At 33.0% G+C, this 58,449-nt stretch overlaps 3 protein-coding genes across 3 annotated transcripts; 2 read left to right on the forward strand and 1 right to left on the reverse strand.

Annotated features, from left to right (window-relative positions):
- Nucleotides 1-22: 22 nt before the first annotated feature.
- Nucleotides 23-19,872, forward strand: LOC132749544 (signal peptidase complex subunit 2-like). The gene is made up of 5 exons (XM_060739353.1): nt 23-78; nt 8,199-8,285; nt 12,555-12,715; nt 16,218-16,352; nt 18,339-19,872. The coding sequence occupies exons 1-5, from the start codon at nt 70-72 to the stop codon at nt 18,520-18,522; spliced, it is 576 nt and encodes a 191-aa protein (XP_060595336.1). The 5' UTR covers nt 23-69; the 3' UTR covers nt 18,523-19,872.
- A 12,752-nt stretch (nt 19,873-32,624) lies between these two features.
- On the forward strand, nt 32,625-48,531 carry LOC132749545 (integrator complex subunit 6-like). The gene is made up of 18 exons (XM_060739354.1): nt 32,625-32,923; nt 33,022-33,099; nt 34,234-34,383; nt 35,234-35,323; nt 35,782-35,971; nt 37,694-37,855; nt 38,782-38,990; nt 40,625-40,910; nt 41,467-41,561; nt 41,955-42,065; nt 43,251-43,330; nt 43,944-44,093; nt 44,635-44,741; nt 45,297-45,442; nt 45,981-46,092; nt 46,465-46,584; nt 47,306-47,584; nt 48,184-48,531. Exons 1-18 carry the CDS (start codon nt 32,813-32,815, stop codon nt 48,363-48,365), a joined length of 2,658 nt encoding a protein of 885 aa, XP_060595337.1. The 5' UTR covers nt 32,625-32,812; the 3' UTR covers nt 48,366-48,531.
- A 5,345-nt stretch (nt 48,532-53,876) lies between these two features.
- On the reverse strand, nt 53,877-57,585 carry LOC132749546 (uncharacterized). The gene has a single exon (XM_060739355.1). It carries the CDS (start codon nt 57,177-57,179, stop codon nt 55,188-55,190), a length of 1,992 nt encoding a protein of 663 aa, XP_060595338.1. The 5' UTR covers nt 57,180-57,585; the 3' UTR covers nt 53,877-55,187.
- Between the last annotated feature and the right edge of the window lie 864 nt (nt 57,586-58,449).

Consider the following 58,449-nt stretch of genomic DNA (forward strand, 5'->3'; position numbering starts at 1 on the left):
TCGCCCGGTCAAGGGAGACTATTCTTGAGTCGACGTGTACTTCCGCGTTTGAAATCAAAACTTCAAGAAATGGGGAAGGTAATTAATAATTCCGTTATTTCTTCCAAACCCCTGTCACTTGCATCTCACTTTCACTGTATTCAAAAATCATGATATTTTTTTCGCAACAAAAAATTTGTCCGTACATTGTGGTGTCAATTCCTTTCCTCTGGAAAAAATATTTCCATATGTAGCATATCATGCATACTGGGGTCTAAAAACAGGTGTATACTTATACAGTATAGATATATAAGATAAAATTAAGATTTATTCCGTTTTCTTAGTATATTATATACAAGTTTTACTTCTGAAATATACATTGGGGTCTAAAAATCCAGGAGATTTATTCTGCAAAAAAACATTGTCTTGTGTCAACTGTCATGCGAATTTTTTCAAACATTGATCACTTAGTTCTGGCTTCCATAACTTATGTAATAAAATGAAATATATCGCCTTTTATTTTGACATTGTGCGAAACAGGTCTAGCAGTACTCTAAAACCTATTTCATTGAAATCTCTTTAGCTTATTGATTACTATGCTTCATATATTATGGTTTTATAATCATAATAATCTTTCTATAAGAGAAGACTGACTGATTTCTTGTATTAATTAATATCAGTTATAGTTTTATACTTACATTATAAGACAAGTAAAACTAAACAGTCATCAAATTTAGCACTGGCCTGTGTGGTCCAAGGCCAGTGAAAATGAGTTCAGGCCAGTGTAAATTTTAAGGGGAAAAATTTAGTTAAATATATAGTAGTTTAGAATATATTCAAAACTGGAATTCAGGCCGTAAATTCAAAATCTTTAAATTCAATGACTGCTAAATTCCTAAATCTGTCACATAAATCCAGCCGACCATTCCAGAGGTGTCCCAGGGAAGTTTTTCAGCATAAAAATAGAAATTTGAAACTTTAATTTGCAGCAAGAACTATTCTACTTTTATGCAATTTATATTTGCATGTTAAATATTCTAATATAAGTTTATATCAGATAGATTTTTCCCTAGACAGTTTAGTAATACCCAAGAACTGTGGGATACAAAAGACACTGATTGGATAATTATGTGTGACTTTTCTCTGTCAAATTAAGATTGTTTACACCCTGCTGCTTGCTGGGCGTCAACAACAACTGTCTGCATTAAAAGATCCCGCCTACATTTACCTAGCAGTTTTTCAATGTAGCCTGGCCAAGTCGGCAAAGTTTTTGAAGTCTTGATAAAAGACCACCCATAAATTTAATGATGATTGACACTTCTAGCACACTTAACGATCTCAGCCGCCTGTTCAATCACTTGTGTCCAGATCAGTTCATTTAGAAAGAGAGAGGTGTGAAATTAAATCTTGTCAACAAATGCTGATTTTAGGTCTAATCATCAACAAGGGACATCTCTTTAATTTCAGGGGATTTATGGCATGTTATGTACTTATATGATTAATGCAAATTTACTTACCAAAACCTAATTACCAAAAATGTCGGGCTCAAAAACACTTAACTCATCCATATTTTTAAGCAAAACAATTCCCTTGAACCACCCATTTTTTTTGGTGGGCATAATGTATGTAAAGTGTTCCATGACAATAAGATTGTGAAAAAATTATTATTTATATTTTTGATATTATAACCTAAACTTTGTTTACTTATTTGTAGAGGAATCTAATACACAAACAGGTTAGTTTTGGGCTTCAGATACCGGTGATTGGAAAATGTAAACCTCTGTTTAAAAGATTGAACTATCAATTTTTATTTGGCCATGCCCCATGTTATTCCTAATACATGTAGTTAGAAAATAAAAATTGAAGTCAATTGAATATCATAATATAATAAAATAGCAAACTAAGAGACTGAATGTAAACCTCCTGTAGTACAGTAATTATTGGTTGTTTTTTTTTTTAATCAAAGTTGGACTTGAGGTTTGAAAGTACAATCAATGTATATACTTCCCCTGATTCTGAAATTCCACTCCACCAGTTTTTGAAATATGTAAAAATTTATTTCTCCAAAAGATTCATTCTAGTACTGGTATCTAAAGGGAGCAACAATTCTTTGTAGTTTGAAATAGGACTGGTGTTTTCAAATACATGTAATGATTACTACATGTATATATGATATTATGAATTTAACATGAAATGGACTGTTTTCTCAGGTAATAAATTCAATGATTCCTATTTATAATCCCCTGCCAAAAACGCAAAATTTTTCCCTTTTAATGGGCATTACCACCCAAAAGTGAAAAGAAAACACTTGGTAATTTGTTGACCTGAACTTTCTTGCTTGAAAAAGATATATACAAAAAGAAAAAAACACAAAAACTAAGTTATAAGCAATAAATGTTGTACATGTTCTTTGTTGTTCTGGGGAAACTAGAATTTTTTTACTGTACACTTTACTACATGTAGATCCATTATGTAATAATGAAATGTATATTAAAAATGAATATTAATGATACAATGACGTCAGTTAAATGTTTGCCTACAATGTGGTATCTCCAAAACTACCAAAGCAGTGTTTCGAAATTAGCAGTAGTCCGATAGCCCCTGACTACTAAATTTCTCCTCGGGCTACCAACTTTCCACAGTAACAAGCCCGACCAGGCTACTTATTTTCAGAGGCAATATATAAAACAACTGTTTTTGAACAAATAAGTCGTGCTAGTGAAATGTCTTTTGGGCTAGTGAATATTTCCAATCTGGTAGTCCGACAAAGCCTAGTTTTGATTTAAATCTGAATTTCTTACACTGCCAAAGGGAATGGGAAGAATTTTCATACACTTATATGAGAGCATAATAGGAAGTCTCTTTCCAAGGCCCATAACTCTAACATGGATTTTGACAGCATTATGGCCCTTTTTTAAACTTATCAATCTTAATTATCCAGGCTCTTAGTTTTATTATCTAGCACTGAGAATAGTCGAGCACGCTGTATTACCCTGAAAGCTCTTGTTGTTATTTCACATTGTGCTTAAATTATCATTGTTTAATGATACAATGCTGAAATGGATAAATGGTTTATTACCCCTGTAGTAATTACCATATGCATGTACTTAATTAAATGATATGTGCATCTTGATTAATTTGTTTTTCAGGTACCAGTACATGTGTACATTTGTATAGAAATAATTATCAATTGAATACATGTATAAGGAGATTTCAGTACACAAATATAATTTTAGAATGTTCATTATCACTAAATGCATTTTATTTTATTACATGAAAAGTTCATGTCAATCACATGTAAAGTACATGTACAATTATGAATGTACATGTATACCAGTGTTGTGTAACATATTACTCATTGCAGGAAAAAGATTCTGGATCTGAAAATGGGGTATTTTTTAAGGAAATGGGTCATACATATGTTATTATATAACATAATTTTGCATGCCATTATATTCCTTATAGCTTTATTAAAACATTTTCACAGGGTTCATCAGCACATTTTGTAGACTGTTTGTAATCGCATTAGTGCTTTATATGTATAGTCAAAATATTGTTGGAATGAAAAATGCAAGTCTTAGGCCCCCCAAAAAAACAACAATAAACAGTTGTGTTGTTCGAGTAATAAGCTCTATAAGAATAGGTACGGGTAGGTCAGATTTCTTTTTTCATACCCGATTTTATTAAACCCCCAAAAACGAAGTTTGGGGGGGTATATAGGAGTCACCCGGTGGTCGGTCGGTTGGTCGGGCGGTCGGTCAGTCCAGACGTCCGTTGCATTTTCCTTGTCCGGAGCATAACTTGAAGACTAATGGTTGGAATTCAATATAACTACATACAATGGTCAAGCACATTGAGAGGAAGTGCAGTGCACAAGAACCATAACTCTATCTTGACTAATTACAGAGTTATTGCCCTTTGTTACTTTTCCTTGTCCGGGGCATAACTTTAAAACTACTGGTTGGAATTCAAAACAACTTCATACAATTGTCAAACACAATAAGGGGAAATGCAGTGCACAAGAACAATAACTCTATCTAAAGTAATTACAGAGTTATTGCCCTTTGTTGCTTTTCCATTGCTTTTTTTTTGTCCGGACCATAACTTTAAGACTAATAGTTTGAATTCAATATAACTACATACAATGGTCAAGCACATTGAGAGGAAGTGCAGTGCACAAGAACCATAACTCTATCTTGACTAATTACAGAGTTATTGCCCTTTGTTACTTTTCCTTGTCCGTGGCATAACTTGAAAACTACTGGTTGGAATTCAAAACAACTTCATACAATTGTCAAACACAATAAGGGGAAGTGCAGTGCACAAAAACCATAACTCTATCTAAAGTAATTACAGAGTAATTGCCCTTTGAAACTTTTTCATTGCTTTTTTTGTCCGGACCATTACTTGAAGACTAATGGTTTGAATTCAATATAACTACATACAATGGTCAAGCACATTGAGAGGAAGTGCAGTGCATAAGAACCATAACTCTATCTTGACTAATTACAGAGTTATTGCCCTTTGTTACTTTTCCTTGTCCGGAGCATAACTTAGTTTAAACAATATTTTATTTATAAGTATTACATTTACATGATAATTGACAAATAATAAATAGTACGGATTGAGTAGTAAGCTTGAAAGCTTTTTTAAAAACTCTTTCCGTAGAACTCTATCTTGACTAATTACAGAGTTATTGCCCTTTGTTACTTTTCCTTGTCCGGAGCATAACTTGAAAACAACTGGTTGGAATTCAAAACAACTTCATGCAATTGTCAAACACAAAAAGGGGAAGTGCAGTGCACAAGAACCATAACTCTATCTAAAGTAATTTAACAGAGTTATTGCCCTTTGTTACTTTTCCATTGATTTTTTTTGTCCGGACCATAACTTGAAGACTAATGGTTGAAATTCAATATAACTACATACAATGGTCAAGCACATTGAGAGGAAGTGCAGTGCATAAGAACCATAACTCTATCTTGACTAATTACAGAGTTATTGCCCTTTGTTACTTTTCCTTTTCCGGGGCATAACTTGAAAACTACTGGTTGGAATTCAAAACAACTTCATACAATTGTCAAACACAATAAGGGGAAGTGCAGTGCACAAGAACCATAACTCTATCTAAAGTAATTTAACAGAGTTATTGCCCTTTGTTACTTTTCCATTGCCTTTTTTGTCCAGACCATAACTTGAAGACTAATGGTTGGAATTCAATATAACTTCATACAATGGTCAAGCACACTGAGAGAAAGTGCAGTGCACAAAAACCATAACTCCATCTTGACTAATTACAGAGTTATTGCCCTTTGTTACTTTTCCTTGTCCAGAGCATAACTTGAAAACTACTGTTTGGAATTCAATACAACTTCATACAGTTGTCAAGGACATTAAAAGGAAGTGCAGTGCACAAGAGCCATAACTCCATTTTCACAAAATACAGAGTTACTGCCCTTTGATACTTTTCCTTGTCAGGAGCATAACTTAAAAGGTACTGGTTGGAATTCAAAACAACTTCATACAATGGTCAAGCACAATAAGAGGAAGTGCAGTGCACAAGAACTATAACTCTATCTTCAGTATTTATAGAGTTATTGCCCTTTGTTCCTTTTCTTTGTCTTTCTGGACTTATTACAGAGTAATTCAATTAAACTTCATCAATGGCCAACCACATTGAAAGGAAATGCAACATATAAGAACCACAACTATCTTTAATTGCCCACAACCATAACACTATATTTCAATTCTTTTACAAGGTATTCTGTTACTAGTAACATCCTCATTTCTGAAGCAGTCTTGTGGGGGTATTAATCACATTTAGTGATAGTTCTAGTTTTTGTGTGGTTTGGTCAACACAATTTCTTTTTAGCCTAATCATGATATGGTGCATGAGCTCATTAGTCATATTATGGTGCTTGAGACCATTATCATGTTTTGTTTGTTTGTTTGTTTGTTTCATTTTACGCCTTTTTCCAACAGTATTTCAGTCATATAGGCGGGTAGTTTCCTAGCCATCGTTCCTGGAGAGTTAAACCAGTACTAGACTACCTTCCTCCGCGCTAAACTACCAAAGCATCTCCCGGGGATCGAACCCACGCCAGAGAGGTACCTGGATTAGAAGTCATCGACTCTAACCCCTCGACCACGGAGGCGGTCGAGACCATTATCAATGTTTTGTAATATCACATTATCATATGTGAAAAGATGAAACCATGGCTAATTTTTCTCACATGATTGGGAAGAGATATTTGGAAAATTATTGCTAAAATTGCTAATTTAGGAAGTAAAAAAGCTGGTGTTAGTTGAAGTTCAGATTTTTTTGAAAAATGCATAATTTTAAGTGCATGAATTTCAATTTGGAAGAGAGGCCTTTTAAAGGCCTCTGTTATATAAGGTGAAAAATCACTGCATGATCATGTGTTGTACTATAATATTTCGGTGCATGTGACCATGATCATGTGTTGTACTATCATATTATGGTGCATGTGACCATGATCATGTGTTGTACTATCATATTATGGTGCATGTGACCATGATCATGTGTTGTACTATAATATTTCGGTGCATGTGACCATGATCATGTGTTTCATACAGTCATATTGCACCTCAGCCCTCAGGTAAACATTTTGATCACGCTATCAGCTGTATTATTGCTAAAAGTCTTGTTAAAATTACAACTTGTACTCATGACAAGTGAGATCACATCATGGACATGTTTTTCAGGTATTTATAATTTTCAGGTGTTTCATTCAGCTATACATGTACATCAGAATAATCAGAATATATTTTCCAGGTTAATAATGATTGTTTTTGTAAAGTTTATGTTTTATTTTAGTGTTATGACTGAGAAAAAATGTCTGTGGCTGAGAATTAATTACCGGTATGTGCCTGAGAATTAATTATGTGACTGAGAAATGATTAAGTGACTGAGAAATGATTATGTGACTGAGAAATGATTATGTGACAGAGAAATGATTATGTGATTGAGAATTAATTATGTGACTGAGAATTATGTGGCTGAGAATTAATTATGTGACTGAGAAATGATTATGTGGCTAAGAAATAATTATGTGACTGAGAAATGATTATGTGACAGAGAAATGATTATGTGACTGAGAAATGATTATGTGTCTGAGAAGTAATTATGTGACTGAGAATTAATTATGTGACTGAGAAATGATTATGTGATTGAGAATTAATTATGTGGCTGAGAATTAATTATGTGACTGAGAAATGTTTATGTGATTGAGGTACTGTCTTGTTTGCATTTACAATGCAGTGACCTAAGTCACAGTCTTGCATGTATTTTACTAATATAATGTAGTTACCACATGCCTTTCAGGAAACAGATTAGCCAATGTTATTGCTTTTCACAGAATTTGAATAATAATTGTCTTAACAGGATGGTCATATTGGCTTTGGCTACAGGAAAAAATGCATGTTGCAGTTACATCAGCAGCTTAATCATATAAGATTGGGAGATGGTATCTAAGGTGGTTAAATAATTGGTTTGGGGATAAGGATTATAGGTTCCGGTTAAGTTGTCAGATATAAAAATATTTAGTCTATGTGTTTTATCTAACTGTGTATCAATATTGTGAAAGAAAACTCATTTATTAGGTACAACTTTGAATTGGTGTTATGAAATAATATGAATTGGTGTCATAAAATAATTTGAATTGGTGTCATAAAAGAATATGAATTGATGTTATACAACAATGAACTGTTTATGATAATTGAATGTTCGTGGTTTTGTACCTTTTGTATGTTGTCTTGTGCAGGACAACATAATAATTATATCAGAATGGGTATCAAGTGTTTCAAGCTAGTGATCATGTTGTAGTTTTTAAATCCATTTAAGATCATTTTATCCCATACTTGCAATATATTAATAACACTTCTTTAGCAGGATCCATACATTGCTAAAATAAAATCTGCATTTTCTAAGTACATTAAGTATTTATATAATTTAGTAAACTGTATATGCAAAACATGAGAAAGCAAATGATAAAGACCTTTCTAATCTGTGTGAATTTGTCTGGAGAGGAGGGGGGAAGACCGACAAGTGAGTGACTAAAATGTATGGAAAATTGTGTGGACAATGAAAACTGATACTGTTTGACTTTCAGTGGAAAAAATGTGTGAGTGAAAATTGATAACACATCTGTGAATAGTGAAAATTAGTATCGTTTCAGTGAAAATTGATATCGTTTCAGTGGAAAACCATTGAGGAAAAGCCTGTAAAGATAGACAAATGGGATACTGCAGCCTTGAAAAATTCTCTAGATGATGGTGCTAAAAAGGTTTGCAGAGATCTGCCGAGGACGCGATTTTGCGCCATTGGCGCTAAAAAAATGAGAATGGCGCAGGAAAATCAGCAGCAAAGGGCCATGGGCGCGTCTAAAATCTGTGCCAGACTTATAAGAAAACAAAACTGTCTGCTGGGTTATTTAGTCATCCAGTCAAAATTGGTACCAACAGCAACATGTTACCCATGCTCCTGTAATTACGCATATTCTTTAGTTTATCCATTCCCCTATAGCTTTTGTCCATGTTATCTACTTACCGCATTTCTTCTCATAGTCATAATCCCTTTCCCACACAGATACTCATTTCTACTACCGTAAATTTAATCCAATAAAACAAACAAACAAATTATACAACTACTTAATATTTAAAATGATTATCGGTAACTGAAAAAAAAGTGTTGCTATTTTAAGAAATGCTGTAAGTTACAGTATAATCTGACAGGTGTTCAATTTGATCAACCCTAAGGTCACTCAAGTTCACGCAAGTTTTGGCTGATGAAGTGTAAAAAAAGATGTATATTTCATCATCAGAATGTTTGACAGGGTGATTAACCAATCAGAGAAACATTGTGCATGACTTTTTTCATGATCAAAAGGTCTGTCGGCAAATGTCTTTGATGTATGCTGTCTACACAGAGGCATACAAGGGGCAATAAAATTCGTTAATATACATTGGTAAGGGACATTTGGTGCAAAGTAGGAACAATTAAATGGATAATGCACAATATAAGACATTACAAGTAAGAACCAGCAATTATGTGAATAAATTTGCATATCAAATTTTTGAGCAGCCATTAAAAAAATATTTTCATTTTTGCCTGCAATTAATATTAGTTAGAAAGTTACCATGTAGGCATAATTTTTAATTATTGGTAAAGTACTGAATTATAAGTGAACCACTTGTCATAAAATATGATTTATGTTTTATTACCGGGGAAATTTAATTACATGTATCTACAAACTTTTTAACAGTTATTTTGGTCAATGTTTACTTATTTTCCCAAGGCCCATACTTTGGTAAAAATGGCCCATCATTTTCAGACCAAGTGGGCCCAGGGCCCAGTACTTTCAAATTCTTGGCAGATCTCTGGGTTTGGTGTTATTGTTATTTTGAATATTAATTGAAATTCATACATTCAGTAGATAAGTTTGTCTTGAAGTGAGAAATAGGATTCTCTTGTCCTTCGGGTCATTGATTCCAATAATTTATGTTTCATGTATGATGAAGGCATATCAAAAATATTTACCATGTGCTGTTTGTTTGATGAAAAAAATAATCAATGCAAACCATTGAATGAGGAATTTTATAATATACTTAACATCTGTATTCATAGGGAAAAGCATTTTGGCATGGTAATACAAATTCACATAATGAAGAGGTAAATTTTGTGCAATTCATTTCATATAGACCATTTGGTACTGTAGAGAATATATTTTAAAAGGTAAAAAGGGCTTGATGTTTATTTATAGCAACATGAATTATGGATAACATGACTACTGCAAAAATAGGTAAAGCTTCTCCTGTAATGCTCTTTTAAGGAATAACGTGTCGAATACTGTCAACATTTTCATAGCGACTTACTGAAATGAACAACTTCCTGTCATAAACGACCCTATCTTAAACTTTCAGACCTAAATTACTGTATAAAGACACCAAATTTAACTGGGTGCATGTCTGTTGGGACTAACAAAATAATTCTTGCATCCTGTCACAATTACATGGCTGAATTACGCATTTTCACAGTCAATTATATACAAAAAAAGAGCATTGTCAGGGCCAAAAAACACCCTTCTTTTTAGAGGCCGAATATAGGCTGCTTCCCCAACAAATCTAGCCTCTCTTTTTTCCCCAGTTTGGTCCTCAAAATTCCCCAGTCTTTTGAAATTTCCCATAGAATTTAGAACAAAATTGAATGATGGTGTTGAATTAAGGTCTTTTACTGCCTTATTCTGTTATAAGTATTTCCCAGAGCTTTTTGCTTTTCTATTTTAAAGAACTTGTTAAAAGTTTGTGTTAAATTTGAGACCCCTTTTCCCAAAGTACATTTGTATGCCAAAATCATGCATATTTTCCCGAGGTGACCCTTCCCCAAAAATGGTGTTTTGGCCCTGACTGTGTTTTTACACCATTATATCTCATCTCGGATGAACCTGTGGAAATTCGCATATGACAAGTTTGACTTTATAAATAAATGAGGAAGAAATGATGAAAAAAAAATATTTTTTCATTACTGATAATGTAACATAATATATGGAAATATTGAAAATGTGTTAGTTAACAAGTTGGACTTAAATGGTTTTAATCATGTGTCCACTTTCGAACCATACTCCCTTAAAACTACATTTACATTGTAAAATAGTAATTGACAATAATTATTTCACCAAGTTGGACAAAAAGGTTTAAAATATGCACCATTTTTGGCTCTCTTTCTTTAGGCTTTCTTTAGGGATTCTGTATTTCTCTATTTCATTGTCACATCCGTGTTATTTGTGCCGTGTGGCGGCTGTAAAAAGTCTCCCCGTACATTTTATCAATGATGTTATATTTGTGATCCTTGAAGATCGTTCAGCACGACATTATTGTTGTGTATACATGTTATGTGGTACTTTTAGTTTCTTCTATTTGGCCTATTTCAACTTTGGTGGTTCCAGTATTCCTACTTGAATAATGTATAATCACCCTTAGGTTATGTTGCCTGCTTTTTAAATTTGTCTTTTGAAGTCTTATCTGTGATATGCAGGCTTCATAACCTCAGATCCCCTTTCAAAATTCCATTTTATTTAGTTCCGCCCATTGTTTTCTCGTTTAGGGCACAAACATTCTTTTACTTGGGGACCATACGCCGCTTTTCACTACTGTGTCACATTGAAGGTTCCATGATAACCGCCGTATGAACACATCTGCGGATGTTTCTAAATTCAAAATTTTACCATTTTTGTGTTAAATGTTGAATTCTGCTTAAGCCGGTGCTAGGGGGCGTGGACGGTAACTTTCTATTACCGTCCATGAATAGTAGGCTCAATCAAACCGAGCCTGCAACATTTTCAATGTTGTCGTGTTGGGCTTTCTTTAGGGATCCTGTATTTCTCTATTTCAGTGAAAAGGACAAACAAAATTGAATTCCTTTTCAGTTTGATATAAACACAATGCCTTGTGATATGCTGCTAAAAAGCTGTTTCCCATTATTGTTTGTTGATATTGAATTACCTAATAGCTAATATCAACAAGGAAATATGCCAGACAGTGTGCTGTTCCTGATATAGGGGAATTTAATATAACATGTACATATATGTATCTTGTAATGCCAAGACTTAAGGTTTCTGTTTTCTGAGATGGATGAATCATGGGAATTTTATTTTTATATAGAAATATTATAATTTCCATTTAAATGTACAGGTATATATAATCCTTGAATGTTGATGGCATTGTATTCTTAGATTCATTGCCTTTTTGTGAACAGTTGAGTTGGATTTCAACTTTTCTTGTAGGAAAAAATATATAACAAACATTTAATTAAAATGAAATTAAGTCAGTAGAATTTAGTATGCAATTATTTTGCTCGGAGATTTTTAGCTACAATATTCTAAAAATAACAGGGCTATCTTATTCACCCTGGTATCTGAAATGATGTTTGTAGTTTTTATGTGCATCTTTCTATCCTATTAACCACCAAAGTAAAGTTTATAATAAAATCCTGGCTATGGTTTTGTATGCAAGTTTGAGAAAATATTCATTTGAAATTTAACGCATACCTTTCCAGTCATAATTGTGGGTCTCTTTACCAGTGACTCATAACTCCTACATTGATTCACTGAATTATTGAAATAAGAAGATGTCTGCATGGCACTTGTTCAAAAAGAATTAAACACTGAGAATAGCTGAGGTTAACTATATAAAGGGCCTCTGTATATAGCAAAAAATAATTCATTTGTTTCAATATAATTATTGTACATTTGGAAATTGTATTTCTGCAACAAATGTTTTACTTGCTAATAGAGATACCCAGGAACTTGGCAAATGTTAATTTTTCCAGTCTCAATCCCAAACAAACTTTTACAGCTTCGTAAATATATTGATAATAAGTGTAAAATATTGAATTATAGGGCACTGAGAAGCTAAAAAAGTATAAGTTTGTTTTTACCCCAAGATTAGATGGGGAAAAACTCACATTTGCCAAGTTCTGGGTAACATCTATTAAAAAATAGCAACTAATTAATTTTGACAATGTTACAATTGATAATGTGACCATAAAATAATTACAGGTGATGTTGGACAAGTTTGGCTTCAAGGAGAGTCACTCATTGATGGATGGTCGACTGTTTATATGTACGATAGCTGTAGGGTTTGCAATGTTTGCCCTGATATGGGACTACTTCAACCCATTCCCAGAATCACGACCAGTACTAATAGTGTGTGTCTTATCGTATCCTTTTGAGCTTGACTATATGAAGTATATGGAGAGCTGTCCTACTCACCCTGGCGTCGGCGTTCGCGTCCAGATTTCAGATTAAATTTTTGGTGCAGTAAAATATTTTTCACTATTACTTTTTCATTTCTTAAGGTATCAACTTAAAACTTCAAATATATGTTCCTTATCATCAACTGCATCTTATGTGACAAAGATTATAACTCTACTACCAATATTTTCAGATTTATCCCCCCTTGAACTTAGAATTTTCCTTAAAAAATACTATTTTTTACTGTTACTTCTTTATTTCTTAAGGGATCAACTTCATACTTCAAATATATATTCCTTATCATCAACAACATCTTATGTGACAAGGTTCATAACTCTAGCACCAATATTTTCAGATTTATCTCCCCTTGAACTTAGAATTTTCCTTAAAAAATATTATTTTTTACTGTTACTTCTTTATTTCTTAAGGGATCAACTTCATACTTCAAATATATATTCCTTATCATCAACCACATCTTATGTGACAAAGTTCATAACTCTAGTACCAATATTTTCAGATTTATCTCCCCTTGAACTTAGAATTTTCCTTAAAAAATACTATTTTTTACTGTTACTTCTTTATTTCTTAAGGGATCAACTTCATACTTCAAATATATATTCCTTATCATCAACCACATCTTATGTGACAAGGTTCATAACTCTAGCACCAATATTTTCAGATTTATCTCCCCTTGAACTTAGAATTTTCCTTAAAAATACTATTTTTTACTGTTATTTCTTAAGGGATCAACTTCATACTTCAAATATATGTTCCATATCATTAACCACATCTTATGTGCCAAGGTTCATAACTCTAGCACCACTATTTTCAGATTTATTTCCCGTTGAACTTAAAATTTTCCTTATAAATATTATTTTTTACTGTTACTTACAATGTTTTTATTTCTTCTTAAGAGATCAACTTCATACTTCAAATATATGTTCCTTATCATCAACCTCATCTTATGTGACAAGGTTCATAGCTCTAGCACCAATATTTTCAGATTTATCTCCCCTTGAACTTAGAATTTTCCGTAAAAAATATTTTTACTGTTACTTATTTATTTCTGAAGGGATCACCTTCATACTTTAAATATAATTATGTTCCTTATCATTAACCACATGTTGTGTGACAAGGTTCATAACTCTAGCACCAATATTGCAAGAATAATCTCCCCATAAATTTAGATTTTTTTACTTATAAAATGTTATTTTTGCTATAACTTCATTAGTTTTAAAGGTATCTACCTCAAACTTCAAATACTTATTCCTGATCATCAATTACATCTTATATCACGAGGTTCATAACTCTTGAAGCAATATTTTCAGATTTATCTTTCTTTGAACTTAGGATTTTCTTTAAGAAATATTATAACTTTTTTACTTTTTAAGGTATCTACTTCAAACTTCAATTACATATTTCTTATCAATACAAACATGTTTTGTGACAAGGTTCATAACTCTAGCTTGACTATTTCCAGAATTATTTCCCCTTGAACTTGGAATTTATGTAAACAAATGTTATTTTTTTACTTTAACTTAAGACATAATTATACATAATTGATTTTTATCCCCCGCCGAAAATTTTCGGCGGAGGATATAGTAATAGTCTCCGTCCGTCCGACCTTCCGTCCGTCCGTCCTTCCGTCCGAAATTTTTGTCCGGAGCATATCTCTAAAAGTATTTGAGTTATCAACTTGAAACTTCATAGGTAGATAGACCTCATTGAGGAGGAGTGCAGTGCACAAGAATGATAACTCTACCATGCAGGATTTTTGAGTTATTGCCCTTTGTTATTTTTCAAAATTGATTTTTGTCCAGAGCATAACTCCAAAAGCCTATGAGATATTAACATGAAACTTCATAGGTGCATAGATCTCACTCAGGAGGTGTGCAGTGCACAAGAATGATAACTCTTCCTTTCATAATTTTTGAGTTATTGCCCTTTGTTATTTTTCATACCTAATTTTTCACCTGAGTGGAGCATAACTCAAAAAGTGTTTGAGATATCAACATGAAATGTCATAGAAGGATAGATCTTATTGAGGAGAAATGTTGTGCGCAAGAATGATAACTCTTCCCTATACAATTTTTGAGTTATTGCCCTTTGTTGTTTTTTTTTCATGCTATTTTGTCCAGAGCTTATCTGAAAAAGTATTTGAGGTATCATCTTGAAACTTCATAGGTGGATGGATCTCATTGAGGAGGAGTGCAGTGCTAAAGAATGATAACTCTGCCCTGCATTATTTTTGAGTTATTGCCCTTTGTTATTTTTCAAAATTAATTTTTGTCCAGAGCATAACTCAAAAAGCCTTTGAGATATCAAAATGAAACTTCACAGGTGCATAGATCTCACTCAGGAGGTGTGCACTGCACATGAATGATAACTGTACCTTTTATAATTTTTGAGTTATTGCCCTTTGTTATTTTTCATACTTAATTTTTCAATTCATTTTTTTTTCAAAAAGTATTTGAGGTATCAACTTGAAACTTCATAGGTGGATAGATTTTACTGAGGAGGGATGCAGCACACAAGGATGATAACCTACCCTACATTATTTTTCAGTTATTGCCCTTTGCTATTTTCAGCCATCAGTATTCACATAGGTTTCAAATCTGTAATCACTATAGCCATCAGTTTTCATTACCAAAAGACCTCTTAAAATGGAATTATTCTGCTCTACTACATATACATTCTTCCAATGAGCAAACACATTTTGGCGGGGGATGGCCATGTTGACATGGCTCTTGTTCTTTCATAGTTTTGTCTTCCTTATTGCGTCCAGTATTTTATTAGTCAAGCTTCACTGTCTCCTGTGACAGCTTTTGTCATTAGTATAATGAAACCAGGCCTTTTATAGTTGTTATCTGAAACTCGGTAAATATATGTTTTTCCAAGCTAATCCGGAGGTACAAACAAATTTTTACAGTTTAAGCTTCACAGTGCACTATCGTTGATGATAAATTTTTGAAACTGCACAATTATCTTCGAAGCTGTACCTGTAAAAGTTTGAATGTATCCCAGATTAGCTGGGAACACCCAACATTCTTTTAATTATGAAGTAAGTCTATTGTAACACAGCTAAAATGGTAATTTAAGCCATAATTATTAAAACTTATTAAGTAATTCAGGTGAAATATGATAAATCTGGCTCAGAAATTTCTATTTATATATGTGAGAAATTGTATCAAATGTATTAAATTGTATTTAATTAAGGTATACTTTATTGCTCACACCATTTTACAATTTGCTGAATTTATTTATGTGACCATGCAGTCTGACCTGCATTTATACGGTTGGCTGACTAATACAGTGGACAGTAGCAGGACTAGTCAATTAAAGAAATTCAGCAGGTTATGGGTTTACATAATAAAACTTTATTATTTCCTGGTAACCACTAATGCTCAAGTTACTAGTAAATTAGGTATGCAATTTTCCTGTTCTGTATTTCCCTTAACACAAATGCAGATATTTTTTCCTAATGGGTGTGTTGACAGTGTACACAACATACAAGGAGAAAGGGATATTCCTGGTGGCGTTGGATAAAGACAGGGCAGGTGTGGATCCTGATAACAGATGGGAACTTTCATCTGTACTGAAAAAGTAAGTTCATAATAACCCTTAGTATAGGGAAACTTAAAATTAAGTTCCTTCTTCTGACTTGATATTTGTTTAAATTAGGTGTTTACAGAAAAGTTAACTAAAATTATCTTTTGGTCAATTAATTGGCAAATACTTGTTTGTGTTTTAAATTAGAGTTTGTTATGATCAAAACATAGAGGAGTCTTCCATTGTACACAAGAAAACAACCATAATTTAACTATAAATACATGTATTATAAATAAAAACATCTGTAAATCAGTTATTTCCAGTTTCAGGTAATTCACTGACTCATTGACTGAATCCTTTCACCATGTGATTGTACAATTATTTTCTATAGTTCTTGTTTAGCTTGTTTTCATGTGCAAAAAGTATCTGTACTAGTATTTTTCGTGCATAAAAAACCTCTACTAGTATTTTTCGTGCATAAAGAACCTCTACTAGTATTTTTCGTGCATATAAAAAACCTCTACTAGTATTTTTCGTGCATAAAAAACCTCTACTAGTATTTTTCGTGCATAAAGAACCTCTACTAGTATTTTTCGTGCATAAAGAACCTCTACTAGTATTTTTCGTGCATAAAAAACCTCTACTAGTATTTTTCGTGCATAAAGAACCTCTACTAGTATTTTTCGTGCATAAAAAACCTCTACTAGTATTTTTTTCGTGCATAAAGAACCTCTACTAGTATTTTTTGTGCATAAAAAACCTCTACTAGTATTTTTCGTGCATAAAGAACCTCTACTAGTATTTTTTGTGCATAAAGAACCTCTACTAGTATTTTTCGTGCATAAAGAACCTCTACTAGTATTTTTCGTGCATAAAGAACCTCTACTAGTATTTTTCGTGCATAAAGAACCTCTACTAGTATATTTCGTGCATAAAGAACCTCTACTAGTATTTTTCGTGCATAAAGAACCTCTACTAGTATTTTTTCGTGCATAAAGAACCTCTTCTAGTATTTTTCGTGCATAAAGAACCTCTACTAGTATTTTTCGTGCATAAAAAATCTCTACTAGTATTTTTCGTGCATAAAGAACCTCTACTAGTATTTTTTCGTGCATAAAAAACCTCTACTAGTATTTTTCGTGCATAAAGAACCTCTACTAGTATTTTTCGTGCATAAAAAACCTCTACTAGTATTTTTCGTGCATAAAGAACCTCTACTAGTATTTTTCGTGCATAAAGAACCTCTACTAGTATTTTTTCGTGCATAAAAAACCTCTACTAGTATTTTTCGTGCATAAAGAACCTCTACTAGTATTTTTCGTGCATAAAAAACCTCTACTAGTATTTTCGTGCATAAAGAACCTCTACTAGTATTTTTTGTGCATAAAAAAACCTCTACTAGTATTTTTCGTGCATAAAGAACCTCTACTAGTATTTTTTTGTGCATAAAGAACCTCTACTAGTATTTTTCGTGCATAAAGAACCTCTACTAGTATTTTTCGTGCATAAAAGAACCTCTACTAGTATTTTTTCGTGCATAAAGAACCTCTACTAGTAATATTTCGTGCATAAAGAACCTCTACTAGTATTTTTTCGTGCATAAAGAACCTCTACTAGTATTTTTCGTGCATAAAGAACCTCTTCTAGTATTTTTCGTGCATAAAGAACCTCTACTAGTATTTTTCGTGCATAAAAAATCTCTACTAGTATTTTTCGTGCATAAAGAACCTCTACTAGTATTTTTCGTGCATAAAAAACCTCTACTAGTATTTTTCGTGCATAAAGAACCTCTACTAGTATTTTTCGTGCATAAAAAACCTCTACTAGTATTTTTCGTGCATAAAGAACCTCTACTAGTATTTTTCGTGCATAAAGAACCTCTACTAGTATTTTTCGTGCATTTCGAAATCTATCTGCGAGCTGAAATAATGCACTGAAGGTCTTTCTGCACCAGTAAAGCTGGAAAGTCGGCATATGACCCTTACAGTGTTGGTGCGATGTATGAGATCATGTATAATTCTGTAGATTTTTCTTCCTTAGATATGATGACAAGTACACTCTCAGCATGAACTTTATAGATGGCAGCACTAGAAAATCTCGTAGCGGTAAAATCACAAAATCCGTCGCAGAATTTTTTGACGAGAACGGTACATTGTGTGTAGACAGATACGAACCAGAAGTACGAATGTTACAGAATAGAATAGCCACAGACAAGAAGGAGTGACTTCATGTAAAGCATGTTTAAGACGCATTGAAATATAATATCAAAATTGTGTTCAGGTCCTTTTATATTAGTCATGGACCTTTTGTCAGATTGAAGTTTTAATATAGAGAAATGCCAATTTTGAGTGAAACTTAAAGGCATATGATGATATGGAGCCAAGTTAATTTTGCAAGTCCAAGTGAAAAAATCAAAGTATAGACGTAACGTAATTGTATATCTGCCATCATGGCAGCCATGGAATAGACTTGGTTCATGTAATTGTTGACATCTACTACTCAAATTTTGGGAAGTTATATATATAAGGACCAAAATAATACACAATGTCATTTCATACAGCTGAAGTTTTAATGATATGTTTGATAAAATATTTTAAATGTGAATAGGAGTTGAATCCTGAGAAAATGAGTTTGAAATATTTTTTTTATCATGACTAAGTGTACCTTAGAAATAGGGTTGATATTGATTTCATTAAACATAGATATTCTTTTATTTATTTTAAAGGCCCATTTTGCCTCAGAAATGCATCACTTTTATTTTTCAAAAACGATTTATTTTTGGTATCTTGTTACAGTTTTCTTTACCACATATCTTTTATCTTTAGCTGACTGTTGGCTATTTGTATATTTAAAGTGAATAAATATTTTGTATGGAAGTCAAAATACTACTTTGTTTGCATTTTGCTAACTTTACAACTGCATGTTCAGCGCTACTTCCATGTTCATTTGTAAAACATCTATCATACTTTATAGATCTATTAATAAAACATTATAAAGCACATGTTTGATATTTTTAAAGAATTTGAATTTTTTATGAATTTCTGAGTCATAATGTGCCTTTAACTATTGATGGAAGTTTAGATTATCAAAATGAACGAGAGATATACCATGTCACGGTGATTATTATAGACTCTTTATCGCATGCTTTGCAGTGGAAAGGGAATTTATATTTGATAATTTTCACAGTGAAAATATATTTCATAATTTTCACTGTAGCTGGACTATATTTGAATCCGGATGAAAATAATATTTCATAACTAAATGGAATTTTTAACCGGAATAAATTTCGTCGTATGATAATTATGTTTCCATAGGAGAAGCAAGTAATGACTGCATACATTTGTTTTAAAAATGTAACAAAATTCAAGAAATTTTACTGAACTAAATTTCATTATTGGTATGGTGATGTCATGATGTGATGACATCATTAAGAAGAACGCATGATATCATGTGGCAAAACAAGTAAAAATAACTTAAATCACTAGAAAAAAGCATGAAATAAAAAGAAAATTTTGTTTGTTTTTCATTTCAGATTGATATACATTTCACTTGTGAACACCAGCTATTATATTTTCACTCATGGCTATGCCACTCATGAAAATATTGCATCTGGTGTCCACTGAGTGAAATATATTTCGATCTTTCATGCAAATCTAACAAACATTCTCTATATCTCACTGTTCCATTGATTTAAATAAAATCTAAGTTCTTGTTTTTGTTGTTTATGTAAAATGTACATGTATGTTTGTTTGGTAGTGGTCTATTTGTTTTGTATTAGTTGTATAATGTTCGTGTCATACACTGGTAGCTTTATTCTATGATTTCTTTAAAATTATTAAAATCTGGTATGAAGATATAAAAGTTTTTGTCTCCATTATTCATGCTATACTTTGTAGTACATTCTGCTATGTAAACATTCAAATGTGTGGTCCAATGTCCATTTAGGTTAGCAGATAATCAAAATTATCAAACCAAGAATCATCACTGATGACACTAGGCAGAATAAAATCAAGAAAAAAAACAACACAAAAATAACATTAACATGTAATTGTGTTAACCTTATTAAAGATATACCATGCTCATCCTTGAGAAATATTGTGATCTCAGAAATTTATTAAAATCTATGAAATTCTTACTGAATATGTCTTATTTGGATAAAAAAAATGAATAAACTATATATGGGAAGCTGCCTGCCCTATTACAGGTCAACTACTTTGTGTCAAAACAAGTTTGTTTCATATTTACCAAGAGACTGTGAACCAATTCTCAATATTTTCTAATAACAAATTTGAGCATAGTATATATCTTTAACACTGCACGTTTTAGAAATTTGTAATATAATTGTTTGTTTTTTTAAATTAGCATACATTTTATACAAAATCATTAGTGTTAGATCCATCCATGACAACAGTAGATAAATTGATGACTTTGAACCCTTTATTGTTAATGTTGTTTTTATTGGCCGGGTTGCACATGTGTTAAATTTTCGACATTAATGGTCAATGGTAAACAATTTTTGTAACATCACAGCCTCATGATATTTGGTATACAAATGCAACCTGGCCTTTTCTGTCTTAAAATTTGACCCTATTTTTGTTGCCTTGATTTACAAGAAATGATATTGAAAAAAGAAACTTAATGGAAGCTCTTAATGTTATAGACAAAGCCAATAGATAGCTCTATGACAAAACAAAACATTGACAATTGTTGCCATTATAAATTCTACCTTTTCATTTTCTTTATTTTTATACCCCCATCACAAAATGTGGGGGGGGGGGGGGGGCTATAATGGATTCGCTTTGTTGCGTCCGTCTGTCGGTCCGTCCGACCGTCTCCATTTTCGTGTCCACTCTACAACTCCTATAACAATTGAAGGATTTTCTTCAATTTTTGCTCAAATGTTTACCTCAACAAGGGGATGTGCAGAACCCATGTTGCCCATGTGTCAGCTTAAGGTCAAGGTCACAATTGAAGGTCAAATATCAAACAATCAAATATTACACAATATGTCGTGTCCGCTCTGTAAGTCCTACACTAATTGAAAGATTTTCTTTAAACTTGGCTCAAATGTTCACCTCAACAAGGGGATGTGCAGGACCCATGTTACCCATGTGTCAGCTCAAGGTCAAGGTCACAATTGAAGGTCAAATATCAAACAAGCAAATATTACACAGTATGTCGTGTCCGCTCTGTAAGTCCTACACTATTTGAAGAATTTTCTTCAATCTTGGCTCAAATGTTTACCTCAGCAAGGTAATGTGCAGAACCCATGTCAACCTTTTGCCAGCTTAAGGTCAAGGTCACACTTGAAGGTCAAAAATTGACTTTAACATTTATTATGTCTCCCCCACCTCGGGGGGAGACATATTGTTTTTGCCCTGTCCGTCCGTCAGTCCGTCCGTCCGTCAGTCCGTCCGTCCATTCTTCGTTTCCGGACGATAACTAGAGTTCCTTTTGACCTACAGCTCTCAAACTTCATAGGATGAATGGTCTTATTGAGCAGATGATCCCTGTTGTTTTTGGGGTCAGTAGTTCAAAGGTCAAGGTCACAGTGACCGTTGGTCAATTTCTTGTTTCCGGATGATAACTAGAGTTCCTTTTGACCTACAGCCCTCAAACTTCATAGGATGATTGGTCTTATAGAGCTGATGATCCCTATTGTTTTTGGGGTCAGTAGTTCAAAGGTCAAGGTCACAGTGACCGTTGGTCAATTTCTCGTTTCCGGATGATAACTAGAGTTCTTTTTGACCTACAGCCCTCAAACTTCATAGGATGATTGGTCTTATAGAGCTGATGATCCGTATTGTTTTTGGGGTCAGTAGGTCAAAGGTCAAGGTCACACTGACCGTTGGTCAATTTCTCGTTTCCGGATGATAACTAGAGTTCCTTAAGACCTACAGACCTCAAACTTCATAGGATGATTGGTCTTATTGAGCAGATGATCCCTATTGTTTTTGGGGTCAGTAGGTCAAAGGTCAAGGTCACACTGACCGTTGGTCAATTCTCATTTCCGGATGATAACTAGAGTTCCTTTTGACCTACAACCCTCAAACTTCATAGGATGATTAGTCTTATTGAGCAGATGATCCCTATTGTTTTTGGGGTCAGTAGGTCAAAGGTCAAGGTCACAGTGACCGTTGGTCAATTTCTCATTTCCGGATGATAACTAGAGTTCCTTTTGACCTACAACCCTCAAACTTCATAGGATGATTGGTCTTATTAATCAAATGATCCCTATTGTTTTAATGGTCAGTAGGTCAAAGGTCAAGGTCACAGCGACCGTTGCAGTGGGGGAGACATGCGCTTTTTTACAAAAGCATCCTCTAGTTTGAATATTTCTGAATCTACAGATCTAGAAAAGGTATTTGTTTGAAACTTAAAATATATTTGAAGTGTCACAATTAAGATTTGCTGGTCAAGTTTCATAACTCTGTATTGCATTTTAACAAAGTTATGCCTCTTTTTAAGTCTTCAAATTTACATACAATCAAATATTAGACAATATGTCGTGTCCCCTCTATAAATCCTATACTAATGGAAGAATTTTCTTCAAACTTTACTCAAATGTTCACCTCAACAAGGTTATGTGCAGAATCCATGTCACCTTTGTGCCGGCTAAAGGTCAAGGTCACACTTGAAGGTCAAAAATTGACTTAAAAAAAATGTTCTTAAATCTTAAAATGTACTGAAACTAGCACAGATATTTGCTTGAAACTTAAAAGATATATGAGGTGTCACGAATAAGATATGCAGGTCAAGTTTCATAACTCTGTATTGCATTTTGACAAAGTTATGCCCCTTTTTAAGTCTTTAAATTTACATACATTCAATACTAGACAATATGTTGTGTCCGCTCTATAAATTCTATACTAATGGAAGGATTTTCTTTAAACTTTACTTAAATGTTCACCCCAACTGGGCGATATGCAAAACCCATCTTACCCTTGTGCCAGCTTAAGGTCAAGGCCACACTTGAAGGTCAAAAATTGACTTATAAAATGTTAAGTACATTGGGAAAATGACTGTTTCGAACATGATTTGATAATATATATTTATACTATTACCTGTACAATTAGTCTTTTTTTCACCAGAGATAATTTCTTTTATGTATTTGTGCCACTTAAGTTATTCCTTTAACCACCTTTCCAAGTCGTCTTCTGTCAAGGACATTAATTGGTGGGGGTATGAATCGCATTCAGCGATAGTTCTAGTTGGTATCTTTTTACAGTTTCCAAAAAAAAACACTCTTTGGCTAGATAGATTAATTATCTTTCGCTTCTTTTGCTCTTTGGCAACTTGTGTAATTATACAGAGTACATATTTTGTATGGAAGTCAAAATAGCACTTTGTTTACATTTTGGTACTTATATACAACCAATACTACTTTCTGCCATTGTCAAACATTTAAGATGCTCTAAATTCAATATCAAAATAATATAAAACACATATCAGACCTTTCTAAAGAATTGAAAAATTATTGATTTCGGAGGCATAATGTGCTTTAATGTTTTTGAAACAATAAAAGATGTGTGTCAAGATTGACGCTATAGTAATGTACAAATGAATTTTATGCAAAATTCTGTTTAAAATATCAACGTTATTCAATCACATATTCGAAACATCTGGCATTTTATGATTAATCAATCATTTTCCTAGAATAGAAAGAAATGACGTATTGAAGAGTTATTATAACAATTAAATACAAAATGCTTTGAACACATAAAAGCAACACGTTTCCTCCAATTCATACAATTTTTCATGAAAATTTAGAAATTATATGTAATACTGCTGTTAGTTAAGTGATTTATTTTATACGAATTTAAGTTTTGAACACACGCAGCCAGCAATTTTTAGCTCACCTGTCACAAAGTGACAGGGTGAGCTTTTGTGATCGCTTTTCGTCCGGCGTCCGGCCGTCCGGCGTCCGTCCGTAAACTTTTACTTTAAATGACATCTCCTCATAAACCGCTAAGCCAATTTCATCCAAACTTCACAGGAATGTTCCTTTGGTGGTCACCTTTAAAAATTGTTCAAAGAATTTAATTCCATGCAGAACTCTGGTTGCCATGGCAACCGAAAGAAAAAACTTTAAATATCTTCTTTTAAAAAACCATAAGAGCTAGAGCTTAGATATTTGGCATGAAACATCTTCTAGTGAGTGTCTACCAAGTTTGTTCAAATAAAAGCCCTGGGGTCAAAATTGGCCCGCCCCGGGGTGTCATTGATTTTCCCTATATGCATATAGTAAAAAATTAAAAAATCTTCTTTTAAAGAACCCAAAGAGCTAGAGCTAAGATATTTAGCATGAAACATGCTCTAATGGGTGTCTACCGAGTTTGTTCAAATAAAAGCCCTGGGGTCAAAATTGGCCCAGCCCCGGGGGGGTCATTGATTTTCCCCATATGCATATAGTAAAAACTTAAAAAATCTTCTTTTAAAGAACTCAAAGAGCTATGGCTAAGATATTGAGCATCAAACATGTTCTAATAGGTGTCTACCAAGTTTGTTCAAATAAAAGCCCTGGGGTCAAAATTTGCCCCGCCTCAGGGGGTCATTGATTTTCCCTATGTGCATATAGTAAAAACTTAAAAAATCTTCTTTTAAAGAACCAAAAGAGTTAGAGCTAAGATATTTAGCATGAAACATGTTCTAATAAGTGTCTACCAAGTTTGTTCAAATAAAAGCCCTGGGGTCAAAATTGGCCCCGCCCCGGGGGGTCATTGATTTTCCCTATATGCATATAGTAAAAACTTAAAAAATCTTCTTTTAAAGAACTCAAAGAGCTATGGCTAAGATATTTAGCATCAAACATGTTCTAATAGGTGTCTACCAAGTTTGTTCAAATAAAAGCCCTGGGGTCAAAATTGGCACCGCCCCGGGGGTCATTGATTTTCCTTATATGTGTATAGCAAAAACTTAAAAAGTCTTCTTTGAAAAAACCCAAATAGCTAGAGTTAAGATATCAAGCATGAAACATCTTTTAGTGAGTGTCTACAAAGTTTGTTCAAATAAAAGACCAGGGGTCAATATTGGCCCCGCCCCGGGGGTCATTGATTTTCTTTATGTGCATAGCAAAAACTTAAAATCTTCTTTGGAAAAACCCAAATAGCTAAGTGTCTACAAAGTTTGTTCAAATAAAAGCCCTGGGGTCAAAACTGGCCCGGCCCTAGGGGTGTGATTGTTTTTAACTATATGTGTATAGTAAAAACTTAAAAAAATCTTCTTTTAAAAAGCCCAATGAGCTAGAGCTTAGATGTTTAGCATGAAACATCTTCTTATGGGTGTCTACCAAGTTTGTGCAAATAAAAGCCCTTGGGTTAAATTGGCCCTGCAACGTTTGGGGGGGTTGGGGGGGCTATATACAGGTGAGCGACCTCAGGGCCATCATGGCCCTCTTGTTAGAGATCTAGTCCAACATGTGATCTGCTATTTTTACAACAAGTTTTATGATGAATTGGAGTTTTAAAAGTATGTACTGACTTATACTTTTAATAATATCCCGTTTTATTACATGTTTTGCAGTAGATTACTGAATTATAACGGTTAATTATATTCTGATAATTTCACAGTAATGATTACCAAATATAATTTCACAGTAGCCGAACTATATTTGGCGTAAAAATAAAATATTTATCATTAATGAATGTTTTTTCAGCGGAAATGTAGTCAATCATAATAAAAAATGTACGTGATAACTGTAGTTCGTAAATATTTACGAACGTTGTGCTGAAAAACATCTAAAATCTAAAAATAATCATGGAATTATATTTTGCTTCAACATTGTGACGTCATTATTTGATGACGTCATGAAGATAAGAGCATGACGTTACGCGGCAAAAATTAGTAAAATGGTGTAAAAATCGTTAAAAAATCATGAAATAAACAGAAAATTTGTTTGTTTTACATGTGAGATCAAATAATATTTCACTCGTGAACCCCAGCTATTATATTTTCACTCGTGGCTACGCCACTCGTGGAAAATATTGCATCTGGTGTTCACTCGGTGAAATATTTTTCGATCTTACACTGAAACAAACAAATATCCTCTATATAAAAGACGGTATCTCTATAAACGTCTTGGCCAACTTTAATGTGCATATAAACTTAATTTTAGTATTAAAATCCTGTTCCCCTATCACGTGCGTACGCACTGCACGTACTTGGATAAGGCATATTTTATGCACATAAACACAGATACTGATATGACTTTAAGGTGTGTAACATTAGCATCCTCAATTGTAGTAGTTATAAATGATGCATATGCTCGCTCTTGTGGTAATTATTCCGGTGGCGAGGGTAAACAAATCTTTAACATCCACAAACACACAAACGCCTATCAAAAATTTAGTTATTAAACGTAAGGCCAATTGTTATTTGAAGGCTTGTTAACCATTATTTAGATTATTTCCTCAATTTATGTATAGTGGGTAAAAGGCAAATAGAGTTATTTACCTTCCTATGCTATCTGCTTCTTTATTAACATCATTCTAAAGCTAAGATGCTGTGCCTGAAAGTATAATAACCTTTTTGAAGTTAAGCTCGTCAAAGCAAAACTGCCGATTTAAGAATGAAATTTAAACCCATCTTACAAGTAAGTGGTCTGACCAATAGACCAGTAAATAGGATACCTAAAACATAATTGCCAAAAATTAAAGGAAGTTCACCGTTATGAATAATATAATGTGTTGAATCATAGGAATAAGTTACATATACATATCATAAAACATCAACATTTACAATTAACTTTTAAGATAAAAATAGAGTACCAAACATAAACCTATTTTCCATTCACACTTCCTTCTGTCTTTGACTTTTACTTTAGAATGCCAGTATTGCCAGTTAATTGTACTGATATAATGTACAAAAGGGTCACCTGAGGTCTTCCTCCACCAGTAAAGCAGGAAAGTCGCCATATTTTGCTGACGTTGAGCCGAAAATCGTTCTATACAGCTCATATCTGGCCAATTCCGGCTGGCCCCTGTGACCTATACTAATATATGTTGGTGCGACTTAAAACCCATAGAAAAGGGATGATAATTTTCATATACCATCAATATAGAGCGATGATCATTTTCATATACCATCAATAAAGATACAGATACAGGCTATCATACACATGTATGCAGTCTAACCTAATCTGTAGTGACCACTGTTCAAGTCGGACATTTCAAGATTCATAGGCTATATATACTGCTGGCCGGCCAAGCAAATCCAAAATTTAACTTTGATATTGCCAGAATAACTAATAAATAATTTTGAAACTGAAAATTGGACAAAGTTCTACTGCAATTTATTATATCAGTCAAATGTTATGATTATTCTAAAACGCCAAACTTACAAAATTTGTGCAAAAAAAAAACAGTAAAATAGTTATGTTCTGTTATTTCATAACACGTTGAATACTTGTAAACACTAATTATACGTATGTTTGACACTTAAAGGCCCATTATGCGCTAATTAAAATGGTTTATTTTTCCTTTTTCATTAGCTTTTTGTTTTGTTGTCATATTATAATCTCGTTGGCTAATTACTTGAACAATGTTTTGTTAGCAATTCGTACAGATTTAGTGATTTAGCATTTTGTAAGGATCGAACTAAAAATAATCTAAATAGTTTACATTTTGTTACTTTTTGGACAAATAATTTCATATTCAGCGATAATTTCTTTAGGAGATAAGCACATATAGCACATGCAAAAATCATTATTTAAATGATTAAACTAATATTTGCCCTATCTTTAGAAGGAAAAATGTATTCTACCGTTTCTGATACATAATGTGTCGTTTAATAAGAACAAAAAATTACTAGCTGAAGACCGAAATGTTCGACAGTCTTTACGATCATGTTCACCTATTGCATGATGTTCATACTAAGATTTTAACAGACTGTCAAGTATTGAGTATATGTAGAAAGGTCCGGTTTCTGGTATTTCATATGCAATAAAAATAATGAAAATATCCTGAAACTTTTTATAAATTAATTGTGTCAGTGTGATAGAGTATCATGTAGCCGTTATTTAATTTGAAATTGAATACATGTATAGAATAGTTTATTAAAGGAACTCCGTCGAGGTCCAAAAGCCTAAATCATAAAGTTTGAATTTCTTATATAGATCAATCGGGGCATATGCCAAAGATAATTAAAAATATACTCAGAAATAAATTGAAAATCTTATTTTTGCGCGACTCTTTGTCCGATTTAAGCGAAAAGATTTAATTACAATTTCGGTCATTTTTCTCGATCAGAATAATTATTCTAACAATAATAATTAAGATAATTATTTTGGAAAAAGAAAGAGAGAGACAGCGAATGATCTGAAATTTTGCGCGTATATAGGTAAGTTATTGGTCTAGACCTATATCAAATGGAACGTACATTAATTTCAAAAAAAAATTTCCAGTTCCATCATGTCAAAAAACCTCAGTGAAGTCCCTCTACAACATTATAGTTTATTGATCCTGAAAATCACTGACGAGTGTCATAAGAACAAAGTAAACATGTACTTTCACTATTTTATGGTGTAGTCATACACTTATAGGAACGAGAAGATCAACGCGAACGTGCACTCATAATTCCATAACAAGCGTGCACGAGTATTCGCAGAAACAGGGTGGTCAACATGTACAAGCTCTTGCGATATCCTGCAAACTTAGGAACGGATGATACCTACATGTATACTACGTACGTACACTTACACTTAGTAGTATCCTGCGCTGGGAAGCCACGACGATATATGGTATCGTTTGCACATAGGACCATGGAAGATCAGCATGTACATCCGCGACTTCATGGTTTTGTATGCCCATGTTCAATCATGAATGTATGGTATCGTTTTCACATAGGAACGGGAAAGCCAACATGTACACTCACTACTTCATGGGAACAGAGTAGGCCAACATGTCTTACACCCATGTGTATGTTATCGTGCACTATAGAAGTTTAATATGTACACCAGGTACTTTAATTATAGTATCGTGTACACACAAACATATCAGCCAATATACTAGTATACACTCACGACTTTGGTATTGTGCATGCAACGAAAAAAGGCCAACATGTACGCTCAAACGCAGGAACAGAAAGGCCACCATTTTAGGCTAACTATTTTATTCAGGCATGCGCACGTAGGAACAGGGCGGCCAAACATGTACACTTAGGGACCAGGAAAGCCAACATGCGCACATATATAGGAACAGGGCGGCCAATATGTACACTTACGACCAGGAAAGCCAACATGCGCACATATATAGGAACAGGGCGGCCAATATGTACACTTAGGGACCAGGAAAGCCAACATGCGCACAATTATAGGAACAGGGCGGCCAATATGTACACTTACGACCAGGAAAGCCAACATGCGCACTTATGAAAAGGACGGGCACCATGTACACTTAAGAACAGGACGGCCAACATGTACACTTAAGAACAGGACGGCCAATATATACACTGAGGAAGAGGAAAGCCAACATGTACACTCTTGGCTTGCGCTCACATTGAGACAGGGATGTTAACATGCATACTCAAAACTTATATAGTATCGTGCATGCATTGAAACCTCATTATATAAATAGCTATTGCACAAGATTTCCGTCAACCTAGAGAGCTATATACGCATGCACTTTCTTGTGTAAAAAGTGATTTGACCAATATTGCATTAAAACATAGATTATATGTCATTTTTCGTTTTAATAAATCGCATTCATTAAATGCTACTGATAGTGTGCACGACATCATCGAAGAAAATGGTCACCATGACAAAGGCATGAACTACAAAATGAGGTATTTTTGCCAGGCTTAAATTTCGCAAAATCAAAATTTCTGGGTTTTGGGCGAGGTAAGATATCCTCGAATTTCCACTTTTAGTTCTTTTATATTTGAATGTTCTAGTAAATCTTCAATTCGCTTAATTTAAACCCCCGCGGAATTTTCTAGTGTAACTATCCGGGGTCTTAACTCTCGTTTATTATCGTCGCCACATGTTTCCGCGAAAAACATTTTCCTAACAACTTAGTACATATAATACGTTATTTTACGGGTATCAACGGGTGCTCATTCCATTTAATTAATTCTAAATTAAACATTTTTCATATAACTTAAGGGTTTTGTTCGATATTTACATGTAGCTCTTTTATCTTACAAACGTACTCGTGCATTTCAAATCAGAGGCGTTAAAATCATGGTGAATATATTATGAGATATGGATGCATGCTGTATTTGTACATAATCAGATACTTGAATGCATTTAGCCCACGCATAAACTGATTTAAACAATGCAGTGAATTTGCTATAATAACAATATTTATGTCCAATTATTCATAAAAGAGTGAAGGTGTCACGGAACTTAGCGTGTTTCACGCCACGTACGTGTCAATGTTTCGTGTTGAACGCATGTTAACAGATGAATTAGCCTACCTTTTTGACAAGAACACGGGGTACTGACTATACAAGACACATCGAATCATGACACGGACAAAATCCATGATCTGGACAGCATTGAGTGAGTTCATCAGCCATGAATGCTTTCCTATCATGAATATGTTATCTTAATCATGAGCGGCTTTTTATAGAGGGGGTAAATGGCACGGTCACCCATCCCCTCCACGGGATATACAACCCTCTAATCCTCGTCAAAAGTGTGTGAACCCCGTCAGGTAAAAAATCCTGGATACGCACCTGTTAATCCTTATTGTCGAGTACGTATATAACCAAGCTTACCTACATGTAGCTGCACGATGAATCTGTGCAGTCTGGTCAGGCTCTATACTATCGGTTAAAGATCAATTGGGCCCCAGATATGCTTTTACGTACATGTATTTTTATTTCTCAAAACCTTTTTATTTTTGGTGTATTTTTATAGTCTCATAAAATATTACTCATTAACCAATTTCCTGAACATTCTTTTTCTGTTGCTTTTTTTAGTATAAGGTTATGTACAGTGATTTACTATTTTGTATGGAAGTCAAAATACTAATTTGTTTACATTTTGATTCTTTTATGACAAATAATGGCACATTTAGTGCGACTTTCTTCAGGTTAACTTGCTTTAAATCTATTATTTAAACCTTATCAAATTCATTCAGAAGATAAATAATTTTGTGTCTGCTTTAACATGTTAACACACAATAAATCAAAAGAAAACTTGTATTTATTATTCACCATTTGCAATGATTTGAATTAGGGATTAATTAAACAAACAGCTAGGTTAACATCTGCGACCGATTAATCATTTAAAACCGTTTTAAAGCAAGTATCCGTACATGGCTATCATCTAATTTTTATTATGCGACATTGTATTTTTTCATTGGACACGAAGCCGGCACTTGAATCAGGGTCTCATGAATTACATCACACATAACATTACAATATGAAACGTCACAAAGTGGTTTTGTTCTCCTCTTTTCAATTAACTTATAGAACTATAAATAAATTCTAATCATTCGTTTTGCCATACTTTTTTGTCAGTGAGCACATAAAAGAGTGTACGTACGTTAATTGCTCCAGATTCATGCTAATTTTCTTTTTACATCAAATGGTACATTTACCTGGAAAAAATATTTTCAGTCCCATCATGTCAAGAAACCTCAGTGGAGTCCCTTAATGGGACTGAAAATATTTTTTTCCAGATTAATGTACCATTTGATGTAGGTTTAGACCACTAATCTTTGTGCAAAGTTTCAGATCATTCGCGCGCATCTTTTTTCCAGAATAATTATTCAAATTGTAAAATATGACCCAAAAACGAAAAGCGTTAAAACACTTTTCATTCAAATCGAGCTATGAAAAGCATAAAAATACGATTTTCAATTTATTTCAAAGTATATTTCTTAACTATCTTTGCATACATTTCTGTTTAAAGTGCCTCAGCTCATTCATGTAAGAAATTCAAATGTTATGTTTTTAGGCTTTTAAACCTCAGTGGAGTCCCTTTAAGAGTGAACGGCCTTACACATAATTATGTTTGTTGATAAAAATGTCTTTTTATAAACAGTTACCTGTTAAAATCATATTTTTGTTAACGAATGCTAGTTATGCCTGTATATTAAATTTATTATTTACATGTGACAGAAACATAAACATTTACGCAAATCGGGTCAAACAATATGAAAGTAAATGACCTACTATTTTTTAAGGGAGTATCTCAAGACATTTATTGATTTATGTTTTCTGAACTTTAACCAATATACTTAAGACTTTTACGTACACACCATTTTCATTTACCAATATTGTAACAATAGAAAGAGATAAAGTGAAAAAGTATGTAGTAAAACCATATGATAAAATAATAATTAAGAATGAATTACTCGCTCCCCACCAAAATGTATCAACCAATCAGAAATTAATGGCGAACAGGTCACGTGCTCAGATTTCGTGGCGTGCTAGCTGCTGATTTCGGCAGCCAAACCGGGCTGAGGCATAGTGAAAGACGGACGGAATTTACGCGATTTTCACCGTAAGGAGGCCTTTTGGGCTTCCGGAATCGATCTGGAAATAAGCATTAAGGCTTAAGCTTTAAGATGACAATAATATTGTTTCTTGTAGACACCAGTGCGTCTATGAATCAGCGCACATACTTAGGAACCTCTTTGATCGACATAGCGAAAGCATCAGTCGAGAATTTTATGAAGGTAAATAAACATAAAAGGCATAGTTTTCGATTGACATGTTAGTTTGTGATATGACAAAGAAATCTGACTCATAATTTTGCATTTTATTTATTCTTTAGATAAGAGCTCGCGATCCAAACAGTCGGTGGGACAGGTACATGCTTTTGACTTTGGAGGATCCCCCGTCAAATATCAAGGTATTTTCACTTTATTCAAGTCCGATCAGCAAAACTATGCCATCATATCGGTTGAAAATTTATTCATTCACATAATCCGACACGGTTTCAAGCGTTTGGTCGAATGTAACACACAGAAATCGCCACAAAAATCACAGCGAAGTCCAACGTACGTCCATTCGCCATTGCTTTCTCCGTGTTGGTAGTGCATTGTGGGAAAAATTTCAATAAGTTACTATAAATAAATCGACCTTCCTAATTTGCATATATATGTAGGTCAATTTGTGTATCACAAAGAAATCAAAGTACTTGACGTATCATTATTTACCCTGCAGCACGAGATGCATATTACTCAATTAACTGGTTATTATTTTTATTTCAGAAAATAGATATATAAAAATAAAGCCATTGAATACATATCTATATGAAGAAAATACTAGAAATTGCAGTTAAAGAATAAAAAGAGGAGAATAATAATAAAAAAAAAATTTCAAGTTTTTTTTTTAAATTTCTATAATTAAAACACAGTCAGATATAAAATTCAAAAATGTACAAACATTCTATGAAAAATCTGGCTTGTCAATTTAAAATGGTGACAAGTAATGAAAGTTTTTTTTAAACCTTTCTTTCCGACAAGTATTTTATGGATGGTAACATTCATGTGTAATATATACTGTAAATGAACTGATGATAGTGAAATGCTCACTGATTAATTTGACAGATGTTGACTGTTGTTCTGTCTAATATGATTTTAATTTATTTTTATTTTGACTTGTTTGAAATGAAAAAAAAAACTGAAAAAAAAAAAATAAAAAAACAAAAACAAAACAAAAAACCAAACAATGTTAACTTCATGTCAGTTCAGTTACAATTTATTATTTAGGTAGTATAAAGACTGAAGTTAATATTTGAAAGAGTTAATATAAACTATTGTTCAGTTTTAAGCAATTTATTTTGGAAATTTGCCAATTTTCAATTTTTCAAATTTAATAATATAAAAATGTATAATCATTACTATGTTGGTGACTTGTGTTGTGATTTGAAACCAGTCTCCCCCCAACCCCCCCCCCCCCCCAAAAAAAAAAAAAATTATCAACAGTTACATCATGTGTTGCAGTGTTGCAACATATTTTAAGACTTATATTTGTTTTACAGGCAGGTTGGAAGGAGAATCATGCAACATTCACTGCTGAGTTGAAGAATCTGACAGCAGCTGGGATAACCTCTATGGGAAATGCAATGAAAAGTTGTTTTGATTTGCTCAATGTTAATCGAATGCAATCTGGAATTGACACATATGGGCAGGTAATAAAACTGTGTGTAAATAAAGTAGTAAAAGGCAACAACAATACCAACAACACAACCACTTATAACATGACATATAAACAATATATTTTTTAAACAGTATAACACACTTTGTATCTAGGTCTTGTTGTAATATGCTGTGAAGTTTAAAATGTCAACTTGAAATAATAGTTTGGTTTTTGTAAAATTGTAATACATTAAAGTGTTACATTTTTGTTTGTAATGGGGCATATTGTGTCTTTCACAGCTTTTCTAAGTAGATGCTTACATAAAATTCGATGGTTTTGGATATAAATGAATAAAATTGCAAGAAGCCTTCTAACAATATATTTAGTCACATCAATGGAACCCAACACAGTGTTGTGATAGTGTAAAAAGGTAATTCTAGAGAAAAAAAATAGTTTATATATAATATATAAATATAAAAAAGGTATATATATTTTTATCTAGAATTACCGTTTTACACTATCCCAACACTGTGCAGGGTCCCTTTGAGTCACATAGGTCACAATCAGACACAGTGTTAATTCAATTTTATATTGAATACATCAAAACCTGTCGAGCATATCAAAAACCTATATGATGATTTTAAAGGGGAGATAATCATAGTTACCAACCTTAACTAACTATATTATTAAACATAGGAAACAATAATAAACCCAGGAAACAATGATTATATTAATAGTAACAAAAAAACTCCTGTCTGTATTGATAATGAAAACATTTTATGTATACAAAACAAAATATATACAATGCATGAACATTGCAATGCTTTGATACAGTTTTAATTATGTTTTTTTTTGCATTTGTTTGAACTTACTGAGCATTGAATGTTGTTATTTACTTGCAGGGAAGATGTCCTCACTATTTAGAACCTGCAGTGATCATTACACTTACTGATGGTGGAAAACTTACCTCTTTTAGTGGTGTTCAGCCAGAGGTAATTTCTACAATAGTAAAAAAAATAATAAAGTGGATGATTATGGTCCTCTATGGCCCTTAATTTAGTTTAAGTTCTCTCTTACAAAATCCAGTTTGTAGTTGAAATGTTAAGGTATAGGGTTAAATATGTGTTTGTAAGCACCAAGTTTACAAAAAAAAAACAAAAAAAAACTTAAAAATATTCAGCAAAATTTAGCCTATATGGCATATAGCATTATGGTATAGTAGAAGCTTATCTTGGTCATTTGATTCTATTATTGTCAGTTGATATGAGTAAAATATTTGCAACCTCGCAGGCATAAATCTGGTTGTAAATGAAATGTATTTTATAAGAAAAAACAAAAAAGGAAGACTTTATGCTATTGCAAATAAAACAAAATGCAAAAAAACTTAAAATATCAAGAAAATTTAACATGTAAAGATTAAAAATTATACAAAATTATACTTTAATTTCAGTTGAATATTCCCATGAACACATCTTGCGTCCCTGGTCATGAGTTGACAAAGGAACCGTTCCGATGGGATCAACGAATATTTGGCCTTGTAATGAGGTTACCTGGCAGCGTGCCAATTGATCTTAGTAGTAATACATTTATCCCATCAGCAGATAATCATCCACTAGATCTGATGTGTGAAGTTACAGGAGGTAATAAAACTGTGCATAAACTGAGTAGTAGTGAAAGGCTGTTAATATTCACAATGTATCTATTAGGTCTTGCATTATGTTGTACAATTATTTTCAACATGAAGATACATGCATGATGTTTTTATAACATTATGAATCAGAACATGCATTCCCTCATTGATAAATTCTTTAAGCCAAATTTTGGTTGTTTCATATGAAATTTTATCAGAATATCATAAGATGGGTGAGATTTTTTTCACAGGTTGGGAAAGGATCCATTTCCTTAAATTTCGAGAAAAATAACACAGTATCCTGCTAAAAGGAACTTCATGTAAAGTGAATATGGGAAAACTGCCTGATTTTAAAGAATTTTTATGCCCCCACAGAGTGGGAGCATATAGCGTTGCACTTGTCCGTCCGAGTGTCAGTCAGTCCAGATGTCCGTCAGTCCGTCCGTACGTCCCGAAATCTTGTGAACGCAACTCCTCTTAAACCGACAAATGGCAGATTTTGCTTAAACTTACAGGGATGAACAACCTTAATGTGTAGATGGAAGTAAAGGAAGGAATTTTCACTGCGACCAAATTTAACAGAATTATGGCCCTTTGTTGATTTTTTCACTAGATATTATGAAGAAATTTTGTGAACGCAACTCCTCTTAAACTGCATGGCAGATTTTGCTCAAACTTACAGGGATGAACAACCTTAATATGTAGATGGTAGTAAAGGAAGGAATTTTTGCTGCGACCAAATTTAACAGAATTATGGCCCTTTGTTGATTTTTTCACTATATACTATGTAGAAATTTTGTGAACGCAACTCCTCTTAAACCGGATGGCAGATTTTGCTTAAACTTACAGGGATGAACAACCTTAAGGTGAAGATGGTAGTTAAGGAAGGAATTTTCGCTGCGACCAAACTTTACAGAATTATGGCCCTTTGTTGATTTTTTCACTATATTCTATATAGAAATTTTGTGAATGCAACTCCTCTTAAACCGGATGGCAGATTTTGCTTAAACTTCCAAGGATGAACAACCTTTATGTGTAGATGGCAGTAAAGGAAGGAATTTTTGCTGCAACCAAATTTAACAGAATTATGGCCCTTTGTTCTTTTTTTCATTATATACTATGTAGAAATTTTGTGAATGCAACTCCTCTTAAACCAGATGGCAGATTTTGCTTAAACTTCCAGGGATTAACAACCTTAATGTGTAGATGGTAGTAAAGGTAGGAATTTTTGCTGAAACCAAATTTAACAGAATTATGGCCCTTTGTTGATTTTTAGTTTTCAACTTGTGGCACATGTAGTCCAAAAAATATTTGACCTAGAGTCATAAGATTGACAGAACAGTGGTGTGTTAGGGCATCCGTGTCCTATGGACACATTTCTAGTTTCATAGGAGATGCAGGACATAAATGGCCTTTGTTGTAGAAGGAAAAAAGGCCCTGTTTGGCAACCAAATCCAATAGCCACTTTATAATTGCTGAAGCTTACAGCTAATGGTAGTTAAAAGTTTTCTTATAATTCTTATTATCTTTATTTAGGCATGATGTCTAATTCATTTACCAGCAGTATTGTTACGATGCTTCCATATTGACATGTTATTTTTTTGGTTCACTAATTTTCTGATCTTGACAATTTTCAGACGTATCCTCTGAATGACATTTAAGTATTGGTTTATTTGTGTAAGTTTTCATACTCGTGTAAAATTTAAATGATTGAAATGTGTTTCTTTTACAGGTCGTTCATATGCAGTTTATAATCAAAAGATGTTAAATGCAGCAATAGAAAGTCTTGTGTCTAAAGTACAAAATGGCGTAGTAATACAATTTGAAAAAATAGGTCCTGATCCACCATTGTTGCCAAATGAACTAAACAAGCTGGAGAACGAGAGTATGAAAGGTGAGTATTGTAAAGAATAGGCCTATCTTAGCTTGTTTAATCAAACAATAGTCTGGCTGTCCTACTTGCTTGCAATGCATGTCAGTGTAACACTTTACGTTTTGCTGCAACTTATATTTCAAAATCCACAAGTAGGACTTGTCTTTGGTTAAGGTCAATGATGTAAAACTACTTGCCCCTCACGACTGTGGGTTTAAATCCTGCCAGGATGTTTTTGAATTCTTATATGTGAGAAAACTATCAAGTTACATTTTGTAGCTTACAGAAGATTGGTGGTTTACCCTGGTGCTGGGTCTTGCCTGAAATAATGAACAGAGGTGCACCTGGGGTCTTCACCAGTAAAGAGAGAAAGTAGCCATATGACCATAACAGTGTTGATATAGGAAAAGAAACATAGCATCTTTTCAGGGTCTTATTTGTATGTTTTTGTTCAAGACCCAATACTCTTTAACAGGACTTTTAACTATATAATTGTTATAATTGTTTGTCATTTATAATATCCCTACCTGTACTTTGTTTACTGTCAAGGTGTATAAACATTGGAAAACTTACCTAACATTAAAGAGGACAAAAGTGGTTTTGTTTGATCAAATAATTTCTTGCCTTATAGAATATTTTCTGTTCATATAGAGAAATTAATCAAATGTTTCATTGGTTGAATAGATAAATTGTGTCTAATAAATTTGGCACAACCTGTCAAGTCTTCAATTCTGCTGGACATAAAGATTGTCACAAAAATTTTATTGTGTTTGCAAAATATTATATTGTTGCAATATTTAACATTCTATTTAATCTAAACAGCATTTCTTCATATGTTGTCTCAATATGTGTTTAGAAGTACTTTTTGCATTTTCTGAATTTTAAACAGTATTTCTGGCACTAATGTATCTTCCAAAACTTAATTAAAACACAATTCATTGTTTCAGAAAATCAAAGTATGAATGGTCAGATAATCAAAATGGAGGAGGAGCCAAAAGCTGCAGCCACACCCCCACCCTCCCATTTACCGGGAAACACAAGTTGGCATAACCTACGGCGTTTGATATTAGTACCACGGTCAGCGCAGAAAGGTTATTCTGTTGGTCACTGGCCAATACCAGAGTCTTTCTGGCCAGATAATACAAATCAAACTTTGGTGAGTAATGTTTGATTATTTGTATATACATGTTTGTATGCATGTTTTTAAAAAACATTTGAAGATTGCTTAATTATGAGAAATAGTTGAGAGTTTTTATGTTAAAAAGTGTAAAGGTTTTAACAAAAATTGACTTTTCTTAAAAATTGGTCTTGTAAGAGATGTAAAAGTGTGTTCCAAACACTTTCATTCTATATATAAATCAGGTAATTTGTTGAAGATTGACAGATTTATTTGTAGTTCTTTATAATTAAAATTTTAGAAGAAAAGTTTTAATTTGAAAGTAGTCATCTATATTTGAATTAAAACTTTGTATTTGTAAACTTAAGTTCAAGACAAGAATATAGCTAGTTATCAAGATAATATGTGATCATATTAATCTGCCTGTACCTTTAACCTCTGTAAAGCTTAATAGTTATACTAGTTATACTGAAAGGTATAAGTAACGGAAAGATCACAAAGTTCAATTTGGGAAGCATGCTTAATTTAAGTGCATTCATCTCCCTTTGAATAAACTTTTAAAACAACAACAACAACCATCAACTTTATGCAAGATCTGTAATGGACCTCTATTGAAATTGGGATAAGTCTTCATGAAGCCAGATGCCTCCTTTGAAATAAGGCCTTGAGGTTATTAAACTTTTTCCCGAGTTCAGTTTCAAATATCAGGGTTTTCATTGGTTAGTGTATTCTGTGGCAGTTTCAGACCGATCAGATACCAGAGACCTGAGTTTGAGCTTAGGGAAATTGTTTATAACCTTGGGCCAAGATCTGTTAATTAAACAAAGTTTATCTACTTATGAACGTGTTTATAAATGCAAGCTTTATACACTTATCTCCCTTATTAAAACTGAAGCAAACTCACAAGAACAATTATCTCCCTTTAATGAAAATTAAATTTAAGAAGAAATAGTTGTCTCCCTTTTAAATCAAATTTTTTGGGGAAGCATGATCACAGTAAGTGACAGGTTGTTGTTTCTACATGCAGAAAGAGACCCTCCTGATTTGGTAGAGAACCAGGTCATGAGTGAGGGCAACCAATCTTGAAAGACAATGTACATGCAGTTAGTGAGTCTAGATTTTAATACAAACTTCTTTTTTTGTGGTGAAAAAGAAAAGAAAAGAAAAAGATTTTTTTTATGTGGAATGAATGACCTAAGCTATTTAGTGTTTATACATGAATTGAAAGCTGTAAGCTGTGATTTGGTCATTTGTTAATGACAGTTGATACTGAAATCATTGAATCGATTTGTATTAACAGACATTGTCTGGCTTTGTTCTGAAGTATACAAGTGTTTCTATACATTTGAGAGAACAAATCTTGCAAAGACCTTTGTTCATTGATATTACAAATGGCAAAATATAAGCAAAATTGTATAAACGGACTTGTCAAATATACAATCATTACTATTACTCTGTATATAGTAACATTTACCTTTCATAAGTAAGAAATTTAAAGAAATATGTTGAAAGATTTAAGCCTATGGAAATAATCTGCAATGATGTAATGAAATATTTGAAAGAACAGTCATAGGCATAACTTGCAGACGTTTGGAAAGTGTAGCATAGTCCAATTTATTATTTTGTAGCTGTTTGATTGATTAACCAATTTATGTTTTAAATTACTTTTGCAGGCACCAAGATCAGCGCATCCAAATGTTCAATTCTCGTGCAATCCCTGTGAGCCAATGGTTATAGACAATCTACCTTTTGATAAATACGAACTCGAACCCTCACCCCTTACGCAGTATATATTGGAGCGTAGACAACCAAATGTTTGCTGGCAGGTTTTTATAAGTAACAGTGCTAGATATAGTGAACTTGGACATCCTTTTGGATATATAAAAGCCAGTAGTACATTGTCTAGTGTCAATTTATTTGTGATGCCCTATAATTATCCAGTGTTATTACCATTGTTAGGTAAGTTGGGGTTCTTAGGGTTCAATTTGAAATTTGGTTTGATTTTGACTCTTTAGGTACCAATCATATGTTATTGTGCTGTTTCCATGAAATGTTATTTTTATGCCCTCCACATAGGGTAAGGGGTGTATATTTTTGCCATTGTCTGTCTGTCTGTCCCTATACTGACAAAACAGTGCAATTTTGGAGCATCTATGTCCTATGGACACATAATCTTTACATTTTCTTTTTTTTTGAAAATGCTCCTTTAATAAAAGGTTGAAGTATCAAGTTGAAAATTAAATTAATTTTTTATTTGAAATTACATATGTTCTATTTTATACTGTTTAAAACATAAATATATTGCTCTTCAAATACTTACTTTTCCAATTTCTATCTTTGTATCTTTGTTAATGACTACTACTTTTTGAACAGTTCTGTCAACAATTTCATTATAAAGTGCTTTTATAGGATACCAAAAATTGGTCTTAAACCTGATCCTTTGATGATAATTTTTCATTTTACTGATTAAAACTGACCTATAATAAATAATATGTTATTATTCTCAATATTTCAGATGAGTTATTTAAGGTTCACAAATTAAAGCCGTCCCCTCAGTGGAGACAGAGGTTTGATAACTATATTAAAACTATGCCAGGATACTATGCACAGGTTAGTTTAAACTTGTAACACCTTTTCAAATGCATTCTAACTTAACATGACCTGAGATTAGGATATTTTTCTTTTACACTTGTGATTTCTTTTTATGAAAAAAATAGCAACAAAAACACAACTTAAATGGCATCGGGCCTCTCGCTGCTTTTTGCCATTTTAGCCATTTAGTAAAACTTTGATTTTGCCACAGAAATTCTAGTTATCAAGTTTCTTAAGATACATGTACTGTAAAATCACAAAGTTGACTTAGAGAATTTGTTGTCCAGGGTAAACCTTGGCAGTGATTGTAATAATAAATTTTATTTGTATAATCTTCACAGGATGTGACATAAAACTCTACCAAAATAGTAAAACCTAGTGAAATGTTATTAATATTTTATGTTTAAACAGCCATTGAAGAGAGCGTTAGCTAGAATGGGAGCTCATAATCTAGTACCAGAGAACATGGACAATTGTCTTTCATATAGTGTGATCACCTATCTAAAGAAATTGAAAAATATGGTATGTACATGTATATTTTTATTTATGTTCAGAGTCAAACCAATCGTAAGCATGATACTCTAAGGTAAATAACCAGGATTTTTTAAAATAGATTTATATGTCTTATAAATAGATATCTAGAGATTCAATCTGGCATCTTGATAAACTAGCTAAAAATAGATTGTTAACAGTAGAAATTCTATTTCTGTTTTAATTGTTCAAATGTTTGAATAATTTCATTGTTTGAATGCAAAGAAAGAAAATTGTGTGTATTGATCTTTGCTTAGACTTCTCGTGTCATTTCCTAGTAAATCAAATACTGTCTCGTAGTTTAAAATATTGGTAGTCTGATAATGGTTCTGTTGCAAATGTGTATCGTTTTATCCAGATAGAATTGTCACAATCATTGTTAATGAATTGTAAAACAATTCAATTTCTGAAATATGCTGCATTAATATTATCACTTTGTGTTAAATGATGCTGCTGTATATTGTATTATTTGATTTGATAGTGCTTTTCATTCTCAATTGTGAAGGTATCGGGGATTCCCAGTGTTCGAAATTAGCAGTAGTCCTATAGCTTTTCACAGTAAAAAGCCCGACCAGGCTACTGTATTTTCAGAGGCAATATAAACAACTGTTTTGAACAAATGAATTGTGCTAGTAAACTGTTTTTAGGGCTAGTGAATATTCCAATCTGGTAGTCCGACCAGCCTAGTCGATTCAAATCCTAATTTCTTACACTGGATTCCTATATTTTGTACAAGGGTTTGAGCAGAAAATAGACTGGGGGTATCTATTGAGTTGATAAGGTTCAGTTCAGAGTTGAGTCCTACTAGGGTTGTTTTTTTGTTTTTTTTGTTAGGAGGCTATCCGCCTAGTTTAAGTTATATCTATTTTTCAGTCCGAAATAGTGCATGTACCTCGACCTGTAAAACTTGAAATTGTTACAGTGCCAGTTTGAAAAAAATTCATCCATAAAAAGAAGAAAGCAGATGAATACTAGTTGTTGACTTTGAAAATGTTTTGCTTATAAAATATACATGTATTTACTATTAAAACTACAGGTATATTGAAACTGATGATACATCTTGAATGGAGTTTTATACAGTCTCTTACACTACCCTGTAGAACCTTTGTATGAATAAAGTTCTTATCGAGAAGTTATCCATAACACTCTAGATTAATGTGTTATCATTTGTTACAGGCCAAGATGGAGATGGACAGATTAGTGGCATCTGTTGGTTCTAAAGTTCCGCCACACGAGGGTATTAAAGTTAGCTCAAGGTAAATGTTAAATTATCTCTGCACAAGGGCATTTAGGTTAGCTCTAGGTAAATGTTTAATACTCTCTGCACAAGGGCATTTAGGTTAGCTCTTTTTTTTCCAAGATGTGCTGATTTCACTTTAATTACACAGGTTTTATAATTATGCTACACAACTGGTTTTTCAAGTGTTACTGAAAAGTGGAATAGATAAAAAAATACTTTCCTTTTCTGGAAATCAAACATCTACGTTATAGTGAAATTGATGGCATGTTTAATCTACGTTATAGTGTAATTGATGGCATGTTTTGCTGTTCAAATGATGACCTTGAACTCACTTTTCGGTTTTTGTTCAATAACAGTTTCAATGGTGCTAATTTGCTATCATTATGGTTTTGTTTAACAGTTTAGCAAAAGTTTAACAATTTTTAATGCAAAATTTACTCATTTAATGTCACTAACAGTACATACCAATTTCCTTTAAAGTAATTTTAAGTGATATTGAATTTTCTTGAATTGGTTTTCCTCCTGTTTTATTCCAATTATATAAAATTAGTTCTATATTTTAATGTTCTTAACTTTGTCATTGTTTGTCACCTGATATGTTAATAAAATTATTTTTGTCCCTATTTTAGAACAAAGACATCTGTATTACAAAGAAAGGATTTTAGCCAATTACTGAAGAATGTTGGAGGGAATTTATCCAGCCTTAAACAGGAGCTTACAGATTACAACACATTTACTATAGCTGTACCTGATAGAGAAATTAAACCTCAACAATTTAGGTAAACTATTAAGCCTTAACCCTCACTGAATTTGTGTGCTAATGATTTTCCAAGCTTTAAAATCTGAACCTTCCATTAATTGAACTACCAACAGTACAGAGATTGGTCAGACTTGCTATTTTAGGATATTTTGCACAATAGAATTTATAATTCTGGAATAATGAGGTGAGGGAATGAATGATCTGAAAATTTGCATACAAATTATTTATTGTTTTAGATCTACATTAAATGGTTCACAAATCTTGGAAAATATTTCCAGACCTGTAATGTAAAAAAAAAACCAACCCTCAGTGGAGTCCCTTCACTCGAATATATATTTTAAATGCTCACTTAACTCTATAGGTTTTTTTTCTACTATCAAACTGCAGTTATTATTCTCTTCCAACTTTTGTTTGAAGTTTAATTTAGTGAGGCATTAGATCTTATTTACGAAAATAGAAAAGCATTTTGAATTAAGTCTTGATATAAAAGAAGTATCGTTTCACAAAGGAACACATATATTAATGTATTTCATTTTCCCAGAATACTGTTTCATTTCCAGGAATCCGTATGATATTCCGCGGAAGAGTTTATTGGATCAGATAGCTAGGATGAAAACCAATTTCCTACAGACATCATATACCAATAAAACAAAACTTTCAGACACTGGTAATTCTTTCATTGTTTACAATATGTACTAAAATAGAATACTGTTTAGTTTCAGTTAAGTTTTATGACCTCTGATTTTAAATTGGGATCTACATAAAATTGCAATGATGTTTTTTTTCCCCCCTCAATTTCTAGTAAAAGGCAGTCAAAAAATGGTAATTTGGTCATATAATTGTTTATATTTGATAATAAAATGCTTGCTTAATAGATTTGATTTTTTTAGAACATCTTTTTGGGAAATCATTGATTTGTGACTTTGGAGCATAGTTAAAGCCTTGTTTGGTCAGAAAATGAACCACAACTTTTGCATGATCCTTCTGTTATAGGTGTTAAATAAAGTATAGGAGTTCAATATAGCCAGAGCAAGTTGAATTGTTCTGATTTGGTGACTCCAAAAGGTGGAGAGTCTACATAGTTGAAGTCCATGCCTGAAATGCTGTATGGATGTGTATCTATTATCTTCTTTCCCCAGTAGAGCATGAATATTGTCATAAAAATCTATATAGTCACTTAAAAACCAAATGAAATTATGAGTAAAAATACTTTGTCTTGCAGATGAATTACATAGTGTGCCCATAGGGCAAATGGGTAATTACCAAGAATACCTCAAAAAAATATATAGTGAATCGCCGCCACTACGGCAGTTAGAAAATACACCAACTAGAGTCCATATGTTTGGAAATCCTTTCAAAGTTAACAAGGTATGTTTCTGTTATATTCATGATTGAGCAGTCTATTTTTTTTCAGATCTTTTGAGTGGTTGCTTGGCCAAGAGCTTAATGCGTCATACTAGTGATCTAAAGATTGCTGGTCATGCGGGTTCAAAACTCGTCGGTGGCAAGCCGTTGTTTCCTTGAGCAAGAAACTTGACATGCATTGCTTAGTACTGGTTGGTTCCAGGAATGGGTTTGGGATGTTCAATAAGCTTATAGCTTCCAACACAGTTGAACAGTATAAGATGCAAAAAGATGAGATTTTTTAAGATGACAAAAGAATTTTTATTTTGAAATTGAAAATTCCATTGCATATAGACAGCAATATGTGTTATTTCTCATACGAGACATGTGATGTGTTTCAAGATGAATGGATTTTCATTGATAATGATCAGAAAAGATGTGGAGGTGCCAAGTCAAATACGGCTTCTCAAAATCTAAGAATGCTTTATTCAATCGGAGATTAATGTTGTCATAACTTGAAAGATAATGTAATAAAGCACGAGAATTTTTTTTTAATTTTCAGAACATCATGGTAGATGAGGCTGAAGACTCTATGTTAGGGGGCCAGCAGTCTCAGAAAAAGAGAAATATGGATGCTGCACCAGGGTCACCCGGACCTCGGAAAAGAAAACCAGGTTAGTACAAAGTTTTGTAGATATACTAAAGCTTAGATATAGTAGTACAGATCTTTTTGGAGGCCACTGAGTAACTTTGTCTTGCAAAAATCTTTGTTTTTGGAATTCAATTTATTGATGAGCAATACAAAATATTTTGGTCCGTATACAGATAAAAGGCTAGAAGTCATGTTAAATTGTTTTGAAAGCAGTATGACAGAATGCATCATTGTGAATAACCAGTGGTTTTATATTTTGGTGTTTCTTTTTAAAAAATCACAAAATTATGACTTTTTGAAGCATATTGTGGTTTGGCATGTTCTTTTCTTGTATATATTTGGCATGGAAAAAGGTGAAAAATGTAAAATAAAAAAATGTTATTATAATTTCCAGGGCCGCTACCCAAAGACACTCCAATACGACGTCCAAAAACACCACCAGTTGTTCCCAAAGTGGAAAAGTTGGAGCTGCAACCAATGTCTCCAATAAAAGAGGAATCTGATTCAGAACCAGGTATACTTTTAATCCTTATCTTTTTGAATCTTGTTCCGTTTTACTGAATAAAGACTTGTTTCCTTTGTGAATTTATGTGTGAAAAAGGAAATTGAGGAGCCAGCTGAAGTGAAGATCATAGCTTCATTTTATATAAGTCCAAGCTGACTTAGCTCCATACCAGTGGCATAGACAATATAACTCGAAGGGATAAGTCTTTTATCAATAGTGAAGTATGCCACTTACATGTTATGTCAGTTGACACTGACAAGTATTTTTATCTAGACCTTTTACTGTCATGTTAGTGCTGCTTAAATCATACATGTTTTTTTTACCAGATGTAATTTGAACATTTTTTGGTGAACTGTTTAAAAGTACTTCAATGCACTTACTAACAATAATTTGTGCATCAATTCTTGCATGGTGTGAGCACACCAGTAAACTTAATCTCTGTTTGATATTGAATCTGAAAGTTTTTTTCAGGATTGTTTAAAGTCAGCATAATTTTATTAGCCTTAATGATGCAGGAAGACTTCAGGTGGCCCTTCTTGCATTATGTTAGGTATGGGCGAGCACTAAGTATAACCCTGGCATTGAGCAAGCTGGATAAAGTCCAAAGAATGCAAAATTGGGGCACAAGCAAGCACCTGAGTAAGAACCCCACAGAGGTGAGGGGAAAGTGATTTGTAATCAAGGATGTTTTGTTTTTTTCTTCATATCTTTCTTTGTGTTTTATTTGTAGAATCGCCATCACCCAAAGACTTTGATATGAAACCTGTGATAAAGGAGGAGCCAGTAGAAATAAATCATGTGTATCATAGTGACAGTGACACTTCATTTACCAATCATGTTACAGAATTAAAAAATGGGCGGATTAGTCCAGAATCCCCAACCAATGAGAAAACAGTGATAAATAATAAACATAATAACAAATTGAATCATAAGAAAGACTTGAAAGTGTGGAACCATAATGTGTCATTACGGCAGCTTGTAGTGAAAGAAATTAGGAAACCTGGAAGAAGTAAGTGTAGTTTTGTTTTTGAATTAAAGAAAGTATATTGAAACAATGGTTTAGTTTATACTTATTTATTTTAGTTTGATTGTGTTGGAAGTTATAAGCGTATTGAAACACTTTCAGATCTGCTCCTAGAAGCAAAGTTTGTAAAGAGTGTAAAGATTTTTACTTGCGGAAACCACAGCTTGCTCCCGACTGTATTTAAACCAGGCAACTGGCAATCCTTAGATAACTAGTCTGACTTGTTAAAATATGTTTAAATATGGTAGGATTCAAATTCACAAAACTTTAAGTGAGGGTAAAGTTGTTTATACTTTACCCCTCGTCATTTTATTTGAGAAAGTAGCGGTATAATTCTTCTTCAGAATTAAAATAATTGTGTTTCTTCCCCTTGATTACAGTGAGTTACCAAATTTTATGTGGGATGTAGGAACCAAAATTCAAACATCAAATTAGATAACAACTGTTTTAGGCCTAATTTAACTATTTTGAAATGGACTGTTGTTTACATAAAGTATGTTTACTTGGGTTTTCATTTAGGGAGTCTCAAAGCATTGATTCCTTGACTTTCTATATTTCAGTTTCACCTGTTATTTCTCTTTCAGGATATGACACTCTGTTTGAACATATGAACAAAGTTCAGGGAAGTTATGAAATTAAGTGTGCCTTTGTCCAGGAGATTATTCACGAGGCAGGAAGGTTCAAGAAGAAAGTGCTCATTGACTTGTTGGAAAAGTTCGAAAGATCTTTGACTCAACATTCCAAAACGAATGATAAATTTAGATGATGCTGGCGTGCAATGAATGTGTGTGTGTATATGTGTGATTTTTGTGTGGCAAGTTAACTTAAACCTGTATGTGTATTTATTTACATAGGATGCCTGTTAAAAATCCAGTTATACATCAGTTATACATTAAAATAAACCTCTTAGGACAAGAAATTTACAATGGTTATTTTTAAAAAAAAATGAACTTGCTGTCACAAAAAGAAAAAAGTTACTCTAAAAATTTAGGGAGGAAAAAACTCCCAAGATTGATGAATAATTAATGGTTTTTAAAATATTTGTGGTAAAAAAATCAAAGAACAACAGCAAACGAAACTGTATTTGTTTAACACATGAAGTTCTTGGTAGTTTATTCATATAAGATTTCATCTAAGTTAACAAGAATTGAAGTAGTAAAATTGTTAATTAAATTCCAGCTACACATCAATTAATATTTAGAAATGAAATCTTAACAGTATGTATGTGATGAATGTGATATTTGTAATTGGTCAATTATTTTATCTAAGTGCTTTGAAATTTTTAATGATACTTCCTCTTTAAAAAATGGCATTTGAATTAAAATAGTATTAAATTGATTCATTTTTGTTGCGAAAATTTTAATTTTCTGAGTGCTATAAAAGTGGATGACTTCCTTTGCCACCAGTATGAAGCCTGGACTGGATTCTCTTCCATGCAGTCTGACCAAGCCCTTTACTTTTGGCTGCTAAATTTAAGTGTTTATATGGATATAAAAATCTCATCTTGTCAACAATGGAAAGGGTCCAGTATTTATATCTGAACAATTTCATTATACAAATTTAGATTTGGTTAACCCATAACCTACTTGAACTTAAGTGATTAGCTTTTGCCACCAGTATAGAGCCAGGCCAGCCTACACATTGGTACAGTCTGACCAGCCTGTATACTGTTGGTAGCTCAGTTTTTGTATTTTGGTATTGAAATTCTTTAGACTTTTAAATGGACTGTTCAAATTCAAAGCAGGGCAAATCCATTACAAAAATTTAGTATGTTAAAAGAGTAATTCTCACAGTTTTTTGTTTTCTTTAAAGTATTTCAATTGGTTGTATATGGATACAAGTGTTGAAGTTGACAGAGTAATTTATTGCATAATGCAGTTGTAGATGTTATGAATGTATGACTGTTTGGTAAAAGTGCTAGACTGGTGCAAATTGTTTTATTTGTTAAAAATGATGTGCTTTTTTGCTTGTAAATCCTTGACACAGTCTGTGATATGTTATATTTACTGAACATGCATTATTTGCTATTTAAGATGTTTGTTTTTCTATGTTAAACACTAAAATGCTAAAAAAATTGGTTAATTGTCGGACTTACCCTACCAACTTACCCTCCAAAAAATGTTGATTTTGTCATCATAATTCTGATTTTATATTAATTTGTAAAGATAAATTTTGATTAAAGTAAGTATCTTAGCAAAGTTCTAATTTTGTTGAAAGGTTTTGTATGTGATAAGTAAAATGCATTTAATTTTCTGACTTGTTCATTTTACACGTATACACAATAAAAACATCCTTAACAGGGTTAAATAATTTTTTTTTAACTTTCCCGCCCCTCTTCTTAAATGTTAGGAAATATGGTTGAAGATTTCATGGCATGTAATAGTCAGTTAGTCTTGTTATTCTGATACTTGTGTCTTGGCTAATGATTTTTACAAATTTAACAAAGAGGAAAATATGACAAGCTTTTAATTTCATGTAAACGCTGATAATATCCATTGTTACAAATACTGGTGAAAAAATACAGCAACAACAACAAAATCTGTTTATAGTGAGAAATCCAGAAAATTACAAAGCTTTACATATAGCTTTCATATTTTAAGATAAAATACATAAAGTTAATTAGATTGAAAATAATCACTAGATCATTATTAAAGGAACCCCACTGAAAGCCAAAAACCTAAAAAAATAAAATTTGCATTTGCAAAAACCTCAGTGGAGTCCCTTTAAACTGTTTCAAGTGGTGATGAAGTTTTCTTTTTCAATTTTTATTTAGGTGTGTAATAGTATATAGATACATGCATCAGACCTATTTCATAATGATTAAACGGTGAAAATGAAGAAAACATGAAGAAATAAACCTTTACATTTTTTACGTCTTTTTATTTTGGTCATATCTGTAATTTCATCGTAACTTTTGATTAATGAATTTAAAAACCATATTGAACCACCATTCCACAGACTGTTACACTGGTAGTCATTTCCCTCCATTGATAATGTTAAATAGTGTTCACAGGAAAAAAATATTAAGCAAATGATAGGTCTACATGGCTGTTTGAATAAGTTTGTAGGCTTCCAGTCAGTTACCCCTATTTGGCATATGCTTTAATCTTGCCAGGGACATTTGAATTATTGGATATTAAAGAAAAGCCTATCCAGATAGCATAGATAAGTTAGGTGATGACACTTGGATGCCCACTGAAATACATGTAAAAGGAAAATTTTGGGAACTATCCGAGCAATTCAGTAGAAAATTAAATGCGTGGCCTTACCAAGTTCACAGCCTTGGTTTAATTTCTTGCAATCGATTAACATTGAAATGTTTAGTACTTGATGGGTTTGTCCGAGTAATCGCCACTATCAGAAATAACATACTAAGGGGCTCTGAATCTGCGAGGTTACCTAAATTGTTAATTTACGGTAAAAGTTTAATGCTGTAAGAAATTTATTAGAAACCTCAAAATAAAAAAAAAATCTTTTCATATTGTTGTCAGTTTTAAAGGTAATTTTGAATATATTATTTTTTGTTTTTTTAAGGATGGACCTAAATTTCAAAGAGGTCTTGGAATACCTAGACTAAAGTGAAAGATTTAAAATAGCATTTCAATTGTATTGTTTTTCTTAATATATCTTGCCCATACTTTTTTTATCCTGCATGACATAGAGCAATATTGTGATATTTCATGATTCGTTACACAAATTTCATGAATCATTACACATATGTGAAGTCATGTGACATCTCACAATTCATTAGTTTCATTATATACATCGTTTTTTGCCATGTGATATTTCATGAACCATTACACAATGTTTTGTCATGCCCATGTATCATTGAAGTTTATTATGGTAAAACTACAAAAGGATGATTTTTTTAGCTCACCTGTCACAAAGTGACAGGGTGAGCTTTTGTGATCGCTTTTCGTCCGTCGTCCGTCCGTCGTCCGTCCGTCGTCCGTAAACTTTTACTTTAAATGACATCTCCTCATAAACCACAAGGCCAATTTCATCCAAACTTCACAGGAATGTTCCTTTGGTGGTCACCTTTAAAAATTGTTCAAAGAATTTAATTCCATGCAGAACTCTGGTTGCCATGGCAACCGAAAGAAAAAACTTTAAATATCTTCTTTTAAAAAACCATAAGAGCTAGAGCTTAGATATTTGGCATGAAACATCTTCTAGTGAGTGTCTACCAAGTTTGTTCAAATAAAAGCCCTGGGGTCAAAATTGGCCCCGCCCCGGGGGGTCATTGATTTTCCCTATATGCATATAGTGAAAACTTAAAAAATCTTCTTTTAAAGAACTCAAAGAGCTATGGCTAAGATATTGAGCATCAAACATGTTCTAATAGGTGTCTATCAAGTTTGTTCAAAGAAAAGCCCTGGGGTCAAAATTGGCCCCGCCCCAGGGGGTCATTGATTTTCCCTATATGCATATAGTAAAAACTTAAAAAATCTTCTTTTAAAGAACCAAAAGAGTTAGAGCTAAGATATTTAGCATGAAAAATGTTCTAATAAGTGTCTACCAAGTTTGTTCAAATAAAAGCCCTGGGTCAAAATTGACCCCGCCCGGGGGGGGTCATTGATTTTTCCCTATATATGCATATAGTAAAAACTTAAAAATCTTCTTTTAAAGAACTCAAATAGCTAGAGTTAAGATATTAAGCATGAAACATCTTTTAGTGAGTGTCTACAAAGTTTGTTCAAATAAAAGACCTGGGGTCAAAATTGGCCCTGCCCCGGGGTCATTGATTTTCCTTATATGTGTATAGCAAAAACTTAAAATCTTCTTTGAAAAAACCCAAATAGCTAGAGTTTAGATATTAAGCATGAAACATATTCTAGTAAGTGTCTACAAAGTTTGTTCAAATAAAAACCCTGGGGTCATAACTGGCCCGGCCCCAGGCGTGTCATTGTTTTTAACTATATGTGTATAGTAAAAACTTTAAAAAAATCTTCTTTTAAATAGCCCAATGAGCTAGAGCTTAGATGTTTAGCATGAAACATTTTCTTATGGGTGTCTACCAAGTTTGTGCAAATAAAAGCCCTGGGGGTTGGGGCGGCCTATATACAGGTGAGCGACCTCAGGGCCATCATGGCCCTCTTGTTTTTTGATATAGTGCTATCTGGGAGACAAATGTTTGCTTAACATGCAAGTTTCCTGGCAAAATTTACCCATCCCTGTAACCATATCTATATATAATTGGATCAGTGTACAACAGTGTTGACATTTTCAAGGCCTTGAACGAAACAAAAATCATTAGGGTTGTAGATTGTAAATCACCTGTAAGCATGAAAAGTTTCTAAATATGATCCACAGAATGAGTTATTGAACAGATTAAACATCAAGTCTTGCTTGATATTGTAAAAAAAGAACAAAACAAACTTTCTCGCCCTATGATATATTCCCCTTCAAATACTGATCAATACACTGAAGTCATTTACATATTTTGTAACCAGAAAAGAAAGATTTGCTTACTTTTAATATTTTTGATAATTAAGAAAGCTTTACGAGTGCTTACATTTTGTAACTTATTTACAGATGTATAGATTCTTCGTAATTTTTGAGGCATAGTTTTTTGTTTTTTTTTAAAAAAAACAAAACACTTATTTAAAAGCAATTAAGTACTTTTGTTCTGTTAATACTTTTTGACAAGATATTTAGTCTGCAGTTTCTGAAAGACATTAGATATATGTAGATGTATTCAGTTTTGGGTTACAAAAAAAGTTTTGGGTATAATGAAAAGGAACTTGCTATAGTCCATCAGTACAGTTCACCCTCCACAGAGAGGCCCTCTGTTAGAAGCAAAAACCTCTTTACAACAAGAGTATTCTTATTTCTTCCCATGTAAACATTCACAACAGATTTAACTCCCCTAAAAAGAGTACCATTCAGCAACAGCCTAAACCTGAGTTGCTCTGCAATTGTTGTACATTGTAAATGTAATCTTCAATTGTAGATTAATTGAAAAAAAGGGAATGAAAAGACTCTAGTTGTAATATGTAAAAGTGATGAAAATTTTAAGCGAAGTATTTTGAAACAAAATATATTGTCAAACTTGTGAACAAAGGCTATCCAAAATAAATACAGAGCATGGCCTTTATCAAGATGTGATCTTTATTTGGAGATATCTTTGTTCTAGTTAATCAATGAAGGTGTCTTAAAGAGTAGTCTATATTGACTAAGTGATCTATATTTGGAGTAGGTCTTTGACACATGTTTGACTGTATTTCGTTTATAAAATTATCAGATTTTGAACATTTACAGTTGAAAGGTTTTTTTCAAGCCAAGATGGTGGATATTGTAGTTATACCATGATAAATGGACACTGTGCATCAGTTGAATCTCCAATGTGCAGCTTATTGTTGAAATAAAAAATGAACAAACATTTTATATGCTTGTTTGAGTATTTATTTAGTCACTCTGAAATGTGTGTAGATGAAAAGAAATATACCTAACTTTAAAGACGCTGATAATGAAACATTTTTGGTTTTATCTTGGCGACGGGTTTGTCCACCTAACCAAATTTCCAAGATAACCAACAAGTAATTGCCAATTATGCTGCAAGTGATCAACTAAAGTACTACTAATTCCACATGATTTCTGAATCTGTGGTGATGTAAATGACCATTAGATGTTTAAGATCAAATGTTCAAATTTCACAGAGAAATTGCATGACCTCTAAGGATTGAACCTTCAACCCCTGGATTACAAATCTGATGCTCTCCCTATTGAGTGAAGAGAGCAGTACAGTACTAGTATTTGGGTTTTACTACTAATTTAAGACAAAATTTTTGTTCTGAAACCAGACTGTTAATATATATATACCGGTATTAACTTTTTTTTAACTCTTGAAAGATTGATATTTTCTAGTGGAAAAGAACACTACAATTACTTAACTATTAAATGCAGCTAGTATCACTTGATGAAGCAATATTTCCCCTATAAAGAAGTTATCTCTGATAAAATACAGATCGAAAGAATATTTGTTAAACTGTATGATTGATAAACCCAGTAAATATCCTGTAAACCACAATATACATCATTACCCATCTTCTCTACATCTATATGATACTCCCAACTAATTAAGACTGGCCATAACTCACCAGGGAGGTCCGAGCACAAGTGTTCCTTTACTAAATTATACAGTTATTTTGACTGAGTCAGCAAAAGTCAGAGTCGATAATTAAATTTAAAACATTGCCAACAATAAAGATGTTATATTGGCTGTTTGGGGACTCTATGATTTCCTATAAGCATCTTGGGCATTTCCAATTCTGATAAAAAAAATTTAACTTTAGATTTGTGGCTTTTGCAGATAGCTTGTAAATGACATAAATATTTTGCTTATCATGGGACACTTGCTTTTTCCTGCAAGTTCACCTCTAATTGAATTAGTCTCTTAAATTACACCAACATATACTAGTAACATACATGGGTAGAACTCTTTAACAGAATGTATCCAATTAACAAAGATCAAGGGAAGTCACTAGAATCATACCAGTAAGTTTCTACAACAGCTATGATTATGATATAAATGACGAATTTTAAATTTTCTATTAATTAACAAGTTATCGTCATATTATACAACAGTTTAGTTATTACTGAAAACGTGAACCTTGCCAAATTTGCTTCCTACCCATAATAAGTTATTGTTGAAAGCTACACTTTGAGGTCCTTCTATATCACTTACAAGAGTTTTAATGTATTCACCGTCTTGTGATATAAGGCAAACTCGATTTCCACTCCAATCCGCAATTATCACGTTTCCTATAGCATCGAAACATACACCAAGCGGTTTAAACGGTTCCTGATCATCTTCACCTGTGTAAATGGCTTTCACATACTGTCCAGACAGGTCACACACTGTTACGCACCCATTGCTGTAATCTGATACACATAGAGCATTGGTGTCCGCATGTGCATCAACACGCACAGGGGCCTGTAGATGAAAACCTCTCCCTAAATCATCACCATCTTCAGAAAACACCCTTAAACATCCCTTCTGATTTTCAAACAGAGGCATTGTTGCCCCACGAGTCTCTGTAAAGCAAACATACAACTCGGTTATCATGTCACTTCTCTGTGTGTCACCTATACTCCGTAAGCAAATGCCATGCGGGTCTTGCTGCAACTGTGCTAAAACATCATTCACCTGACCGTATGATGTTACTCTTTTAATACATTTGGTTCTTGGACAGGTTATATAGCCGTCTCCATCAGAGTTGCCAGTAACATCTTCACAAACATCGTCCACATCTACAGATGATACAATAGTCCCTTTTGTGTCCATCAAGGTAACAGTCTTATGGTCAAGGAGAGTGACCCAGGCATTGCTTTGATTTATAGGCCCAATCCCATATACATAGCCTATACCGTCATTAAATGGCACAGTGAACTTAGAAAGCAGTTTCAAATTTCCGTAGAATGATGCTGCAATACTTTGCTCTCTCTGATTCATCAAATCCTGTGGCAATCTTTGATCATACTCCTGTGATTGAGAAATCTGGGGCTTCTTTTCACACACATATCCCATCATCCTTTGTAACTGATCTGGATCAATGGTGCCATAATTAAAATGTTTTAGAGGTTTAACAGGGGGTGTTTCAGTGATATCTCTTGTATTTTCTTCCATTTCATTCAGTCTCTTATATAGAAACGATCCCTTACCAACTACATAGGCTTCATCCTTACTGTTCAATAACTGTAATGCTTCTGTATTTACTTTACTGTATTCTTCAAAATCTCTTCTCAGACTCTCCTTGTCTTTTTCATACTTACTCAAATTGTCTCCATAGTATAATTTTAACTCTTTTTCAACTTTTTGTTTCTCAGTTTCTATTTCTGCATGCATTTTAGAAGCTTGGAAATTAAGTTTTGACAGTTCTTGCTCAAATTGTTGGGGAAAGTTTGTTTCCCTGCTTTCAGAACCATTGACTTTTGACTTTAACATTTCACCAAGACCCACCTGTCTCTGCAGGAGTGATGTCAGTTTTTCTCGTACAATACTAGCTTCTTCAGATACAGGTTTGGTCACATGGTCTTTGTGTTCCATCAACTTACATATCATACAAAGTACTACATCACACTCTTTGCAGACAAACTTGATTTCCTCATTCCTATGCCTCCAACAATACTTCAGTGACCTTGACCTTTCAAGGTCATCAGTGAATAAATCGTCTCTCAGAGGTATAACCTGGTGCCTATGGTAGCGGGATGCCTTCATTTTGATATGAGCATTTGTACAAGCATGGCATAAACTTTCTTGACATTGCATGCATCTATTTATAGCCATTCTACCATCTGAGCAAATGTCACAAGTCTGATTCAATGAAGAGCTTGAAATGTCATCTACATCATAATTATCTTTTGTCAGATCACTAATTACCTCCCCTGGTAAGTTCACAGATGCTTTACAGATGGGGCAGCAATATGTTGACCTTCCAAAAGTGGACACTTGACCTCTAAGACAATCTAAGCAAAATGTATGGAAGCAGGAGGACACAGTCATTTCTTCAAATGTTTTCTGACATATACTGCACACAAGTTTTCTCCCTTTGTTTGAAACAGACAATGCTTCAGCCATATTTAAAATTTATCCTCAGTTTAAAAAATTAGACAAAATATCAAATAAACTTGAATGTCCTTATTCCTCATACACAAATTTTCAGCATGATCTCTGGACAAACTTTGTACAAATATTTAATCCATTTTAATAGTACTATATCCTCAAGCATCTCAGTCCAAATACACTTAAAAATCTTGATCTTTTTTTCCTAACAATATTATCTAAAGATTTGATGGCCTTTAAGCAAAGCAAAATATATGAAAACATTTCAATTTCCCAAAGTATATACTTTCCAAAATTTGAATATATTAAAGGAAGACTATTATAAAATCTATACACTTGATGAATAGATTCAATATATAATATGCATACATATTGATGAATACCCGTACATTTCTATTTGCTGATGTAATTTCCCCTTTTTGAAGATGTATAAACCTCATTACTTCACTATAATAAACATCTTTATCACCGATATTGATTCTGGTATTCATTCAAAAACCGTTTCTCTTTTACATCCACTAATAAATTGTTTGAAGACCATTTCCCCATAATCAAATGGAATAGGATAAATAAGCCATTTCTCAGTGGTGTATGTACTAATATAGGGTTTTTCAAACTGATTTACACATACATGTTCTAGCCTTTGTGATAAACAAGTTTAGTTAATATCATAAAAATTACTGCAGTAGCTTTTGAAGTTCTCTTTTTACATACATTAAATACTAGCATAAATGAGAATTATGCATAAAGCAGCATGCCCCCATATTGATGCTATTTTATAGTCCCTTGCCATACTGGACTAATCCATCATTCAAACTTAAAAAAAAAAAAAATATGTAGGGGGAGTTTCAAAATATGACCCCAATGAATGGTGAAAAAAAAAACGACCATGATCAGACATGTACATGCCAGTTGATCTTAGCCTGCACTGGTGACATATGTTAAATTAGAAGCCCCCCCCAAGAAATCTTAAACATTCTATTAAATAGTTACAGCATGGTCAAAAAAGGCAACTTTTAAAACTAACACAAAGGTGTTTGTTATTAGTTTTCATAAGATTCTTTAAACATTAATTTAATTATCTTTGAATAATTGGCAACAGAAAAAAAGACTAGAGATTTGACAATCTCGATTTTCAGTTACCTGCCTTCTGCTAATTCCAGGACACAGCATATTCTAAAACCATGCAATCTTTAAAATAAACACTATGAAACAGTTTTTTCATTCTGTCCATATGAAAACTGTATCAAACGTCTAACTAAGTGATTAGTATTTCCCATTAGTA

This window comes from Ruditapes philippinarum, unplaced genomic scaffold (genome assembly GCF_026571515.1).
Source record: "Ruditapes philippinarum isolate M1 unplaced genomic scaffold, ASM2657151v2 ctg685_1_1_1_1, whole genome shotgun sequence".
In the NCBI taxonomy this organism is placed as follows: Eukaryota; Metazoa; Mollusca; class Bivalvia; order Venerida; family Veneridae; genus Ruditapes; species Ruditapes philippinarum.

What these genes read in the sequence shown, in the direction of transcription:
- LOC132749544 (XM_060739353.1), top strand. An exon ending in CTAATAGTGTGTGTCTTATC is followed by an intron (nt 12,716 to 16,217) that starts GTATCCTTTTGA and finishes ACACAAATGCAG; the next exon opens with ATATTTTTTCCTAATGGGTG. An exon ending in CTTTCATCTGTACTGAAAAA is followed by an intron (nt 16,353 to 18,338) that starts GTAAGTTCATAA and finishes TTTCTTCCTTAG; the next exon opens with ATATGATGACAAGTACACTC.
- LOC132749545 (XM_060739354.1), top strand. Translation starts at nt 32,813, where the DNA reads ATGACAATAATATTGTTTCTTGTAGACACCAGTGCGTCTATGAATCAG. An exon ending in ATCCCCCGTCAAATATCAAG is followed by an intron (nt 33,100 to 34,233) that starts GTATTTTCACTT and finishes TTTGTTTTACAG; the next exon opens with GCAGGTTGGAAGGAGAATCA. An exon ending in ATAATACAAATCAAACTTTG is followed by an intron (nt 38,991 to 40,624) that starts GTGAGTAATGTT and finishes TTACTTTTGCAG; the next exon opens with GCACCAAGATCAGCGCATCC.
- LOC132749546 (XM_060739355.1), bottom strand. Translation starts at nt 57,179, where the DNA reads ATGGCTGAAGCATTGTCTGTTTCAAACAAAGGGAGAAAACTTGTGTGC.